Raw genomic sequence first — 64,193 nt, forward strand, 5'->3', positions numbered from 1 at the left:
GTGATTTTATGTCCGACGAATAATAATAATAAAAGCCCTAGTTTTGCATTTAAACAGCATTGATTTTTTTTATGAATTCTTTTTGATACAATGTATTAAATTATATGATGCATCTTGGTATATAAGAAGATAACCATCTACTCAACTATTCTGCATTTATAACAACACATTTTCATATGCAAATACTAGTAGATAGAGGTAAATTATAGGCATCAGGACTTCATAGGTTATGATGATATTGGTGAAGAAGTAGTTTCCTATAGAACAACAAAATCAAGAATTATCATACAAATATTGAGCGTTAAAATACCCACTACCTTGTACTGTGTGTTTCAAGTAACACGTACTCATTCTTTTCACTGCAGTATTTATAACAATTGTATGTCTTTATCAAAACACGTTTGGAATGTTATTACAACTCACTTATACAACATAGTTTTGGCATGATAAGTATCATCAATGGGAAACCCAAAGTTCTAACAATATGAAAAGAAGCATTATGCTGTACTTCACTTTCCGCTTTATAAATTTGGTGACTATATTGACTGCGTCTTTCTCATTGAAATTGGAGGTGCCACATGACAGATTAGTATGCCTCAAATATCAACTAACGTAAGGAAACTGACAATGGGAATCTGATGAGAAATTTTACAACAAAAGAGCTAATTTCAATTTCCAATCGAAAATAGTCCATTTCATTTTAACATCATGATGACCAAGACTATATGAAATGTGAACTATACATTTTGTTTTATCTTTTCGACTTTCTTTTCTACCCATGCAATTATGATTGTGATGGTAACTTCGAAATATTCTTTCCTTGTTTGTATTGTACTTGAATTTGGTTGCTTCCTTTCTAATTTTGTTTTGCATGATGTAATATCTAAAAGATGATACTATTTCAATTAATACCCATTAATAGTTTTTGTCACGCAATATGTTTTGTTCCACAATATATCATTACACATGAAGCATATGTCGCAGTGTAACTAAAATATATGTTTGTATCTTGTATACAGTAGATCTACTCTCATTGTTTACAATGTTGGTAAAGGTAGTCATGTGTTTTATGTTCGTCTTTGTGGATCAGTCATTAATGGTTGATGCTAAAGGATCCTGTCCAGATGGTAAGTGTTGGTTGAATTAAGGCGACAGTAGTTTACAAGTGTTTAATGTCGAAAATCGATAAGGGGAGAGACACATCAAAGTAACAAACAAAAATTGAAGAAACGCATAAATACCATAAGAGCAGAACTTGGTGCGTTTTAGAGTTAGTGTCTTATGATTTGAATGCATCGCCGCCATGCAAATTCATATTTAGTCAAATACCACAATCAACAATAGGACACGCTCCGTTAAATAACAGACACTAATGAGTCACTAGTGGTATGATGTCTTAAAATATCTTACACGACAGCAGAAACTGGTCATTAGTGAATTGAGACACAGGCACATCTCATCTGGTCAACCAACTTGTGATGATGTTCGTTAACATTATGTAGTGAGTCGTTCTTAGCCATAACTCTACTAGAGAAGTTTTGAAAAATATTAAACAAACAAAACCTGATACATTATGTAAGTATGATTTTTGTTGAAACCAGGTTTAATCCACCATTTTCTACATAAGAAAATGCTTGTTGCTAGTCAGGAATATGACAGTTGTTATTCATTCGTTTGATGTGTTTTAGCTTTTGATTTTGCCATTTGATTAGAGACTTTTCGTTTTAAATTTTAGTATTTTTGTGAATTAACTCTTCATATATTTTTTTTATTTATTTATTTCGTGTATGATATGATTTTACCATTTAACATGTAATACTATATGAAATGACTGAGCAGTAATTCTATAATAAAACAATCTCCATATTTCAGACAGCAAAATGGATAGTCTAATAAAAATGGTTAAAGAAATGCAACAACATTGTTCATGTACAGGTATTTATATCAAATGAGTTTTTATAAACAGTAAGAAAATATAAATAAAAAACTATATTATATCAAATCTGTCCATTAAACGCACTCTGGAATTATTTTTTGTTATCTTCTACATTTTCGCTAAAATATCAAGCAGAAGAATACGACTTGCCGCAATTTTCTCATCTCTTTCATCTCTCTCATCTTTAACATTATGAAGAATAATGCAAACTACCCGCAATTTGTATACTTGATTAACAACGGGGCATATGAAGCAAGTTTTACCAGTTAAAGGGGACGTCGATTTTGAACTTCTTCTGATTGTTTACATCTACGGATGAAAACGAGTCGGTAATGCTAATTCACCATACGGTTTTACAAGATATGAAATTAAAGGCAAAATAACATTTAGGGAACTGACTTGTTCAAATAATTGTGACATCAAGAAAGGTTATTTTGATACTTTGTTGCGACACCGTCTTACGATGAAGAAGGACCATGAGTGTGGTCCTTCATGTCTTTATCCCTCAATTTCTATCGGCATTTTCTCTATTTATTATTTTTTTCACCCATTATTTTCACTTTTTTTTATTTAGCATCGCAATAATCTCTATTATTTTCTTTTAAATGTTTATCTTCCTCTTTTCTGTAAACTCAACCCAGACCCTCGTGAATGTGCAAAAATAAATTGTATACCAATGTCTACAAAACAGCGAACTAGTCGGAAAGTTTATATGATAGAGATACTTAAATATAAAGATTGAATACACCTGTCTACTTTCTTCAATTTCAGGTAAAGATAACTATAATTTTATATTTAGATAATACCCGTTTTATTACTTTATCGTTGTTTTAACTCATAAAAAGGAGTATAAAACAGTAAAAACTGTAAAGTTTCAATAAAATACGCAGATACAACATCTGATTACGTTAAAAAGAGAAAGTTAGAATTATATTTGATTTTAAGGCCAACTTGTTCCAAAAAACGCACTGTCTCCTTTGATGTTCCGTCACTTAGTACATTGCAGGTAATTGCTGTGGATGCCATAAAAAAGAGCCAATTGCCTTCTATGCCGCATTGACAAAACACACTACGCTAACAGGGTCTCAGACGATTGTATACGACAAGATTTACACAAACCTGGGTCAGGCCTATGACTCTAGTAATGGGAAATTCTGTGCACCAGTCAACGGTCTTTACTACTTTGCATGTACTCAGATATCTTCTGCTGGCAATGTCCACTTCATACTAATGAAAAACAGCAGCAAACTTGGCCATGGTTACAGTGTTGTACGTCATGCAACAGGATCAGTGATTGGTACGGTACTACTAGAAAAAGGTGATGTTGTAACCGTACAGCATCATCCAGATGCTGTATCACAACAGTTGCATGGTGGTGATTATAGCACATTTACAGGTTATCTAATTACACCATTTTGAATTAATAAAGAGAGATTATAAAAATGTTTTCTACAAATTGCTGCTTGTTTTTCCTTACAATGTTTGAAACAAAGGTTTGTTTGGGCTATTTTTAGAACATACAAAATGTACATTAACGTAACACAGTCCAAAATGAATCTGAAATTTTGAAGAAAGATTGCCGCGAACTTAATAAATTTCCAGTCAGCAGCCGAGGCAAGTACCATGTCAACAACAGGTTCACACGATAACGGCCAAATCAAAAAGACGATGGCACCATAACAAAAAGTATGATGGCACAAGTACCATAAATGTGATGGTACCAAATCCCGAATAGGTTGGCACCCGACCCACACTCAATTACGAAGGTCAAAATGGACATACATTGTAAGAGTTCAACACGAAAAAGAACCTTCGAGAGGTCTTTATATAAAAGAGTATGGTACCGCTGACGAAGTTGCTGCTGATGCATGAGACACTGTTAATCTCAACAAGCAATCATACGATGGCTTATGATGCCATTACAAATAGACAGATGATTTTATTTTCAGAATTTGAGTATTTCCTTTTTCGTGGGTCTATTTGGTTTCTGTTCCGGGACAATTTGACGCAGACAGTAAAATGCATTGTTAATTTATTCTTTTACAAGTACTATCCGGTTTACGGTGGTCATTCAGATTATATATATAAACAAGAATGTGTCCAAAGTACACGGATGCCCCACTCGCACTATCCTTTACCATGTTTCATGGACCGTGAAATGGGGTAATAATCTTTTTTTTTTTGGCTTTAAAATTAAAAAGATCATATCATAAGCAACAAGTTTACTAAGTTTCAAGTTGATTGGACTTTAGCTTCATCTAGAAATTCAAGTCCTCTAGAAATTGACAATGAGGGTCGGTTGAAAACAAAACTTTACGACAAAAGAGATGATTTCAGCTTTCCAATTGTGAACTTTCCATTTCTAGATAGCAACATTCCAGCAGCACCTGCATACGGGGTATATATCCCAATTGATACGATATTCCCGTGCTTGCATTTCCTATCATGATTTTCTTGATAGAGGGTTGCTGCTCACAAGGAAGCTATTAAACCAAGAGTTCCAAATGGTGAAGTTGAAATCATCCCTTCGTAAATTTTACGGACGCCATCACGAGTTGGTTGACCGTTATGAAATAACCGTTTCACAAATGATATCGGATATGTTCCTTACGTCGTAACTACAATTCCCTTCCCTTTCATGAATGTGACCTACCGAATTAGACTATTTACCGGATTAAAATTTTGTAATCACATAAGCAACACGACGGGTGCCACATGTGGAGCAGGATCTGCTTACCCTTCCGGAGCACCTGAGATCACCCCTAGTTTTTGGTGGGGTTCGTGTTGTTTATTCTTTAGTTTTCTATGTTGTGTCATGTTAACTATTGTTTTTCTGTTTGTCTTTTTCATTTTTAGCCATGGCGTTGTCAGTTTGTTTTAGATTTATGAGTTTGACTGTCCCTTTGGTATCTTTCGTCCCTCTTTCATCAAAAACTACCTTGACTAAAAACTTTAACCTGAAACTCCCACTTTCATTTTCTATGTTCAGTGGACCGTGAAATTGGGGTCAAAAGTCTAATTTGGCTTTAAAATTAAAAAGATCAAATCATAAGCAACAAGTTTACTAAGTTTCAAGTTGATTGGACATCAGCTTCATCAAAAACTACCTTGACTGAAAACTTTAACCTGAAACTCCCACTTTTATTTTCTATGTTCAGTGGACGGTGAAATTGGGGTCAAAAGTCTAATTTGGCTTTAAAATTAGAAAGATCATATCATAAGCAACTAGTGTACTAAGTTTCAAGTTGATTGGACTTCAGCTTCATCAAAACCTACCTTGATCAAAAACTTTAACCTGAAACTCCCACTTTCATTTTCTATGTTCAGTGGACCGTAAAATTGGGGTCAAAAGTATAATTTGGCTTTAAAATTAAAAAGATCATATAATAAGCAACAAGTGTACTAAGTTTCAAGTTGATTGGACTTCAGCTTCATCGAAAATTACCTTGACCAAAAACTTTAACCTGAACGGACGCACAGACGGAAAAACGGAGCCACATACCAGAAAAAATAATGCCCCTCTACTATCGTAGGTGGGGCATAAAAAGAAATTAACCTGAATATCTAAAACAAAATGCATTTATAAAGATTCGGATTAACAGTGAAAACAAGGTTTGGGCAATCAGGAAATCGATAAATTGACCTGTGACATTAATTTGTTATGCGTATGTAACATTCTGATGCTCATAGAAATTGGTGATCATTGGGAAAGACGGAACAATATTATCACGAATTTCCATATACATGCTGAGGTATCATTTATCACCTTAGATGTTTTTGGCAAATCGTTAAGAATGTTTTGGTCCACAATGCTTTTCAACTTCGTACGTAACTTGGCCTTTTAAAACTTTTTTTGATTCGAGTCACTGATGGGTCTTTTGTAGACGAAACGCGAGTCTGGCGCAAATACAAAACTCAACCCTGGTATCTATGATGAAATTATTTATTTGAAACTTTGTATTGTTATTTGTGTTTTAAGTGACAAGTAAAAATACTTTCATTGCAGTATTTAAAACAATTGTTGTTTTGATGCAAACATGTTAGAAATGTGATTACCAGGCAGCATCGATATCAATGGGAAATCATGATTCGATATCTCAATTTTCAAGAATACAAAAAAGCCGAAACTGGAACTACCCTGCAACTTCACTTACGCTTAATATACGATATAATTCAAACGTTGGTGACTATGCATCTGTTCCATTGAAATAAAGGCTACCATAGTATAGTTAAGTATTCCTAAAATCATGACATATATCTAACCAGATGCTCCGCAGGGCGTAGCTTTATACGACCGCAGAGGTTGAACCCTGAACGGTTGGGGCAAGTATGGACACAACATTCAAGCTGGATTCAGCTCTAAATTTGGATTGTGATTAAATAGTTGACACAGCTTAGGTTTCTGACACAGAATGAATGTGTTCTAATGAACTTAAAATTTTTGTTTTCTCTTAGAGCAATTCACTATGCTGTTGAATATTAATCCTCTCAAAAAAATGTTTGAAGAAATTTTCTTTTTTATTTATGAAATTTCAAATGAGAAAAATTAAACCCAATTTTTTTAATCACATCCCCCTTTCCCTTATTCCAAAACTAATCTCAATTAAAATTTCTAATGGAGTTTGCAACAATAACTACTCATTTAAATACATCATAAAATATTAAGATGTAAAAAAACTGCTTGTTATCACTGAATGGTAAAGATTATTTTAATTTATCAGTTGGTAGTAAAAAGTGAATATACATTGTATATTGTATATAACAAAGATTTAAGTTGATTCTGGACAAAGAAAGATAACTCCAATTAAAAAAAATTCTTGCTATTGCACAATATTTTGCAATTAGATATTTCTTGCTTACTATTCTGGACAAAGAAAGATAGCTCTAATTAAAAAAAAATTTGCTATTTCACAATATTGTGCAATTACATATTTCTTGCCATTGCGCAATACTGTGCAATTGAAAAGACTTGCTATTGCACAATACTTAATATAATAATTTTAGATCCTGATTTGGACCAACTTGAAAACTGGGCCCATAATAAAAAATCTAAGTACATTTTTGGATTCAGCATATCAAAGAACCCCAAGATTTCAATTTTTGTTAAAATCAGACTAAGTTTAATTTTGGACCCTTTGGACTTTAGTGTAGACCAATTTGAAAACAGGACCAAAAATGAAGAATCTACATACACAGTTAGATTTGGTATATCAAAGAACCCCATTTATTCAATTTTTGATGAAATCAAACAAAGTTTAATTTTGGACCCCGATTTGGACCAACTTGAAAACTGGGCCAATAATCCAGAATCTAAGTACATTTTTAGATTCAGCATATCAAAGAACCTAACTGATTCATTTTTTGTCAAAATCAAACTAAGTTTAATTTTGGACCCTTTGGACCTTAATGTAGACCAATTTGAAAACGGGACCAAAAGTTAAGAATGTACATACACAGTCATGACAGTTAGATTCGGCATATCAAAGAACCCCAATTATTCAATTTTGATGAAATCAAACAAAGTTTAATTTTGGACCCTTTGGGCCCCTTATTCTGTTGGGACCAAAACTCCCAAAATCAATACCAACCTTCTTTTTATGGTCATAAACCTTGTGTTTAAATTTCATAGATTTCTATTTACTTAAACTAAAGTTATTGTGCGAAAACCAAGAATAATGCTTATTTGGGCCCTTTTTTGGCCCCTAATTCCTAAACTGTTGAAACCAAAACTCCCAAAATCAATCCCAACCGTTCTTTTGTGGTCATAAACCTTGTGTCAAAATTTCATAGATTTCTATTAACTTAAACTAAAGTTATAGTGCGAAAACCAAGAAAATGCTTATTTGGGCCCTTTTTGGCCCCTAATTCCTAAAATGTTGGGACCAAAACTCCCAAAATCAATACCAACCTTCCTTTTGTGGTCATAAACCTTGTGTTAAATTTTCATAGATTTCCATTCACTTTTACTAAAGTTAGAGTGCGAAAACTAAAAGTATTCGGACGACGACGACGACGACGACGACGCCAACGTGATAGCAATATACGTCGTATAAAAACTGACAGTTAAAGCTTTACTGAGAAAACACGATATAAAATTTGTATTTGGGGCACAATTGTAAGCGATGTGTGAACTGTTACAGTACATTGTGTTGTCTTATTTGCTTGTTTTTCCTGTTTGGAAAGAATGTGTGGTAATTATTATAATTGAATTGTATTGCTTCATACCATAAGCATATTTCTGCATGATGTGACTTTTAAGAAAAGATAATACTGTTTCATTGTACTTATTATATACCTCCTAATGTTTATAACATATATAATATGATCGTGCTCCAGTGGGGTTAGAAGTTTCAATTCAGCTTGTTTTGCTCAAAGTCATGACAGTAAGTAATTATAAAATAGAAAAGCGGGCAGCTGAAAAGACAACACATTCTTGGTTGTTTAAAATCTTTAATGAAACAAACTTAAAACAACAAACTCTTGCTTAGTAAAAAAATCTATATAAATCATATATGTTGGCATAATTATTATAAAGCATAACTGTTACATGAAAAAACAGCCGATCCTTGAAATTGCAAATAATTTGAATTTGTGTATCTAGTCAGTTAAAAACGTATTTGTAGCAGGCGAATAACTTACTTCGACAAAACCATGCATTAAATTACAATTACATGCATTTATCAAAGTAATGCATTATATCACAATTACTTTTGCAAAGTAGTGCATTGAATTACACATTCCATTTGTAAATGTAATTATAAACTGAAAAAATAAATCATTTTAAAAAACAACATGAAGTTGCAAAAGATTCTAGCATATGCAATAACTGGTTCGTATACATATTAAATCTAAGCATCAAGTAAACAGTCTATTCAATTCAACTTTAACACTTTGAACATCATAAGGATTTCAAGGTATACATCTCTGTGTTGTCTCTAAAAAGAAATCTCAGAAATGAAGTTTCATATTTATTTTAACTAAATAAATGTAACTGCACTTTTATAAATGTCATTTGTTTTATAAATTGCAATCAAAAAATATTTACAGTTAATTGCTTTCTTATAAAGTAATGAATAAAGAGCTAAATTTATGACCAAGTGTCCAAATGGTGATAAGAATGATAGTAAAAAAAACTAATTAGTGTTTTATGACAATGGTCAATTTTCTGTTCAATCAAGACAAGGTACACATTTATGTTTAGACAACAACAATTAAACACACTTATTGTAATGCTTTTCAAATTAAAAAAAAATCAATATCCAAATGATTATGTTTTTGATTATCAAGAAATCTTAAATTCTACTTAGTTAAATCTCCAACAATCAGTGAAAGATATATAGTATGTCAAAAAAGCAATGCCATGTAGTGCAATGTAATGCATGAAATTACACAACTTTTTTCTCAAGTAATGCATTAAATTAAAATTATATGTAATACAAAAATTGCTTCATTACACATTATATGCAATTACTTGGAAAATGTAATGAATTATCATGCATTACAATTACAAATGTACATAACCCCATGCCTGATTTGTAGTATTGATGTTATACTTAAAAACTGGTATCTATAACAAAAGTTTTACTTTTCAATTCTTTGAGTCTTTCTAATTTATAAAGTTCAAATTTCAGCACGATATGTATGTACAATTTGTCAGCTGTTGTAATTTTATATAAAAAAAAAACCACATTGTTAATTATGAATTATTTTAGATCCAGCTAGCATTTAAGGATTATGTTCCCTTGTGTTGATTCAATGCTAAACATATGGAAATTCTATAGAAAATCCAAAGCTTTTATCCTTGTACTCTCATATTTGGCAATTTTGCGACTGATAGATATAGGATTATTGCATGCAGTGCTAGCATTGATTACCGTAAAACAAGTTTGTAAATGTAGTTATTGGTTAAAACAGATACAAATATGGACCAAATCAAGTACACCTTTTAGGGTGCGCTCGACTTTAGTGACACAGCACGAGCTGTTTTGGAAATTACAGGTTGCTTAGAATTTTTTTAAAAATATTAACGCTAGCACATCATGGAAAAGCAAGTGAGTAATCTATGCTTCAAACTCTATAACAAAAATCTCTGTATTAAAAGCTGTGGATTTTCTATAAACTTCTTGATTTATTTGCAACGAAGTCCTCTTTTTCTTTTAAATGCAATGACACAGTAAATAATAATGCGTTGCATCAAGTTTCCTTTGGTATATGTACAAAATGGCATATCTCTATTATTCATTATATCTGTAGTTGATACTATTGAAGTTTGAAAAGTTCTTACAAAAATGGTTACAGAAGGGGTCATAAACCTTAATCAAATGAATATAAATTATGACATATTGCTTAATACACATGAATCGCTAGTTTTGTTTTACCTAATTATGCAAGTAACGAATCGCGAGTATGGTTGTATAAACAATACAATGTTTTATGATACATATACAGGATGTACTACAATCAATGTTCACCGGGTCAATGTCTTGTATATCTTACTTTGCGCAAATGACATCTTACGCCAAACTCTAAACGATATTCAATCATATGAAGGAATGCACGATTGGATAAAAATATCTGCGCCTTTAAAACAAAATCTACAAAATTAACGATAATTATCATGACTTTTTAATCGGTTAAACGGGATCAAAATTCTCAAAAGATATTTACTGTGGTGGTCCTGAGAACCACGATTAGACATCTGTTGATACTCTTGAAAATTTGTTCGTTCCGTTTTTGCATAATTTTTTATTTTTATTTTGTATATCAATTATTTACACTAGTATTAAATATAATAGGTCTATCTGGTTAATGATAATAATTGATTTTAGTGTCTGTCTGAGAGTTTGTTATCTAATAAGTGATATTTCACAACAGATTTAGTATTTACAAAAGTATTCTCTTATACTGAAGTAATTATTTTACCACACACACATGCATTGGCATTTCATGTTTTTCAAGGACTAAGTAATTGTTAAATCTTTGCGCAATAAATGTCCAATTAAGAATTGTACCAAGGTTTAATAAATATCCCAAATCACAAGATATATTGTTTCAAAAGGCATTTATACTATTTATCAAAAGGTACTAAATGTATTATGTAAAAAAGTGGGCACGTTTTGATTACAAAACGCATTTTAAAACAGCACATTGTTAAGTGATAGTTGCTCATTTATTTGTTTATTTAATCATTTAAATTTTGTGATGTTCAAAATAAAAACACATCAATACGATGGGCACAAAGGTAACAAATAGTTTTATGAATCTGGTGAGCTTAAAACCAGTCATGATTAGACTGCTCAAACGTGGGGAAATCGTTTTGAAATATTTAGATAACTTATTCAAAAGATTTACTTAGAAATTAGCTGTTCCCCTTACAATTGTCTAATAACTTAAAATACTAGTACGAGATATGTATTTAGGTAAAAAAGAGGATGGCACCAAATTGAGCATATACTAAGGAATTAAAACCCTTAGAAATGTATGCAGAAAAGACAATGTCTTGTCTCGAAACCGTACACTATATTACTTCAGTATATTAGTCCTAAGAATTATGAGGTCCACATTGATAATACAAGAGACATTGATGTGCATGTCGTTGACAATACCTTATTACCTTATTGTGTTAAATACTGGAGTCAAATCATTTCTGTCATTGGTTGAGTAAAGTCAACGTCAATGCCTATATTTAAATTGAATTTCTGCATTTTCCTTTTATCTCGTTTTCATACTTTTATACGATGCGGGAAAATGTCGATTCAAGAGCTAAAATTATAATGCCAGACTACAGGTGATTTAAAGTGTTCAATAAACTGTTTTAATACACAGACGGTATAGTTCAAAAAAGGTCCTTTCACATACAGCCTATATAAACAATAACTGTTTAACAATTTCAAAACATAACTTTCTTTTTTTTGCCTCAAGATTGTACATCCCATTTTTTAGTGTGTTGATTGAATAATTATAATTATGATAATTTCAAATGTCAAACCTTCTAGCAGCATGACGTATTGCCTAATATGCAAAATTTACTCAGAGTACAGACTAAACTGTGCACCTGAAAACAAAATGGGGACAGATGATGCCCCCGATAGCATATCATATAAAGTTATAAAGGGACATAACTGAAGAACGGTAAAAGTGATGCTACCCAATTGTGTATTTGATCTGAGTTTTGTGGTTATAATTTTCACAGTATTTGGTTGTGGCCAACTGAAGTTGGAGCAAATTCAGCAAGTTTTCATTTCTAAAGGACACAACTCTAGCACATTAAAAGTGACATTACCAAAATTCAAACTTGATCTGAATTTGGTGGTAATTAGTATTGTGTATAAGTTTTATAACATGCATAACTAAAGTTTGCACGAGTACAAAAACCAACTTCGGGACGGACGAACGTACGTAGACGGACAATGGTATAACCTAATTAAGGAAATAAGTGACCTATTTATAAAAAATTTCAAAAATTAAAATCAGGTTTGAATACGAAGGTTCGTTTAAATGCCTGCAGATGATGGTTAATTCCTGTCACCTATTGTGTATATATTAATTATCTTTTCAATTAAGCATGGCAATCCAGAATCTAGAGAACATCACAAGCTTTCCCTCAACTTAACTAATTTTGTTACCTTATGTTAAAATTAAGTAATGTTTTAAATTGTTTTAAAACACAAATGCATTTGAAAGCTTATATGTATATGTTTAAAACTTTTTCAGTTGCACTGTTTGTCAGTACTCTGGGTAATTCGTTTTATTTTAAGTGCCAATACGTTCATATGCGACATATTAATAATGTCTGTCCTCATCTGAATGCAAAATAATGTCGTGATCCTTAAATGTTTGTTGCGAATTTTCTACGAAATCCATGATAATACCAGGTGTCATTGTATCAAATCCAACCACATCAAGGTTGTGTACACTGTCCGGAGCAGCAACGGAGTATTTATCACTGGTCATAGCAACGACAACGAATCGGTAGTCAGGAATTGTCATGTACTGTGTGTACTGTTTTAACGCTTCTGCTGGATGGATAAACCCACAACTGGTAATCGAATCAGTGAACACCATAATAGCATCGAATTTCTTTTTTCTTGATGCTGCCCAAATAAATGGAACTGATAGGTCTTGCTTGATGTAATCAGATCCTGTTTCTCTTGGTATTTGAAATATTTTCTCTTTGATAGTTTGCAGATTATCTTCCCTGCTAATAGTGGCAGTAAAAGCGTCTTCAATTCTGTTTGTGAACAGGATCACTTCCACATCTTCTGTTTGAACGGTTGAATACACCATAGCTGATGCTGCTACCGCAGCTGTTATCGTAGACCCACAAATACTTTTCTGCATGTTCTCGCCGACAGATACAGCCATCAAATACTTTCTTCCCTCCGGTTGTATCAATCTTGTACTTCTGATAAACGCATTTTGCAATGCTGCGATGATTCTAGGATTAGGATGCCATTTTATTCTTTGATTTCTCTGCAATCCCAATTCGTAATGATTCAAAGCAATCAGAAGTGTCAAAGGATGGATACGAGCACGTGCTAACTGTATATCGTCATCAAGCCTGTCTACTACATGCTGCACCCAAAAGTCGGTCGCTGGTTCACCTGTGTGCATGCCGAAACTCGACATTTTCCCAAGATTTCGAATCATAGCCGTCATAGGCATGGTCCGAAAAAGAACATTCCAAACTTTTACGCTGTATTTGAGAAACTGGTTTGGAACATGCTCCCAACTTAGCTGATAACAAGCGATATATTCACACAACCTGCCTTCATCTTCCTTCATTTGCTTAACGCTGCAGCGTTTCGCTTCTTTCACAGCAGAGAGAAATTCAGTAACTTCCAAAGATTCTTTAGAATCAGCAACTTCCAACGGTTTACCTAGTGCATATTGCAAAGTAATCCGTACTGCTTTATTTTTCGATCGGACATGAGCTAACCGTATGACATCTTTGTGACTCCATTTATATCGTCGGCGGAACTTGGTAACAAGATATGCAAGCTTCAATGGGGTTTTATGTCCATTTGAACCTACTTCAACAAATTGTTTATACCATTTGCTAACTGCTTGACGTTGTGCTCTTCCCCAACCAGTTTCATGCCCGTTCATTTCTTCACAATATTTTATGAACTGAAACAAATGAGTAGGTATACGACACACATCGTTCAGTACTCTATAGGCGTTGTGTTTTGTGTTTTCATCATTCGATCTAGCACATACAGCTAATGCATACAATGCTGGATTCTGTTTACATGCTCTACCTTGGAGGCTTATCTTCCGAATGCACTCAACGACCTCGTGACCTTTGTTTTCCTGGATCAATCTGCAACAGAATAAAGTGTTGGTAAAATGGTTGACAATGCATTAAACAAATCTTGTGATGATAATTTATTTAGTTTAATTTAATATGGATATATAAAAAATACCCCATCCCTTCTACGAGAACAAAAAAAAACCAACACATAACTAGATGTGTCAAAGCAACACGAATGGCCCTGTCCCAAAAAGTTGAAAAATCTGCAATTTCAATAAAAACACATGTGGACACAAACATGATGGTAGTCCCGCATAGAAAAAATCAGCTCAAAATCTGGAGGGGAATAGAGAAAAAATCCGTATAACTGTGATTTTCAATAATTTATCAAAGTCCAAAGCCCATAATTTCAGCGAAAATAAGAGGAGCGGAACAAAACTTAAGCTTGACCTATAACTCATCATGGTTAACTCACATACCAAAAATCAGCCCAATATCTGAAGGCATTTGGAAAAAAGTCTGTATTACTGTGATTTTCAACAATTTCTCAAAGTCTAAAGCCCGTAATTTCGGCAAAAATTAGTGGAGCGAAACGAAAAACTTAAACTTGATCTGTAACTCATCATGGTTAACTCACATACCAAAAATCAGCCCAATATCTGAAGACGTTTAGAAAAAAACTCCGTATAATGGTTTGATGCGGAATGATGGAACGACGGAATTGCGGAAAGACGCAATTTCGGACAAGGGTAAACTATAATATACTATGCCATTGAACCATCGTGGTATTTAACACAATTTCAAGTGATTATGCTGTTATAGTGGGTCACCATATATTCAACTTTGGTGGCATTCCAGTTATTGAAATGTGTGTCAGATTAGAACAATGAACTAGACCTTAAGGAATGGATCTTATAATTTAATATGTAGCCATAGTATGGGATCCCTGCCCGGTAACACAAATAAACAAGATTGAAAAGATACACGTCAAGCGGCAAAATTTATCACCAGAGATTACAAGTCAAGAGAGGATGGATACGTCTCCAAAATGCTTGCCAAACTGGAACTACAACAAGATCTCAAGACAATGACGAACAAGGCGTTAAAGCCAAAGTTAGTATTTATGTAAAAAATAGTTAAGGGGCTGATTCACGCTATTGAACCAGACGAATTTCTCAAAAAAGCATGTCCGAAGTGAACCATAACTGCCCAGAAATTCAAAGAATACCACGCATCAATTATTGTGGAAAAGCAAGTGAGAATTATATATCTCTAACTGTGAAGTGTATTGATATTCCACCAAGTAAAACACCGTACAATATTCAAACTCATCCTTTGTAAAACAGTGATCGCGTGGAATCAGCTAGACTACACGGTTGTGCATGCACGCATGAAGCGTAGAGAGCTTCAAATCTGTTCTCACGCCCCGTCAATAAATCGGTGGCTCTCTCTCAAAGCGTTGTATTAAAGCCAGTATCAGTATCGACATTTTTCACATGTTATACAGATACAGACTCTGCTGCTGTAACTTTGTAAACAAAGATTGAGTCGGGGCCCAGTCTGCGACGTTAACCACTAGCCCGATGCCCCAGACTAGTAATTTTCTGCTCGGACTACTTTAGTAAATTTTAGTTATTGCTACCCCGACCGGATTAGTAAGAAATATAACGTTCTTTCTATTTTATTTGAAATTTGAACATATTTGAAGTTCAGATTGACAAGTAATGCAGAAAAGATCGCCAAATTAATGTGTACGAAGCCTAAACTATCGAGATCGATAATTATACATTTATCCTGAGAAAGTGAAACAGAAACGTAAATCATTCGCAATATTTCCGTTATTTCAATCTGTCTTACCTAACCAGTCATAGCCAGAAATTAGTAGTGGTTTTGCTAATTAATATTCATAATATGTAAATGAGAATTGTACCACGTGATAGTAGTTTGAACTAAACTGGCTTGATAGGCTTGATATCATTAAATCTTTAAAACACGGATATTATAAGTTGCCCGTCACAGAGTCCTTGTTTACAATCACTTTGATATTTCCGTAAAGTTGTCAGGCGGTCAAAATTAAAACAATGAACGCGAATTTAGTGAATTTTTCGTGCTTTTGTGAGTTTATTCTTCTTGAAATAGTGACATTTTAATTTTACGTGGGAACCTAGAGTTCAACGACTACATATACAAGGTTTGGACTTGCCTATTCTTTGGAAATTCAAGTTTCAAATTTCACCCCGGCAACCTGTTTTTGTAATGGCCTTGTAAGCCAATTTTCAACACGAAGTTTGCAAATTTGACGTTTCAGCCATTTTAGCCTGTATTTTACACTGCAATGTTAAAAGCCTCTCGCTTCGATTTTTAAAATAGCTCAGGAACCTGTATTTTTGCAACAGCAGTCATTATGTTTCGTTTAAATGGTGTATATTGTTGTGTATATTTATTTTCTGCCCCGGCAACCTGTCTATCACTTAAATTAAAATTAAAACAGACATTTTTTCAAAATTCCCTATCATTTTAATGTAATTTCCGTGACCCGTATCCGATTTCTTTAGTATAATATTCAAATAAGCAAAGTGGCGTTGATTTCTGGATATGTAGAAAGTGAACCAACACGGATACATTATATTTTCTTATAATGAAGGAAGTTGTTTGTAAAACGAAAAGACTATCAAGTTTTCCCCCGATTAATTATTTATCTATAATGTTCGAACAATGTTTTAGTTTTACTTCACATAATCCATAAAGTTATAAAAATAGATTGATGAGCATCTTTAACAATATCGTGTTGGTACACTTCGATCTTTTTGGTAATAAGAAGGACCGGAGACCATGTGTCATCAGACGATTCATACGCACCGCAAGGGTATAAACGTATTTCTAATTTCCGATTATTAAAAACTTTTTAAAATTGGTTAAAGACCAGTATCTTTCCAATGGATATCAAGATGATTCCGATTAATACTTTTTTAATGGTTGTTAAGTTGAAACTGTAAGAAAGGCTGACATTATTTGGGAAAACTATTTTGTCTAGCGATTACTGATCATTGGAGTGTAAAAAGTCCAATGCCACAACAAAACGGATCTATTTATACATACCGATTGTTTACGATTGTAAGACATGTGCATAAAAGTGAAAGCTCGAATAAATATGAAAAATATGACAAAGGGATAGCTCCAAATACTATTAATAATAATAAAAAAAAATATGGACAGGTCAAAATTTCTTTTTTTGTAAATAAACTAAAGTAGGTAAACTGGTTTCCGTCCGACTACAACATTTTGTTCGAGTGTAAACCAGATTCCGGTTAGTATGTATAATAGTAAACATGAAACCGAGTGCGGTACCGTAGGCGGAAACTTATCGACTTCCGTAAGCTCTGGTCAATGGTATCGGAAACATGCCGCTGAAATGAAAACGGTAGTATTACATTTTCCCAGCATTAGGTTGGCCTTTTGTGTACCCAAGGCAGGTGAAGGAAGTCAAATTAGGAGCGCTGTGATTGGATGTAAGGGTACAATATATTTTTTTAATTATCTATGAATAACTGCAGTGTGTAAATTTACAATATAAATTTTAAAACCTATTGAAATATTTTCTAGAGAATTATTCGAAAAGGCTTCCAAAATTTCAAAAATTTGGTGTAAAATGACGGTGGGCATGGATAACATAAACAAGCTCCGTTGGAAATTGGTCATGATACTATTTGGCTTTAATTTTTAAAATAGAATAATAGAGTACTAACACCACACATAACTGTTTTATCCAGGTTTTTATTATAAAAAGTGGTAAATTTAGGAATTGTTAGTATTGTCGCCTATGGCAGAATAAATAGTACCGTTTTCCCTATATAGGAAGTACACCACTAATTCATGGTCCCATTGCTTTCTATGTTAAATTCCTCCATTTCAAGCAGGCACACCTCTTTTGTTTTAAGTTCAAATAAATTGGCAATTATTACATTTCAAAGCAACACTTTATGGTGTCTTGTACTGGAAAAATCAACATACCTTTAATTGCATATAAGAAAGAACTGGTTCCCGGAAATAAGGATGTACCAAAACAGGTACATCAGATCTGACAAACAGACAAAATGTACCCTCTTTTTAAAATTTGGTGCAGTTTTTTTAATATTCAAAATTAAAAGTGCGAAAGTGTTCTACAATGCTCACCAGTCCTTAATCTTTCATTTGATACCAACAATACCTAAATATTCTACATATTTTGAAAGTTACACTCATGCGTAGGAACTATTTTGTGTTAAATATGTACTACTTTCTGGTATGTGCTTTCTGGCCGGGCCCGAATTAGTGGTGTTACACCTGAAAGCGTCATTTTTCAATAAAAATTGATTATTATCTTATGAAAACGATATTTGCAAATCTGGACCCCTAAACAGGATCAAGTAAAAATTAAACATTTACACATAGAACAAACGTAAAAGCCAGTATCTGCGCGTACCCGCATGTGGGTACGAATAGCAAAATTGCCGTATGTAGGCTACGAGTACCCACATCCGGTTTTATAATAAAATGCCATCGGATCGGGAATAAAACGTGAAATATATACAGAATTAAAACTACTCAGAAGTTTTATAAATATTTATATATCGGTTTGTGAAAAGTATTTATTTCAGTTAATAAATAATCTTAAAATGGAAAAGAAAGATTACATGTCATGCATGTGGGGAAGACATTTCATATGTAACATGAATTAGAACAGTCGATTAATTTTATACAATTAAAGTTTAACAGAATACAGTAATTTTTCATGTATTCATGAAGGCAAAAAATTCCAAACAAATTCGATAGGGAAAAGGCCTAATACAAGGTATAGTAGTATTAATTCGAATTTGCCGCATTTCCGTGATTCATTAGTCAAGTCTTAAGACTACTTGTCTCAGGTCAATTTTTTTTTTTATGTCGAATACTTCTAGTTTATTTAAAGCCGTTCTTAATATATGCCTTCTTTTAGTGCATTTTGTACATTTTAAATGGATTGTTCTTTCCACTCTTAACTTGGCGTGACTAAAGAATGAAAGAGGGGGACAGGACCTTTTCAGGACGTCGGGATCGGGTGTTTTTAAGCTTGGGATTTCGGGATTGATCCTTTCGGGATCCAGGAATTCTTTTTTCGAATTTCGGGATGTCGGGATTTAATTCAAGTTTTTAAATTGGGGACCTCGGGATTTCATGTTTTTAATCCCGGGATTTCGGGATCAGGACCGGCCTCCGATTCCCCTCACTAAAGATGGACAAAACCTGATTGCGAGGAAAGCAAAATGTTTATTTGATCATCTTCTGTTTTACATTTTACGAAAAGATTATTTTAAATCTGAAATAAGGTATTTTTCAAATTCAGTAAAATTTAATTCCTTAAATTCTCATTTACATTTTATAAAAGTTTTAATTTTTATAATGTTTTTTTTTTCTTTTTACTGCAGGGACTGTACAGTTTCAATTTCCATCAGTGTGCATTTAATTTGCAATGATTATTATGTATCATTATTAAATAAATACAATTTGAAAATTTAATTTTTCATACTCTTCACTCTTTCTACACGAAGCCCCTATATTATCGACAATTTCCATTTATATTTCACGTTTCATTCCCGATCCAATGGCATTTTTTATAAAACCAGATGTGGGTGCGCGTAGCCTACGAATGGCAATTTGACTATTCGTACCCGCATGCGGGTACGCGCATAAACTGGCCAGCCGTTCCATCTATAGCTTTGCACCAGTGTAGCGATCAGTGAACACAACAGGGGTCCAGTTTAGTACGCGCAGACACACACTGCCAAAGTATAAAATACCACATACAATGTAACAACTGTGACATCCTTCAAAACGCACATAAATACAACAAGAGGCTGTCACAACGACAGCAAACCGGATTTATTAACATTTATTTGTGTCCTGGCAATATCACAAGAACCATTACTGATGAATGGTGAAAGTGAAAATCGTCAATATCAAATTTGACCTCCATTTTGTCATCAGTATCAACATATTAAAATTTGAAAAGCTTAGATTGAATGGTTCATGAGTAAATGCAACAACCTGAATGGAAACGTCATTTTACGATCTTTCAAGAACCATAACTCCTGAACGGTAAAAGTCAAAATCGTCATTATTGAACTTGACCTCTATTTTGTCATCAGTAACAACATATTAAAATTTCAAAAGCTTTGGTTGAATGGTTCATGAGAAAATGCACGGACACGACGGGAAAAACCATTTTTCAATCTTTCAAGAACCATAACTCCTGAACGGTAAAAGTCAAAATCGTCATTATTGAACTTGACCTCCATTTTGTCATCAGTAACAGCATATTAAAATTTCGGAAGCTTTGGTAGAACAGTTAATGCATAAATGCACGGACACGACTGGAAACTCCATTTTTCAATCTTTCAAGAACCATAACTCCTGAACGGTAAAAGTCAAATTCATCATTAATGAACTTGACCTTCGTATAGTTGTCAGGAATAACATATTAAAATTTTAAAAGCTTTGGTTGAACGGTTCATGATTTAATGCACGGACAACATTTGATTGCCGCCCGCCCGCCCGCCCGCCCGCCATACATCCCCAAATCAATAACCGACATTTTTGTCACAAAAATCCGGTTAAAAATAGTTATAAAGAAATATATGACAACTCCTGACTAATCATTAAAACAGATATACAGAAACTTATTAATTTCTGTTCAAAGGAAAATAACTAAATTACATAATATTAGTATCACTTTCAGATACTTAAAGGTCTATAACTGAACAAAGAGAAAAGCTAGAGCTGTGAAAATTGTACTTGATCTTCATTTTGTCACAGGAAACAACATGTATAAATCTATTTAAGAATGGTATTTTACTAAGATCATTTTCATGTAAATGAATGGACACTGTGTGGCAGCCAGCAGCAGGCCAACTCACCTTATAACAATAACGGATTTTTCTTTCGAAAATCCGGTTAAAAACAAAACAAAATTAAACTGTAGTATCTAAGCCATTAAATTGTCTAAATGCCCTTTAACCATAAAACTCTTGTTATTCCCCTTTTTTGCACCTAATTAATAAATTGTTTGATGATAACACCCCAAAGTCAATCCTATTATAAACCATCCCGTTGTAGTATGGAAACTTGTGGTTTAGTTTCAGAGATTCATACACTTTAACACAAGTTATTGTCTGGAAACTACAAAAATGCTTATTTGGGTCCCTTTTTTGGCCCCTTATTCATAAACATTTATAGGCCAATACAGGGGCGTAGCTAGGTATTCAGTCAACTGTAGGCACCAATCGGCAGGGGGTCTGTGGTTGTATAAAATTCAAAACATCCATTTTTAGGGCAGCAACCCAACAATAGGTTGTCGGATTGTTAAAGTCGAGTTCATGAGTCCAAATACACCCCCCTCCCTTTTGGAAATTCCTGGCTACGGGCCTGGGTTATAGAAACATAAAACCAGTAAATTGAGTTTTGAATATGCATTAGATATATAAACAATCAATTAATACACAAAATGCTCCAGTTAGGGTTACGCATTCTATTAATTAATCAATATTATGATAAAATTATACTATTAATGGTAGAGAAATTCACAAATTTGTTACAACAAATTGATAATTTGTAAATTTCAAATTAATAATTTGTTATATCAAACAAGAGTGCACACGCTGAAATGTCTCGCCTTCTTTACTAATAATTGATATTATGTTGATAGACCTAAATATAAAGCTTTATTACATTGTCACATAAACTCTAACCAAGAAAAAGAAACATTGATCAATGAACCATGAAAATGGGGTCAGGTCAGATGAACCATGCCAGGCAGACATGTACAGCTAACAATTTTTCAATACAACAAATATAGTTGACTTATTGCTTATAAATTAAGAAAAACAGACCAAAACACAAACACTTAACACTTAGCAATGGACCGTGAAAATGAGGTCAAGGTCAAATAAAACATGCATAACAGCCATATAGATCATAAAATATTTCCATACACCAAATATAGTTGACCTAATGCATAAAATATTAGAAAAATAGACCAAAACTCAAAAACTGAACATTGACCACTGAACCATGAAAATGAGGACAAGGTCAGATCACACCTGCCAGTGGGCCATGTACACCTTACAGTCCTTCCATACACCAAATATACTAGACCTATTGCTTATAGTATCTGAGATATGGACTTGACCACTAGAACTTAACCTTGTTCAATGATCCATGAAATTAGGTTAATTTCAAGTATAACTGTCTGACGGGCATGAGGACCTTGCAAGGTACGCACATACCAAATATAGTTATCCAATTAAATATAATAAGAGAGAATTTAACATTACAAAAAATCTAAACTTTTTTTCAAGCAGTCACTGAACCATGAAAATGAGGTCAAGGACATTGGACATGTGATTGACGGAAATTTCGTAACATGAGGCATCTATATACAAAGTATGAAGCATCCAAGTCTTCTACCTTCTAAAATATAAAGCTTTTAAGAAGTTAGCTAATTAACGCTGCCGCCGCCTCCGCCAGATCACTATCCCTATGCCGAGCTTTCTGCAACAAAAGTTGCAGGCTTGACAATTAGTAATCAGTGAAATCAAATTAATAATTTGTTATATCAAATCGATAATCTGTAAATTTGTTTCGATAAATACTTTTGATTTGGAAATGTTTTATTAATAAATTGCTTTGCTGAGCACAGATGGATACGACTGCAAATATCCAACCGTGAAAAATTGGGGCCAAAATGGGCACAATATTCAAGGTTGATACAGGTCTGAATTTGGATTGTAATTAAAATTTTGACACATAATAGTTTTGGACACAGAACAGTAGTGTAGTCAAAGAGCTTCAAATTGGTTATATGATTTGAATTTATATTCAATGTTTTGCTATTTGTGCAATACACTATGCTGTTGCGAATTGACCCCCACCCCCCCGAAAAAAAAAGTTACCCCTGTTTTTTGGCTTTTGTGCAACACACCACATATATATGCTGTTGAATATTAACCCACAAAAAAAAATATTTGATAAAATTTTCTTTTAATTTCTGAAATCTGAATTGAAAAAAATTGTACCTCCCCTTTTCCCTTATTCCAAAAAAAAAAAATAGTCTTTCCTCAAGATATGGTCAGTTTCTCAATTCAAATTTCTAATGGAGTTTGTAACCAATAATTACCCATTGAAATGCATCGTAAAAGTTTTAAAGTATAAAATGACATAACATGGTCATGGCTTAGACAAGGCTAAAATTAATATTAATTAATAGTAACTGCTTAAAATAAATTGACAGCTAATCACCTCAGGACAATCATCATTTGTTAATATATAATTTACAAGCAGTGTAAGGGAGGTAATCAAACAGTCTTCTTTAAATTGATTTGGATTACCTCCCTTACACTGCTTTTAAATTGTCTCAATTGTCCTTTCACCAGACAAAACCCCCAAATGAAGCCCTTTAAATTCACATGGTCTGTGATTTACATGTAACAACAACCCTTAGTCTTAAACCAGTGATGAAAACATGTAATTAATGTTGACTTGTCATTCATGATTGATATATCCAAAAGCGGAAGATTTTATACTTCCGCGCGGGAGGGTACCATGCAGCCAGCAGGAAATTTACCGAATTTTGCGTTTTTAGTGGGAGTCTCCCACTCAAAACGGGAGGGTTGGCAGGTATGGGCAAGTATGGACACAACATTCCCACTTGATCATGTTGACAGCTCTGAATTTGGATTGTGATTAAATATTTGACACAGCATAGGTTTCTGACACAGAATGAATATGGTCATGATGGTCTAAGAACTTAAAATTTTAAATTGGACATTTACCTATTACGTATTATGATCCAATCTCCAAAATCTAAATACATGGTAAGATTAAAGGGAAAATTCGCGATTTTTTTCTTATGGTTTAAATATGTTCATAATGACATAATATATATATTCACAAAGTTTTATCGCTAAATGTGCAGTAATAAAGGAGAAATTCAATAATTAATGAAAAAATATTAACTACTTCCTGTAGGTCGTGACGTTTTCTCCTGGTTTTTGCATGACGGGATTTAAAATATAATCATTAAAAGTCTTGGTTTTTAATCATATTTTAACGTAATCGTAAGCGCGCCGATGACTTATGTTTTATCTAATAACCAGCCGATAATAAGAAGATAAAACGCACAGACGTGCAATTGTACACATTCATGAGATAAATTTTCTATGTTAAACGTATATATTCGAATTATTTTTTTTAGACAACACAAAAAGTTATAAAATTATGTATTAGATAAAATACAAAGGTAACAAAGAAACAGGCCGGTAACAACCGTTGCCGGATAGTTTTTCTGCACGAGTAGTCAGGTCAAGGTCCGAGGCGATAGCCGAGGACCTTGACCTGACTACAAGTGCAGACAAACTATTCGGCTGGTTGTTACCGGCCTGTTTCTTTTGTTACTTTTGTTTTTTATCTGACTTGTACGACGTTTCAAGAAAGTAATAATACATTTTGCAAGACTAAACATTTGAGAAATTTAGATAGCCATAAAGCAGTAAATGTAAGTTATAGTATAAACACCTTTTTTTTTCATTTCCCTTCAATCGAGATTTTTTTTCAAGAAAAAAAAAATCAGGAATCTAATAATTTGATAAAAAAAGAACCGTTTCAAGTAAACGATGAATGTTGTACATTAAAACTTTTTAAAATGCAACTTCGCAAAAAAGTAGTATATTAAAGAAATATTTTAGTGGTAAGTAGGATAACGTTTGATTTTTATGGATGAAACGGAAAGCGGGGAGGGGGAGGGGGCTAATTCATTTTAAAAATAACAGGCTGTGATTTTTTTTTTTGATGATAAATGCAGGATGTGCCATTCCATCCCCCCATCCCCCCGTAAAAAAAAATCGTAAAAATCGCGCGTTTGTTGCCAAATACATGAATTTAATATTCAGTGGTGGGGGTCCCAGGGTCGGAACACCCCTTTTTTGCATGATCAATGCATTTAAATGGGGACATAAAGTTGGCCCCCCTTCCCCCTATTTTGTCCTGGCCGATGATTTGGACCTGGATCCGCCACTGATATAAATTCGATAACAATATAAATGTATCAAAAGAATGAATTTCCTTCTTCATTAGTGAATGAAATGTTTATGAAAAAATGGATTTTGTCTTTGGATTTTATCTTGATATTATATTTAGGCATATACTTTAATTTTTTTTTTAATTCATGCTCGTCTCTAGATCTGCAAGTGTTGATCGGGAATAAGCACGTGTTACATTATGATCCAATCGCAGCTTAGCGCCCAAAATTGATGACTAAGTTGAATGATTTTCTTCTAGATTTGCTGCTTATTTGGACGTGTATTACATGAACACTTTTTTGTTTATAGGATCAATCGTGTTTTGGTGAGTTGATAGGGATTTTATCTTTTGAAAAGATTTGATTTTTATTTACTTATTTCCTGTCTTATTTTTATTGAAATATACACGTCAGTATCATAATTTCTTTACTTTCAGCATTGTCCAAAATACTATTCATATCCATATATTGAAGAAAACATTTATTGACCGAATATTTTGCTTCATAAAGGGGGCGGTATGTTCTATTTTGAGAATATTAACTATTTACTTTTCAACGCCATCCCCCAATTTTTTTTGTTTAAATTAGCACTACATGTATTTACGGTATTCGGAAAATTAGGAATCGTGCAAAACATTAATTTGTCATCTGCTTGACCATAATAATTTTTTTCTCATAAAATTTGGGATCAAAATATCTTTTTTAGGAGATAGCCATCCCCCACCCCCTTTTTGAAGTTAAATGTCTAATCCCTTAGTGTACTGATATGAATAGTATTTTACTGGAAATGTTTGAAAAAAGAAATTGATGCTAACGTAAATATTTTGTTCAATAAAAATACAGGAAACAAGTCGGTGAACCAAAAAGTTCAAATCTAATTGAAAGTTAAAGTGCCCATGAACTCACTGATCATGCACGAGTGATTCTATTCATAAAAAGTGTCCGTGTAACAACTAAAAAGAGTCCGTGTATCATCTAAAAAGAGTCCGTGTAACACCCGTTAATGTACTGTTTTTCTATAGCTCTGCGGGGGGCAAAGTCGTACAATTCTAATTAATGCATTTTCGGACTGATAAGGTGAACAAATTAAAGTACAATAATCTGTAAAGACAATATGTTGGTGTACTCTTATTGACCTTTTACTATCTCTGCTATGACTAGATTTATACGATGTGTGTATTCACGGTTCTGAGGCAATACTCGTAGATGGCTTGTTTAAAGGTAAATTGTTATTTGCACTTCGGTATTTAACCACGCCTCTAGGGCACACCTTGCCAGGTGTGACTGTCTATTCGGATCAGTGGATTATAAAACAAGCGAGCATTTAATACACACATTAAAAATACAGGTGACAAATAAAAATAGATCGCCGTGGAATTATTTAATTATATTTGGTGCTATTATTTATTTGAATTCAAATAAATTAATTTACTAAGAAATGAACAGTTTTCGGTTAAAGACGGGAAACTTAATTCATGTGTCAGAATAAAATGATATACACCTCTTGTCCTTGATTTAAGTCTGATAAAAAAGGGGAACTTAGAAATTAGAAATAGCTTTACCAAATCATTTTGATTGTCTTTATTAGGCAAAAAAAGGTACGAGAACACTTACATTTAGACTTTTGAAACCCATGTATTAATTAATATCTGAAACTATCTGAAGATAACTCTACCGAAGCGGAATATAATTGTACGAATAAAGAAAAAAAAATGTTTTTAAATCTTTGTACATTTATGATTAATTATTGTTATCTATTGTTCATTTAATTATACTTAATTAGTACCTTAAATATGTCTACCGCTCGGCATTAAATCTTGGTGTGGTAGGAAGGGATTATTACATATAGATTATATTATTTGGATGAGGATTTGAGCTAGCCTATAAAAACACATTAATTAGTTAACATACATTCGAGACCAAAGGATATTAACTTTGCTAATTCAATTAACTTTTACTCACATATATTTCTCTCATGATTTGTGCGTGCTTGTTTCTATAGGACAGTGTAATATTGTCCCAAAATTAATCATTAAATCGTAACTAAAAATGTCTTGTTCGGAGGTTGATAGTAAAAAAAAAAGAGGTTGATAGTACTAACAGTGGTTCCAGTCCGGTCAAGAGAAGCAGATTTTGACGAGTATGGTCAATTTGGGTACGCACTAGAGCCAGAGTATACCGAAGAAGAGCTCCATAAAATGGAAGCTGCAGGAAGTTCCCGAAATCAAGATATCCTTAGCAACCCTCGCCAGTTTAACACAGCCGGATTGGTGTTCGTGTACTAAATGCATAGTTATTGACGGAATGTCTTTGTTGCCCCGAATTTACTCTCTTTCATGGTAATTTTGAATTGGGTGAATGAATTTGTGACAATATCGATTTCAGAACAGTTTGTCTGAACCCGGTTGTTCTTGAAACAAGCTGTATAAGTTTTCCGAGGTACAAGCGCCATAGAGGGAGAGCTCCAGACGTACTAACTCACAGCCATGTTCACATTTAGTTGAATTATATATACAATATACTTTTAATTTTGTTCACTGTTGAAGGCCATACCGTGACTTATATAGCTGCTTAAGTCCACTTCATTTGGATAAGTGTCTCCCAAGTAAACAAACCACAACTTCTTATTTAATCAAATGACTTATCTTTTTGCGAAAGTTTGGTATGCAAAAGTGCAAAGTTATAAATGGGTGTCTTGCAATATCGAAGTGATAATCTATTTGTCAGATCTCTTATATCTTTTGACGAAATCAAACCATCATGGTATATTCTGCATTTGTATAGACCGAAGTGTACTAAATGATATTCATATTATACATGTTAAATGAATGAACAAATATTAAACCTATCTTTTTATTGTTTTCCGCCCATGTCTGCTCATCGCCAGAAATAAAGTTTGTCGCACGAAAAAATGGTATTAATTCCAGAGTCAAAATTTAAAGAACTTATTTTCCATGTTTTCTGGTATTGTACGAAAGAGAATTGACCTAACAAAAGAATTGCCATCTTAGGCTGTTAGTAACACATGTAGAGCAGTGGGTCGTTGTTAGACATATAAATCTTAGAAAGTGTATCATCTGTTAAATTTGCAGGTCACTGAAAGGGGAAGTCCCATACGGAAGTAGGTGTTGAGGATGATTTTTTTTATCCAGTGACACATATTACATGCGTATTCTTGAACGTTTGATACATCATTTACTCTCAAATTGCAAAAACGAAAACTTCCAATTGTATTTATAGTATTTGTATTTTTATCCATCTGATGAGTTAACTAAAGCCTTTTTCAACTGATTTGTATAGTTCGTTCTTCCTCTTCTTCTTCTTCTTTTGGTATACAATAGTCTATCGAATTCGTTGATTACATACTGTTGGCATACGTGGACTAGTCTATTTACAAAACTTTTACCCTAATTTACACAAAATGTATGTTTCTTTCTTATGTTCAATGTATACATGTATATAATTTAAATTGCGCTATAGTTCCGTAACTCTCTATCCAGGCGTATAAACGAATCGTCGGCAAATGCGTATCTTTTTAAAATCAATATTTCTGGTATGTTCCAATCTGTCCTTTACTATTGACAACGAGTTTATATTACATTTTCCTAAATTAACCCTTGGAAAAAATATGTAAATAGATTTTTATTTCTTCAAATCTTTTTTTTATGTATTATTTATATTTTTATAAATAATATTCTTTACACCAGAAATGTTATTTATAAACAAGCGTATGAGTTAAGTAATGACTAGTATATTATATCACTTTCGGACACGCAAGACAGAGATGTATATTATAAACCTGATAGTTCAAAATGGAAAGTTATAAGTTATAAGTTATCGGCCGTGTACACCGATCAATACCTACAGAAGTGAAACGATGCATGAACTTGCAAGCCCGACAGGAAATCGCTTGAATACCTGGACATGTCACCTCACACCCCTCACAATACCTTTGGGAGTAACACCTTAAGCCATGCTGGTGATCAGATGAGGGAAGATCCGAATTTATTTGAATAAAGTTTATTACTTTAAAGAATTATGAACGAATTACATTTCCGAAAATTTTTTCACGGAACACTTATTTATGATTTGAACTTTGACTTTTTAATTAATTCCAATATTAACAGTTTAAAAATAACAGACTATGGTTATTTAAAAAAAAAATAAGAACATTTTCCGTATCAAGTTAGTTAGTCAGATTAAACAACCGTACGATTGACAAGATATCGACACGCAATTACGACTACATCGGTTACTGTAGTTTTGGTCCTTTGTGGTTTATAGACATATCGTGATTTTTGATCGTAGAAGATGACAAAATGGCGGAACGCAGAGAATTGATACTCAAAATTTAAAATCGATGGTGATCTCTTATCTAGCGGAATAAAACTTTAATATCTATAAATTTGAGAATTTTTATACAGAATGGACATAATATCAATTTTTAATTTTTTTGCGAAGTTTCCCTTTTTAAGCATATCAAAGAACCCCAAAAAATCAATTTTTGTTGAAATCAAACAAAAAGTTTAACATTGGAGTGGACCCTTTTGACCTCAAATGTAAACATGGTAAACCTATTTGATGATGGGCCCAAAAATCAAAAAAACAAATACATTTTTAAATTCAGCATATCAACATGATCAAAGAACATGAAGAATCCCATACATTCAATTTTTGTTGAAAATAAACAAAGTTTAATTTTAGACCCTTATTTGGACCAACTTGAAAACTGGGTCCATTATCAAAAATTTAAATATATTTTAAGATTCAGCATATCAAACATGTCAAAGACTCGCAAGACTTATCCAATCTCCAAAATCTAAATACATGGTTATATTTTATTTATAAATATAGCATATCAAAGAACCCCAAAAATTCAATTTTTGTTGAAATCAAACAAAGTATAATTATGGACCCTTTGGACCTAAATGTAGACCAATTTGAAAACAGGACCAAAATACAAAAAACTTTATGGTTAGATTCAGCATATCAAAGAACCTCAATAATTCAAATTTTGATGAAATTAATCAAAAATTAATTTGGACCCTTCGGACCTCAATGTGGACCCATTTATAAACGGGGTCAAAAATCCAAAAACTTAATACACTGTTAAATTCAGCATATTAAAGAATCCTTATAATTCAAGAATAAACCCCCATTGAAATTGGTCAAGAAATAAGCAATATATAGAAAAAAGTATTGTTTTTGGCCCATAATTCCTAAATCATTTGTAAATAATAGTGAGAGCTATGACCCCCACAATCTATCCCAACCTTCCTTTTTTGATATGGAACCTTATGGTACAATTTCAGAAAGATCCATACATTTACACACAAGTTATTGTCTGGAAACTAGAAAAATGCTTATTTTGGCCCCTAACTCCTGAACAGTTGGAACCATAACCCCCAAAATCAATTCCAACCTTCTTTTAGTGGTTATAAACCTTGTATTAAAAAAAATATAGATTTTTATTTACTTTTAAACTAAAGATGGCCCCTATTTTTGAAATTTTTACTCTTTGAGTATGTTTGTTTTGTTCATGCATCGTTGACAATGTAATGGAATTTGATGCGACTGTCATACAAGTGAGAGGTTTAGCTAGCTATAAAACCAGATTCAATCCACCATTTTCTACAATAAAAAATGCCTGTACCAAGTCAGGAATATGACAGTTGTTATCCATTCGTTTGATGTGTTTGGACTTTTGATTTTGCCTTTTGATTTTGGATTTTCCTTTTTGAATTTTCCTCGGAGTTCAGTATTTTTGTGTTTTTACTTTTTTCTAAAAGACTTCCTAAGTATACATTTATTTACTGTTGCTGAGGGAGATATGAAAATTTGTTCATCAAAGAAGATTTATATTTCATGAGGGCTGCACGTAATGTCATACTGTGAGGTCTGGATCTACCATTGTCTACAGAGGGGAATATGATGTTCAGAGGGGAATATGATTCTCAGAGGTGAATATGAAGTTTTGTTCGAGTCGTCACGTGTGGTAGTTTCAACCAATTAAATATTAAGTATTATATATAGAGAGGGGTGTTCACTTTCGCCATAACTTTCCATGTTTTCTGCCATTTATGTTCAGGACTTTATGTTTTTGAAGTATACTGATATTTCTACATGAAGATAACATTGAAATAAAAATATTCTTAGCTTGAAAATGTGTTTCTTTAAAAAAAAATCATCTGAAAAGTTATTAAAGGCTATTTGAAATTTCGTGATATTCGCCGTTGTTACAAATCTATTTAAAACGAAACCAGATGCTCTGCAGGGCGCAGAGGTTGAACCCTGAACAGTTGGGGCAAGTATGGACACAACATTCAAGCTGGATTCAGCTCTAAATTTGGATTGTGATTAAATAGTTGAAACAGCATAGGTTTCTGACACAGAATGAATGTCTAATGAACTTAAAATATTTTTTTTGCCTTTGAGCAATTCACTATGCTGTTGAATATTAATCCTCTCAAAAAAATGTCCGAAGAAAATTTCTTTTTATTTATGAAATCTGAAATGAGAAAAATTTAACCCCCCCCCCACATTTTTTTTCACATCCCCCTTTCCCTTTTTCCAAAACTTTGCAACAATAACTACTCATTTAAATACATCATAAAATATTAAAATGTAAAATAAAGTGCTTGTTATCACTGAATGGTAAAGATTGTTTTAATTTATCAGTTGGTAGTAAAAGTGAATATATATATATATATACATTGTATATTGTATAAATCAATGATTTAAGTTGATTCAACTACTATTCTGGACAAAGAAAGATAACTCCAATTGAAAATTTCTTTCTATTGCACAATATTGTGCAATTAGATATTTCTTGCTATTGCGCAATACTGTGCAATTGAAAATGTCTTGCTATTGCACAATACTTAATATAATTTTGGATCCTGATTTGAACCAACTTGAAAACTGGGCCAATAATCAAAAATCTAAGAACATGTTTAGATTCAGCATATCAAAAAAGCCCAAGAATTCAATTTTTGTTAAAATCAAACTTAGTTTAATTTTGGACCCTTTGAACTTTAATGTAGACCAATTTGAAAACAGGACCAAAAATTAAGAATCTACATACACAGTTAGATTTGGCACATCAAAGAACCCGAATTATTCAATTTTTGATGAATGAAACAAAATCTAATTTTGGACCCCGATTTGGACCAACTTGAAAACTGGGCCAATAATCAAAAATCTAAGTACATTTTTAGATTCAGCTTATCAAAGAACCCCAAGGATTCAATTTTTGTTAAAATCAAACTAAGTTTAATTTTGCACCCTTTGGACCTAAAATGTAAATTAACCAATTTGAAAACGGGACCAAAAATTAAGAATCTACATACACAGTTAGATTCGGCATATCAAAGAACCCCAATTATTCAATTTTTGATGAAATCAAACAAATTTTGGACCAACTTATTCCTAAACTGTTGGGACCAAAACTCCCAAAATCAAACACAACCTTCCTTTTATGGTCATAAACCTTGTGTTTAAATTTCATAGATTTCTATTTACTTACAAATGTATACTAAAGTTATTGTGCGAAAACCAAGAATAATGCTTATTTGGGCCCTTTTTGGCCCCTTAGATTCCTAAACTGTTGGAACCAAAACTCCCAAAATCAACCCCAACCTTCCTTTTGTGGTCATAAACCTTGTGTCAAAATTTCATAGATTTCTATTCACTTAAACTTAAACGTTATAGTGCGAAAACCAAGAAAATGCTTATTTGGGCTCTTTTTGGCCCCTAATTCCTAAAATGTTGGGACCAAAACTCCCAAAATCAATCCCAACCTTCCTTTTGTGGTCATAAACCTTGTGTTAAAATTTCATAGATTTCTATTCACTTTTACTAAAGTTAGAGTGCGAAAACTAAAAGTATTCGGACGCCGACGACGACGCCAACGTGATACCAATATACAACCAAAAAATTTTCAATTTTTGCGGTCGTATAAAAACTGCAACTTTAACAATATTTATCAAATTAATTTCTTTATAGATAATAGATGAATAGCAAACATTTCTCATTTTCTAGGGTGTAATTAAAGAACTAAAATTTAGGGCAATCAGTCAAAGAATTTAATTACTAAGAAATAGTTCTTTGAACTTCATTTTTTCATTCAGGAAATTGACTGAAAATCTTTTGTTTGTTTTTCGGTCCTTTACAGTAAGTGCCGAAATTTTGTCTAAGTTTAAAAAATAATCATATTTTTTAAAATGATATATAATAACTTACCAGTATATTTCTACCATCCTTTAAAGTTTTTACACCTCAAAATCACAAAACAGCGAAATTGTGTACCTGGCTAATATGAGCGCCCCACTATGTATATATACATGTATATATACTATAATTTATTTCAGGAAATCATTTTTTAGACATGTTAGACATCAGGTCCCATGTACAAAAATAGAGAATCTAGTCCCAAAAACAGCATCAAATCATGAAATGAAGAAAAATGGGAAGGTATGTTATAGAAACATTACACCTGTTATATCATGGTTATAATAGTTTTGAATAGGCATTATACATCAGATTAACAATCAATCTATATCTATATTTATATTATTTACAAGTCTAAATAGAAACTATGATTGCGTTGGATAAAAACCTCAATTTTTATACATGTGCATGTAAAACATTATATGTACAGTCAGGGATATAACTCTATAGGGTTATTACAGGAAAATAATATTCATTTGTTATTGTGGACTAAAAAATCAAAGAACAGTGATAACATATGTATGTTACATGTTTCAAAGGGACAATATACATTATTAGTTTAGTTAAAAAGTATAAAAGTTCTATTGATATTACTTTTTTCTATATTTGTACAAAACTATTTAAAGAAATAACAGTTCATAGTTTGCCAATTTTGCATAGTACACCTACATGTTATTACAGAAAAAATGTGCCTGTAATAACTAAAGGGTGTTATCACAGCTTCTGTATATCACTTCAAAGCATTTGCTCAGACATATATCATGCTTAATTACAATGTAGTTTAATTTATTGTAAGAAATAATGACCAGAGCATGTAATGAGGTTCTGCGCAAGTTTCTCAGTAATTCCCGAGTGTCTTATATAATAAGTTACATTCTTTTAATAACTGAGCCTTGTTATCACAGCTAACTTTATCCCTTAATAGCCTCAAAAATGTATTAATTTAATTAAAAAATTAGTAGCATTTAGTTAAAGTCTCAAGAGCTCCCTAGAGCCCACTTTAAATGAAATAATTTTACAAATAACAAGCATATGTTATCACAGATTTAGAAAATTTAAGGAATAAAGAGTAGACAACTCATGAAAGTATCTGTAATAACACATGCAAGTTATTTTCTGGAATAACCCTATAGAGTTATATCTCTGACTGATGTAGAACTCTAAAGTGCGATGGTCATGCTAAAGTGTGATGGTCTACGCCAAAGTATGATGGTGTCTCACGCTAAAGTGCGATGGTATTTTGTTTGCTAATGCACGGTGGTATATGATGCTAAAATGCAATTGACCAATAGTATAGGTTTCAGGATTAAAATTTCAAAGTACATGGATTTTGAAAAATATTCTTTTTGCAAAAGCTATAAGCTAGTATATATAAAAGAACAGCCACGTACTAATGCCTAAAAAATATTTTAGGTGTCACAAATAACTGTACCGTATGTCCTGTTAAATGTTGTTTTTTTCACAATTTGGTCGTATTAAATATTTGGATAATTGGTTTAGCTTGCCGAACACACAGTCATGACAGTCTATCACTAATGTAACACCCCCCCCCCCCCTTTACAGTCGTCACTGTAAGTTACAAATAACTTATTTCACAGATGTTAATTTTCAATAAAATCGACATTACTTCATGTACTTTAATGGGACCCTTAGGTAGTCTGCAATGTAAACAATATTTAAATGTATCTGTTAGTTTCCAATAGAAGCAGGAAACAGGATAACTATGCGTATACTATTTTGTATCTATATATATAGAAATTTGGTCAACTGCAAGACACAAGCCCTTCTTCCAGCACCCGAAAATGAAAACTTTCATTTCAGTCAACAAAGCCCGGTTAGGTCATGGACATTCCGGTTTAAAAGTCGTTAATCAAATATATTCAAGTAATCTTTCTTCCGGCATTTACATTATTTTTTGGTTTGTATAAACTCTTGTTAACGTCATTATCTAACTACAATTTTACGTCTATACTTTCGCGGACCATCAGACTTTAGAGTATGTAGACATTATACTTTAGCGTAGACCATCGCACTTTAGCATGACCATCGTACTTTAGCGTCCCCATCGAACTTTAGAGGGGGTCTCATTGGGGGGTACCAATCCCGGATCCCCCTTACTAGGGGGATAGGAGGGGTCTTGATCCCGAAACGTGTCACGCTTACAAAATATCAGCAATCCCACGTCACGCTTAGACCCCAATGAGACCCACTTTAGAGTCCTACATAACTGCAACAGTTATGAAAAGGGAGTTAATCTATTTACCTGATTAAAATAACTTATAAATAAAAACAAAAGTCGAATAAATTAAAACCGATCAGATTGTAATTTCAACCAGGAACATATATGTTAGATATACTGTTCCCACTTTCAACACTTCACTATGCTACAGATATTTTTTGTAATGAGTTTACCTGTCTATTGCTTGGACTTCAGACCTGGAAAATTTTCTGTGTTGTGAATTCGCTTTGTAATACGCCAATTCAGTCCCAAGACACAGAAATCTTTTGAGCTTTTCAATATCTGAAACTTCAAAAACTGACTGAGAAAACGTGTCATCTTGTGGATGCATATAGGGGTCCACATCCATATCTCCACCTCTATATATATCCAAATATTAGCTTCCTCGTGAGACTGTCAATGGTCAATTACGACAACCCTTGTAAACCTGTGAAAACGAAAGTAAAATGTTAACTTCTATAGATATTTGGACCGATAAAATTTGCATACCGTGGCTTTTGAAGAAAAAAGATACACGATATAGATATATGTATATAAATTTGATTGTTTTTTTCTTAACTCTAAACTACACTATTTACGAAAGTATGGAAGTGGGAATGAGACAACTCGGCCCAAAGACAACTCGGACTAAATCTTTATTCTCCCAAACGGATGTTCCATACTATGTATAGTCAATTTTGTATTATAAACAATTCCACAATATCTATTTCTGTTGGAACAGTATTCTAATATATATATATTGTATGGATTAACTCTGAAATAAAGTATATGTCTTCCTCACAGTAAATATGTGCGTCTGCATGGGTGTTACAGAAAAGAAAAGTTCTATGGATGGACCGTCCTGACAAATGCGTCCCAATATAATAGACAACTTTCGAGTTCGATGCATTTCCGTCAAAAACTCTGGTTTTAGTGAACGTCATTTGTGCGTTTAGGGGCGTCGTCACTTCCATTCCAATGTTGAGCGAGTGGTTGGAAAACTATAATTCTATATTGTACGAATTATACGACAAATTGAATTCTCAAAATTGACGATCAGCATTGATGTCATTAGGGAATTGTCATTAAGTACCTACAGAACAATTTAACCATTATTTCTAGTTTATCCTGCAGGCCCAAGACCACAATTAATGACCCCGCTTTTCGTTGTCCACGAATATAGTTCCTTTTAATTAGAGTGTATTTTTCTTTAAATTTTTTTCTTTCCCTTCCTCACTCATTTCTTCAATTTTTTTTGGTGGAAATGAAAGAAGAGAGGTGAAATAAATTTTTGGATGTTGTATTTTAACTTATTTTGATTTGGAATGAGTGATTAGGCCAAGTGCAAAAAGGTAATATTTACAGTTTTCGGAACATCTCTTGACTTGTCAATAGGGGTATGGATGTGTATTGGCTAAATTTGTAAAAGTGATTGCTACAATCTTTCTGAATTTTGGATATATATTTGGATTAGGACTATACATTACACACACAAAAAATTGGACAAAAGTGCATGGTGCAATTTTTTTAATGATGCAAAAGGTTATAAAGAACTGATAGAGGAATTAATTGTGGTCTGTGGCCTAAGAGGTGCATTTCAGCAAATTTTGAATTTTTACTTTGGCATCTTCTCTGAATGATTTATTGGTATTAATTTGTCAAACTACATGAGAAGAAATGATTTTCACTTTCATTTGATAAAATTTTTTTGAAAAAGTCACTTTTCAGGTTAAATGCCCAAAATGTAGCTTTTTCACTTTTTTCAATATTTTTTCAAAAACAGCATGCTTAATTTGTCTCTGACAGGTTTTTTCTGATATCTATTTGTGTTTGTGGTATTTATTTCACTTGTTTAACTTATTTGTGAACTCTGAACACAAAAAAAAGTAGATAAAAACATAAAAAGAGTGCAAAATGGGCTGTTTTAATAGTCTAAGTCTAACGGTCAGTATATGCAGCAGGTGAAATGTGAAGTTCTATGCACTTAAAAGTTGTATTCCTAAACAGATTGCACTGAATCTATATAACAAACACTTATTACTGGTTGCTTAACCATTTCTGTTTCACAGATTACCTTTACTTTCTTCTTTTGGATAGCTAGTGGTTAAAATATTGGCCTTTTGAGGCTGAAATTTCATTCAGGTTTTAAACAGTAAAGTTAATAAACTTTGCATCAGACCATACTGTCTACATATATAGTTGAAAGTGACAGTCTTGTTACATCCAGGCTCCATGTTTTATCATATATAAGCACAGATTTAAGCAAAAAGAAGCATATCTCCATCTCCCATATCATTTATATGCTTTTTAATATGCAAATGTGGGGAACGGCCTAAATTGACAACCTGTTTTTTTAAGCATGACAATGCTAAAGACCATTTTATCCTTATGTGTTATGCTATTTGAAACTTATATTTCCATTAAAAGTACATTTATAACATGTTAAAGTTTTTTTGATACCTTAAAAATTTCAGAAAATTGTGGTAAGTGAAAAATATTACATTTTATATAAGGCCTCACTTTATTTGAAAACCTCTATTTTTTGGCACAGGCTCATATAAAATTAACTTCTGGCCATTTTTCATAAGTCTGATACATGAAGTATGCTTTCTGTTGCTTTAAATAGATGTTAACTTATACATAAAGACATTAAAAAGTGTTAGTTTTGGTATCTTTTGGTTTTTAGAAGCTCAAATTTGATAGTTGAAATTGTTCTAATTCAACGCCACAATTCAGCACCCAAAGTTCAGATATAAAAAATGCCACATTTTTTTTATTTGGTATCATATGGCTTTGAAACTTTGTAAACTGCTTTATAATATACTAAGCTTGAATCATGCCAAGTTTTATTAGAATTGGTCAAGTTTTAGGCCCCTAATAGGCCCAAGACCACAATTAATGACCCCGCTTTTCGTTGTCCACGAATATAGTTCCTTTTAATTAGAGTGTATTTTTCTTTAAATTTTTTTCTTTCCCTTCCTCACTCATTTCTTCAATTTTTTTTGGTGGAAATGAAAGAAGAGAGGTGAAATAAATTTTTGGATGTTGTATTTTAACTTATTTTGATTTGGAATGAGTGATTAGGCCAAGTGCAAAAAGGTAATATTTACAGTTTTCGGAACATCTCTTGACTTGTCAATAGGGGTATGGATGTGTATTGGCTAAATTTGTAAAAGTGATTGCTACAATCTTTCTGAATTTTGGATATATATTTGGATTAGGACTATACATTACACACACAAAAAATTGGACAAAAGTGCATGGTGCAATTTTTTTAATGATGCAAAAGGTTATAAAGAACTGATAGAGGAATTAATTGTGGTCTGTGGCCTGCACAATGACGATCACCAAGACGCTTGATGAACGTAAATAGTGCAGGGATACAGGCGACCCCCTCTATCTGGTAAATGACGTCATAAAGGCGCGTATAATTGACGAGTTTTTTTCCGGTGACGGATGAACTCGAAAGTGGTCTATTCATTTCCACCAATCTCGTATAAAACGATCAGACAATACAGCTCACTTCAATTATTACCTGTGGGGAAGTTCTCAAACCTGTTTCCCAACTTAGTTTATTTTGGCACCTTCTGGAGGAATGAAAAAAAGTGCACGGCAAAATCCTGGTAAGTTTTTATTTTTCTAAAACATAAAACATACTTAAAATTCATTTATCTAGGGCATGCTATGCCTTAAATTGATTTACAGATGCGCAGGTTTGTCTGTACTCAGAGTAACTTTTGAGGTGAAAATACGGCCATTTTATCCATAGGGTCCACATGAACCATAACTTGAGTGAATGCAGAGAGACTGTCGGAAGCTGGAGGGAGAGTACTCGGTGGAATTATTTCAAAAATTCATAATCTTAAGAATTTTGGAATAAAGACATTAGAAAAGCTGTTTACATCATGTGTCGTACCGATTTTAGACTATAACTCATCTGTCTGGGGTTTTCAGTAAAGACTCTGAATTTGTTAACTTGGTACAAATCAAAGCCATTCGTTAATTATATTACTTAGGTGTTCATAAATTCTCCCCGAAAGTTGCTACAAATGGTGATGTTGGATGGCTGCCATGTAAAGAAAGACACTGGTACAATATAATTAGACTATGGACAATGGAACAAGCTTATTCGAATGGACGATTCACGCTTATGTAAACAGGTTTTCAACTGGGACCTTGAACGGTTTTGAACAATTGGTCATCAGATATGAAACTTATTTTGTCACACATTGACTTGGAAAATTATTTCCACCAAAAACAAACTTGTGATATTTCTCTTGTAAAAGACAGACTTTTCATGTTGTGTTCGACTGAATGGGAAAACTCTTTTACAAACTTTCCGAAATTGCGGACATATAAAACATTCAAATCAGAATATAAATGTGAAACATATGTTGGACTGAACCTCACGCGTTCTGAACGTTCTATACTGGCACAATTTCATGAGATGCGGCATACTTCCTGGGCGGTTCGTCGGAGAAGCAGAAGCTGACCTCATTTGCATGACTCACGTGATGTTGAAAATGAACGCCACATCCTGATGGACTGTCTTTTACCGAGATCTAAGAAATCAACTTATATTGGATATAGAACACTCTTTTGAAGACATTTCTAAAGATGAACAATTTAAACTGCTTATCTGCAAATATCCTAGAAAAACTGCTAAATTTTATAACAATGCATTTAATAAAAGAAAAAAACTTTTTGTATAGGAACAATCAAACATGAATTCTAAATTTGTCCGCTGTTAAATGATTATTATTTTTTTTAATGTATAAATGTTTAAAGTGACTTATAGGTCCAAAGGGCCGGGTGTTGATACATGTAATTACAACTGCTTATTGAAATATTATATATTGTCATAAAACACATGTCACTATAATAAACAATTTGGTATTGGTATTGGTATATATATATATGTAAGAGGGTCAAACGGTCATTGTCGGCTACAACATCGTAAAATTGGTTGATGTTTTGACGTTCTTCGTCAAAATATCCTTATAGTGATTCGTCAGAAGTCTCAAATAATTGTATATATGTCTCTGGTTAAATTTATGAAAAAAATAACGTGATTCTTCAAAATCACTAGAGCATTTATCATTCACGATGACACGAGGTCCCACAATAGAGTGCACATATACATTAAATAAAAACTTGATAAAAATCATGTCAAGCTTCATGATCCTAGCTAAAAGCTGTAATTATAAGTATTGAATGCTTCTTTTTGTAACTTCATAGGGTTGTAAAAGAGTTGACCGTGCGCACATTTTTAGAATGAAGCGCGGAAGCGCTTCATATACAAAATGTATGTATACTTCGGTCAACGCTTTTACAACCCAAGGAAGTTACAAAAAGAAGCATTCAATTCTTAAGTCAAACAGCAACATTTCCAACATGAAGAATTAATACCTGTTGAAAATATTTAAATATGCAGAAATAACTTATTTTGTGTGAACCACATTTTTTATATTAAATCTGACACATAACGCAACTGTTCCTTCAGGGAACATATATCCTATTTTAACGAACAGACTTGGCAATCATACCACATCGGCTTCTTTTTAATATTTACATATATAGTATACGATAGACTAACCTATCGTGGTAACTATATTTTTTCAGTTTTCTGTATATAAAGGAATCGATTCGGCTACTTTTCCTTCGATAATAAGTATGACAGTCTTCAAATCTAACCAATTTGAAGTACTGTTCACAAAAAATTTAAACAAAATAATAATTTTGCATTTGATGTATAAAAAATAAACATAAGAATGAGTAGTAAGACTAGTTGAATAACCAACCTGCTATTCTTTTAGTTTGTCGAAATACTGGTCTCTAACTGTGATTATAAGTTGTACTAGGAGTAGATTGATTTCGCATGTTTCAATTATGACCATCATCTCTGTTTAATATATAATCGATGATCGAAGTTCGAATTTGACAACTGTCATAAACTAAACACCTGTATGAGAAGGAAAAAAAAAACCGCATAAGCATATTCACTGTGTCTAAACCACACCGGCAAAATTTGCTCGGACTCGATGGTATCTAACATCCGGCACAATGACGGAACACCAATAGACAAAAGAAAGGTAGGTTTCTCCTTATTTTTTTATTTTTTTTTATGATATCGAAGAATATATATACATATACAACTATTTTCTATTGTGAGATGCAATATTTTCTACAACAGTTCTATATTAATGGAGAAATAAGTCAAAATGCATGTCAAAATGACGAATTGAGTGAACCTTGCCTCGAAATTGTTTAATTTCTCGTTAAATTGTTCACATTGTACGGAAAGAAAGGTACGGGAAGATAGATATTGACACGGAGATTGCAAATTTAGTTATTATGAGCATCTCCATAATTGTATCTCTGTGTATGGAACGAAAGAAATGGGTCATGTCAAAATGGAACTGGCCGGTTTCGTCAATGTATACAACCCGGTTTCGTCATAGATTGCAAAATGCATAACCCGGTTTGGTCAAATAAAAAAAAAATCATAATCGCATTACATTATAAAAGAGGGACGAAAGATACCAAAGGGACAGTCAAACTCATAAATCTAAAACAAACTGACAACGCCATGGCTAAAAATAAAAAAGACAAGCAGAAAAACAATAGTACACACGACACAACATAGAAAATAAAGAATAAACAACACGAACCCCACCAAAAACTAGGGGTGATCTCAGGTGCTCCGGATTAATTGATTATTTAACTTCAGCGTTCAAAAGGAGTTTTGTGGGTCGTTGGAAAACAAGTTCGTTCACCGGACAACGGCTTATTATTTATATGAGTCTCAGATTCAAATAAATAATAAGCAAACACTTGAATTCCTACTCTTATAGGACACAAATATTTTAATTTACTTTGCATTCCAAAATTTTTTAACAGCATATTGAGATTAAAGCTCTCTAAATATGCGTTTTCTATATGAGTTCAGTGGCGGATCCAGAACTTTTCCTAAGGGGGGCCCGCTGACTGACCTAAGACGGGGCCCGCTCCAGTCATGCTTCAATGATTCCATATATAATCAACCAAATTCTTCCCACGAAAGGGGGGCCCGGGCCACCAGGGCCCCCCTGGATCCGCATATGGAGTTATGGGAAAATGTGTTGAACATGTTTAAACTTGAAATTAAAGTTTACGGTCTTAAAAATCGAAACACACAATTGATATGTGATTTTCTCGCACAAAAGCATGGACACCTTTATAAGTAATCTAATCATTCTATGTATGTAATCTTTTCTACAATCGTTAAGGGATAATTTTAACTATGATACAAGTTTTGGCACACATCGCGCATTTACTATACATGCTCTGTCATCGGACGAGTTAAGGTTTTTTCATCATTTTTTATTATTTGTACTTTTGTTGTACTGTTTGTATCAGCGACAACACTTTGACTCAGTCCATTCCCGAATCACACGCTTGTAATTCCATGGTTGTCTTTGGTTGCTTTATACCATATGCGTTTTGAACATAAAATAGGCAGGTAGTTTTCTTGTTTGAATTGTTTTACATTTATAATTTAGGGCCCTGTTATAGCTTGCTTTCATGTAGTTTGTGTGTTTTTCTCATTGTTTAAGGCATACGCTGACCTAAACTTGATTAATTCAGCATAATTTTTGTGTCTAAAAGAAAGTTGTCTCATTGTCAATGTTTATGGGATAAGTGGTTACCGTCACTTCTTCTTAATAAGACCTAGATATAAATGACGGTCATGTTTTGCAAACCAACTTTTATTCACATTGAAAATACAAAACTGTCAGACATTGTTTTCGAAAGTTATCTTGAAGTTTCAATTGAATTTGAACTGTAAAAATAATGTGTTAAACATGCCTATGAAAATAAATGTGCCTACCAGAAACGGGGAGAAAGTTACAAATCTCACTGCTATGTTATGGATGCTTAAGTGTGAAAACTCGCTTTAGTGCGCAAGTAACACAGTATATATAGTACCAGAAAATCTTGCAGGACTGCATGCATGATTAATTTGTGCAGAACAGTATAGACTATAGTCGGTTTGGGACTGTTCGTCAATGATTGAATGCATAAATGTATTAGTAATTGATAGTAAATATTGTAAACTAAGTGTATATAATATAGTATAGTAAATTAAAATTATGGCACAATCAAAACACATCCTTTTATTTTTCATCTTTACATTCTACTATTATAAACAAAGAAAATTGATAATGTTACAAAATAATTAGATACTAGTGATTGCTATTCAGTATTTATATTCCATTTAAAATTAGTTTGAAGTTAAGTGAAATAAGGCCGGGATACGCCTTTCATATTATCATAATTAACTAAATGTATGTCCAAAAGTGCCCGTTTAAAATAGATTTTAACACGCCAAGTTTACTTTACAATAAATATATATTTAAATTCTCGAAAGACAATGTTCAGATCCGTGCCAAAGTTTCTTTTCATAAATTGTTTGTTAAAAAAAACCAAAAAAAAAACCGGGTGATATACATAGACGAAACCGGGTGATTGTGTAGTAACAACATTGACGAAACCGGTTTATTTTAATTTGACATGACCCTTTTCTTTCGTTCCATACACAGAAATACAATTATTGAGATGCTCATAATAACTAAATTTGCAATCTCCGTGTCAATATCTATCTTCCCGTACCTTTCTTTCCGTACAATGTGAACAATTTAACGAGAAATTAAACAAATTCGAGGCGAGGTTCACTCAATTCGTCATTTTGACATGCATTTTGACTTATTTCTCCGTTAATATAGAACGGTTGTTGAAAATATTGCATCTCACAATAGAAAATAGTTGTATATGTATATATATTCTTCGATATCATAAAAAAAATAAAAAAATAAGGAGAAACCTACCTTTCTTTTGTCTATTGGTGTTCCGTCATTGTGCCGGATGTTAGATACCATCGAGTCCGAGCAAATTTTGCCGGTGTGGTTTAGACACAGTGATATTATTAAACTGTACCCTTCCATAGTAAATTTGACTTGTCGAACATATTACTACTACAATATTTAAAACGAAAGCAACCCATATAATTTATGAAAACGCGAAGCATTTTATTTCTTATGTTCTCTTTTAGGAGGAGTTTGCATTGTAGGGTTTTCTAGACTAGTTGTTTATTCGGATTTCTTTTATATACCAATTGTTCAGTCTTTAATCAACTCATGGTTTTCCATTTTAATCTTATAATCTTCCCCTTTTCATTTTTTCTGTGTTTTATTTATAAACACCAGCTGCTAACTCCAAGGGTCTGATGACTTTAAATACTTTCGACATTCTAGCAAATACTGTCCATAGTAAATGAGTGTTACTATGAAACTCCCGACGAAACAGGTTATGAACGATTTCTGTTATATGCTTCTTGGTCACCGAATGTATTCAAATAGAAGTAAACTTTGATAAATCATTTTTTACTCTGCTTTCCAAATTAAGGACATTTACATCAACAGTTATAAATAATAATTAAGAAACAACAGGACCTCCACTAAAAACCGGGAGTGAAATCAGGGGCTCTGGAAGGGTAAGTATTTCCTGCACCGTATACGGTACCCGTCGTGTTATTTCTTTGTTCAGTTCGGTAATGATGGATTATGGAAGGTTGTTATGACTGAGGAAGAATATCAGATATGATTTCTGACACACTTTTGTCATAATGGCCAATCAGCTCATGATGGCGACCGTAAAATTTCTTGAGTGATGACCTTAATTTGATTGATTCATAGCCCTGTCTTGGCAACTTTTGAGAAAGCAGTATTCCTCGTTCAACAAAATCAATGTACTTTGAGCTAGCTCTAGAGTAACGTATCAATTGAGACACATATACTCCATATGCTGCTGCCGCTGGGATGTTGCTACACAGAAATGGAAAGTTGACTATAGGAAAGTTAAAATCGTGGCATTTGTCATAAATTTTGGTATTCAACCTACCATCAGTAGTCATTTCGAGAAAATGAAGCAGATTTTTCTATGTCGGTAAAGTGTTTTAAGTTTTCATATTTCGGTCTATTGACTACAGTGTCATTTGCGCACCTGCCCTTGGTGACTCCTGCATATGAACAATATATACATATGCATCAGCCACGAGAAAGGAGTTAACTCAAAAGCTTTTTTTATAATGGAATTTATATTTCATGTTATTTGCCAATTGTATTTCTATTCTTTATTTTCTTGTGTATTCAATGTCTATTGCAATTGTGGGATACAAAATCAATGTACTGATTATGCCTATAACGGGTCCTCTTTTGGAAATTAAATTTATCTTATCTTATTTATCTTATCTTATAGTAATATACTTGCCATGGATATCTTGTTTAATAACTTTCGTGTACAGATACTGCATACTCAGTTTGTAAGTATTTTAGTTATCTGAAAATATAAGAGACAAAAAAATGCATTGTTTACACACTGAGTTGAACACCAAGTGAGTAGAACTTCAAATCAATTTGAAGATTTAAGTTTTAAATGTCTTCACAACCAGTTTACATGTGTTCATTCTTTCCATACTGACTGATAACTTACATATTTATGATAAGTTATATTTTAAGCCGAAACGCAATCTGAATTGATTCAAAAGTAAACCGGTACACAAGTGGTTTGACTTCTTTTAACGTCTTTTTAATAAAGTTAAATTGGTCGGATTGCCAAACTACCCACTGGCAGGTATATCGTTCTTTGCACAAGTACCTAGTAATATATAATGCTATGCACAAGTACCTAGTAATATATAATGCTATGCACAAGTACCTAGTAATATATAATGCTATGCACAAGTACCTAGTAATATATAATGCTATGCACAAGTACCTAGTAATATATAATGCTATGCACAAGTACCTATGTACAATGTATATCGCACAACCATTAGATGCTTTGCACAAGTACCTAGGTGTATCGCATCACCGCTCTAGATGCTTTGCACATGTCAAGTAGAACCTATATATATCTCACAACCATCTAGATGCTTTGCGAAAGTACCAATGATGGTTCAATTAAGTTTATATTCGTTAAAATATCTAGATTGTTGAACAGTCTTTTAATCTTTTGTATGTATAGTATTCTGTCGGTATTTTAACAAATGGATATTTGCTTTGCTTCCTCCATTAAGTAGCACATTTCGCGGGACTTTTGAGAGGGAATAATTTACATAAACTGTGCTCTTGCAGTGTTTTCCTTTCCACGACTTACAAATATTTTTAGACTGACTGTTAAGAGCTAATATCATCCAGTAGATCATTTCATGAAACAACACCTTCTACTTTCAATTCTATTTTTAAAATGTTTCAATATCACGTGTTAATTGTTAATTTGAATTTATAAATTTGAGAAAAAGATAATTATAATTGAATATTCTGTAAAAGTTCCTACATTTTGATATATGATTCTTGTAAAGTTAAACGTTGTATATTATTAACTGGAGTAAACTGTTTGTTTTCTCCTGACAAGTGACGCTTCCCAGCTGCAGTATGCAATAATTGTTTGGAAGGTAACTGTAATGTTTATTGGTTGTTAAGGTAACAAACAAGAAGAATCTTGCTTCATTTATGCTTATTTCATGTAGAAGGAAGCGTTGTGTAGATTTAGACGTTTGGCGGGAGAGTCAATGGTTGGGTCCATTTGTATGGGGGTGTTTGAGAGGTACTCTTGTGTTCGGTATCGGGAACATTTAGAGAACACCCCTATTCATTAAATAGTGAATTCGCCCTAGAGTATATAAGTGGGTGAGAAATATAATTCGGGTTCTGTCGATATTCTTACAGAAGAAGACTGGCTTACTATAGTGAGTACGCTACATAGCTGTAAGTTTGACAAGAGGACAACTTGTACTGGGTACAAGTTGGTCTAACATTGGAAGTTGGTAGAGCAGACTGTTTCACTCGGAGGACAGACTGCAATAGTCCACATTAGTTGTAAGTGACAGACTGTCCCACTCGGAGGACAAGATGTTCTAGCCCACACTGTCTGGTAGTGACAGACTGTCCTACTAGGAGGACAAGTTGTACCAGTCCGTACTGTCTGGTAGTAACATACTGTACTCGCCCGCACTGTCGTATAGGACAGATTGTTCTATTAGGAGGACAGGCTGTGTTATAATTATATTTGTGTATATATAATTGATTTTATTGTTCATTGTTACTTTGTATCGGCAAGGAGCTACTGTATATATTTTGGTTCATTGTGAATAATATAGATAGTTATAGTTTTTGGTATTGACGTATTGTTTGTAGACAACTTGGATCCAAGTATTTACTGGAACGTTCGTTTAAGATATAAACGCCTGGTTACACGTTACATATTTGGTGGCTAGCGGTTGGGATTCAAGTTGTCTATCAAATACTATTTGATTGATTGATCGTCATTTAATTTATTGTCAGTTAACATCAATGTTTACTTTAATAAAAGATTAAAGTGAACCAACCGTGAGGCATAGTTGTAAGTCACGGCTGTGTTGTAACACGAGTGTATTATTTAATAAAAAATGTTTCATTTTGATTACACTGTACTGTAATAAATATGGCAAATATTGACGATCAAATTGCTGAAATAAGTAGACAAGTACAGTCTCGTAGCGAGAGCACAATACAACATGGACAAGGTTTTATATCTTCTACACCTAGAGGTCAGGGTGTACGTCAAAAAGTTGTTGAAAACAAAGAAGATGATTTAGGCGTAGTGACGACAGGTCCGTCTCTATCAACACCTGTAGGATTATCCGTGGTACACTACCTTTGCTAGATAGGGATATCATAACAAATCCTCAGGTAAATAATAGAAAATCCATAGGGCAAGATAAAATTCAAAATTTTAGTCCTAAACAGGAATCAACAAAAAATCAAAAGCACTGCTCATACTATAAGCTCTAGATCAAATGAAGTTAAAATCAAACCTTCAAAATATGATGGCCTTACTCCTTGGATTGATTATTTATCACACTTTGAGATGTGCACCCTTGTTAATAGGTGGTCTGAACATCAAAAAGGTTTGTACTTGGCCGTGTCACTGATTGGACAGGCCCAAGCAGTCCTTGGTGATTTACCAAAGGAAAAGAGACAAATATTTTCAGACCTAGTATTTGCACTGGAGGAACGCTTTGCTCCATTCAGTCAAACGGAACTTTATCGCGTTCAATTCAAAGAACGACGCCAGAAAGCAAGTGAAACTATACCAGAGTTAGGTCAGTCAGTTAGACGACTGACCCATTAGAATTAAGAGACAAGCTTGCCAAGGAACAATTTTTGGACGCATTAGTAGACTCTGAAATGAGACTTAGAATTAAACAGTCTCGTCCTAAAGGTCTCAATGATACTATACGGTTGGTAGTTGAGCTCGAAGCCTACAACAAAGCTGAGAGTAGAACAATGAAAAGCATGGGTCACTTACGACAGACTACGAGTGACGAACGGACAGAAACGTCTAATAGTCCGGATACTGTTGTATCAATGGAGAATATGGCGACATGGATGCAGACAATGGAGAATAATTTACAATCTTTAACGAAAGACATGATGACGCTTAAGGATTTAAATTCTCAAAAGAAATTCCAACCACGTGGGGAGACCTATAATACTCAAAGCAACAGAAAAGGGGCTGGTCCTTGTTTTAGTTGTGGTGAAATAGGACAATTTGCAAGAAATTGTCCCAATAGTATTAAGAAACAAAATGCTCGGGAAGGATATACGAAAGGACCTGATACGGACGGATCGGTCAGGACACTTAAGTCTTGAGAAAAGGCGGCAAATAAAGAAAAAGGCGCTGTCATTTCAGCATCAGAGGATGCAGGAATGTATGTCGAGTTACTTATTCATGATATACTAGTCAAGTTTGTAGTGGATACTGGGGCCACATTAACTTTAGTTCCTACAAAAGTGTACGATGTTATTCCTGACTTGTTTAGGCCACATCTGAGTGCTACTAAGTCACAAATTAAGTCCGCATGTGGAAACTATTTGAACCTTAAAGGTAAAGGCAGTTTTAAACTAGATTTTGGTACAAAAAGGTTTACCTCAGAGGCCGTAGTAACTGAGCTACAAGTAGATGGCATTCTGGGTTTGGACTTCATGAAGAAAAACAAGTGTCTGGTTGATGTGTCTGAAAACATAGTTCACATCGATAACCTTAGTGTTCCCTTAATTTTTCAAGGTACATTAGGATGTTTCAGGGTGGTTTCTACAGAATCTGTAACAATACCAGCTCGATCAGAGATAGTAGTTTCTGGGAAAGTTTGTTTGACAGAAGGTCAGACATTGCCAACAAATGATGTTTTAGTAGAAGCTAGTGAAAATAAAGGGAAATATTACATTTTGACGGCACGTTCCTTAGTCAAATCAAATGACAGTATACCAGTCAGACTCATGAACGTAGAAAACGAGGCTAAGACTATATTTCCGGGCACAACTATTGCACAGATGTGTGAAATCAGTCACGTAGCAAAATCTTTGCCCTCTCAGAATGATGGACAAATAAAAAGGGGTTGAGTTCAGATTTGCATGATCTTCTGAACAGAACATCTGACAAATTATCAAGGTCAGAAAAACAGAAGGTCAAAAGTTTAGTGCAAGAATATGAAAGTCTGTTTGCTGAAACAGATTCAGACCTAGGTAAAACTAGTTTAGTTAAACATGAAATAGAAACTGGTAATGCTAGGCCTTTCAAAGAACCTCCTCGCCGCACATTTATCAAAAGTTGTTAATGACAATATAGATAAAATGTTAAAAAATAAGGTTATTGAGCCTTCACACAGCCAATGGGCTGCAGGTATAGTTTTGGTTAAGAAAAAAGGATGACACGTACCGTTTTTGTGTGGATTACAGGAAACTGATTAGTGTGACTATCAATAAAGACGCATATCCACTGCCTAGAATAGATGAATCACTTGACCATCTTGCAGATAACAGCTGGTTTAGTACTCTTGACTGTTGTTCTGGATATTGGCAAGTTGAACTGGCTGAGAAAGATAAACATAAGACGGCATTTGCGACTAGAAAAGGGTTGTTTCAGTTCAAGGTAATGCCGTTTGGATTGTGCTGTGCTGCACAAACGTTTGAGCGTTTAATGGAAACTGTTCTGGCAGGGCTCCAATGGGAGGTATGTCTAGTATATCTAGATGATATTTTTGTTTTTGGCAAGACATTAGACGATATGTTGGTTAATTAAAGGACAGTTTTTGACAGATTAAAATCAGCAGGCTTAAAGCTAAAGGCTAAAAAGTGTAACTTGTGTGTTACCATGGTTCGTTATTTAGGGCATATAATTTCAGAAGAGGGGATAGCCACTGATCCTGAGAAAATAAAAGTTGTACAAAATTGGCCTGTCCCAACAAACCCTACTGAAGTTCGTTCATTTTTAGGTCTGTGCAGCTATTATAGAAAGTTCATCAAAAACTTTGCCTCAATTGCTAAATGTCTGCATGTTTTGACTGAAAAAAGGCAAAAGGTTTGAATGGATATCTGATTGTCAGCATGCATTTGATCTACTTAAAATAAAGTTGACAAACGCCCCAATATTAACACATCCTGATTTTAATAAAGAGTTCATCTTAGATACAGATGCTAGTTATGTAGCACTAGGGGGTGTCTTATCACAACGCCATGAAGATGGTAAGGAAAAGGTTATAGCATATGCCAGTCGCTCAATGTCTAAATCCGAGCGTAGATATTGCGTGACTCGCAAAGAGTTGCTAGCTGTGATATACTTTGTGAAGTATTTTAAACCATATTTATATATATGAGAGAAAAAATACGATCAGAACGGATCATAGCTCACTTCGGTGGTTGTTGAATTTAAAAAATCCAGAAGGCCAAGTAGCTAGATGGATTGAGACATTGAGTGCTTATAATATGCACATTCAACACCGACCAGGTACCCAACACAGGAATGCTGACGCACTGAGTCGTATTCCCTGTAAACAATGTGGGTATACGTTAGACTGGCAGTCAAAAACCAGCAGTGATTGTCACAAGACTGAAGAAAGTCAGGTTAAAATAGTAACTAGTCAGATGCCTGACCATGATACAGATTGGACGTTGACAGATAAACAATCAAACGACCCAGACCTTAAGTTAGTTAAGCAGTGGCTGACAGATGGTCAAAGGCCACAATACAATGAGGTTTCTGGTAAAGGTTTCTTTATAAGGTCATTATGGAGTCAGTTTTTAATAGTTTAGAACTTCAAGATGATTTGGTATTCAGACATTTTTATGACAATGAACGGAAAGTTGTGAAATTGCAAGCTGTAATTCCACTGTCTGAACGAAAACAAGTTTTACACTTCTGTCATGATGCAAAGTATGCAGGTCACTTATGTGTGCGTAAGACTTTAGAGAAAATACGTCAGTCTTATTATTGGCCAGGTTTGCAAGCTGACGTTAGAGCATATGCAATCTAATTAAAAACCGATCTCTCATCGCTCCTGTTTCTGATATGTCGCGTGGGAGATCTAACGAAACCGGCTTTGAGGTCACATGTGAGTGAACTAAAAGTCATGAATTTATAAAGATATGCAAATGAGTTGACGACCTATTAATAACCCAATCAAAAAAGTTTATGAATTATTTTGACTGACGATTTCGTCGTAAATAAAATGAGTTACATCCCTTTGCCTTACGTTAAACTTCCAAGATCGTGGAAGACTCAATTTCATTGGTCGAAAAAGACACACCTACGAGGTCACTCACATGTGACCTCAAAGCGGGTTTTGTTAGATCTCCCACGCGACATATCAGAAACAGGAGCGATGAGAGATCGGTTTTTAATTAGATTGGAGCATATGTCGCTGGTTGCGATGAGGAAAACCCCAACGAAAAAGAAACGTGCTCCAATGGCCATAGTAGAGACAAGTAGTCCTATGGAAAGTTTAGCTACTGATATTCTTGGGGAACTTCCGGAAACCGAAAATGGCAATCGGTATATCTTAGTTGTTTCGGACTACTATACTAAATGGACCGAATCATTCCCTATGCCCAATATGGAAGCAAGTACTGTTGTCAAAATTATTGTAGAGGAGGTAATAGCTCGATTCGGTGTCCCGTCCTGGATTCACTCTGACCAGGGACGACAATATGAAAGTAGGTTGTTTCAAGAGGTCTGTAAAGTACTTGATATCAAGAAAACCAGGACTACACCATATCAACCTCAATCGGATGGTATGGTAGAAAGATTCAACAAGACATTAGCGACATTAGTACAACCCAGTTAGATATCTTGTATGAAATGCCGCCATCTATTAAAGGTATACCACAACATAAATGGGCTTGGGAACTAAAAGAAAGGTTAGAGGATGCACATTCTTTTGTTAGGTAAAGAATGCCAGGAGAAATGAGGAGACAAAAGAGGTATCATGATCTCAAATTATCATATGAAAGTTTTAGATCTGGAGATCAAGTATATGTCTACTTCCCTGTAAGGAAAACGGGAAAATGTCCAAAACTGACTGGTTTTTGGAGAGGGCCTTTCACAATTTTAGAGAAAAGTGGTGACCTTACCTATAAGGTTGACTGTGGTATCCGAGGGACCCACAGATCATTCATGTGGATAGGATAAAACTCAAGCACAAGCAAGTGTTGAGAGGGGAAATGTCTGAAGACATTGATAATCCCAAAGTAACAGAACCACGTGAAGCTGATATATTTGATGATGTCATAGATCAGGATGACAGAATAGGTATAGAAGAAGAAAGTGGCCGCCGTGAAAGGAAAAGACCAGTCTGGATGGCTGATTATATACTTGATTAAGTTTTAGTTTATTGTTGTATATAGATTTAATGTTTGTTGTTTTATATTTGCAGAATCAAGATGGCAAAAACAAAAATTACTATTAGAAAAAAAAGAACAGTGGAAATGTGGATTTTGTCCAACGTCATTTGAATGCAAAGAAGAAAGGGATAAACATCTGACTTCCTGTGCAAATGAAAGATTGTTTTGTACTGAAAGTAGCTGTTTTTATCATACAGACAAGTCGAAGAACTTGCTAAGACACATGAAATCCAAACATCAGAAAGACGATGATAGTGAGAGTGATAAAGAAGAAAGTACTAGCAAGAGTAAAGAACTGCTCAGTGATTCATCAGAGTCCGAGTCAGAGGTTGATTGGAAAAGTCCAGATCCAGGAGACAAACTTGGACAAGACAGTGATGAAAATGAATGCAGTGAACAAGAAGAAAAGAAGGATACAGGGTTAAAAGAGCCTGGAAATAAGAAAGATGACAACATGATGCCAAGTAAACTCGTTGAACGTACTGTTGTTTGAAACAACGAATTAGGACGGATGATAAGACAAAAGACTACGCCCCGACTTCCAGGGGTGAGAAATACTTTTACAGAAAGGTTGGGACCAGAGATTATTGCAGTTGGCAGTAAGAATACTGACACAAAAGGATCACCAGTTGACAGCCTAGAAAAACAAACTGACAAAGGGGGAAGTAAAGTTAATGATAAGGAAAGTATTGTCCTCTGTGCAACATGTAAGAAAAGGAAAGCTAGTTTAGTTTCGTGTGGTGTTCAAACAGACTCGATGTTGTATACCAAAACTGTAACAACTGAAACAACTTATCGGGATGGTCCAAAGAAGATCCGTATAGTGGAAGTTAAAGAAGCCTACTAAAACTTTTCAGACATTTAATGGACATCCATTTCAAACCAAAGATATTCAATGGTTAAATAAAGTATTATTTATTGTATTTTAGTCTTATTTAATCATGCGGGACGCATGTAGATTGAGGCGTGGGTTATGTAATGTTTATTGGTTGTTAAGGTAACAAACAATTAGAAGAATCTTGTTTCATATATGCTTATTTCATGTAGAAGGAAGCGTTGTGTAGATTTAGACGTTTGGCGGGAGAGTCAATGGTTGGGTCTATCTATCATTATGTTCCCTGTGTGAATAAACAAACATTGCAATCGCTTTATAGGTGAATTTATTGTATCAAACAATACCAAATAATAGCTTAAGGACTAAACAAAAAGTTACATTCTGTTAATAAAACCATAATTATAGACATTTTTAAAACGTTCATAACAATATTTCAAAACTGTGCTTCCGTCGTTATCATGGTTATGAACAAAAATATGTTCCCAAAATTCAAATGAAAGTCGCAAATTGCTAGCAATTTCAACAACTCATCTATTAAAGACAACATAAGATTTCTTGAAAATACAACTAATTTATCATTTATTGCTGAAAATCATATAAAACTAATCAAATAATAATCGTTCATAACAACAGACACAAAAAAGTGTGTCTTCAAATTATTAACAATGCTGATATCGAAAATTTAATCTTCATGCCAAAAGTTATAAATGTGTGACGTGATAAAATAAAATCAGACATCAAATGTTTTCGAATTTGTTTAAAAGAAGCACCAATAATCCATTTTATTTATTAAAAAACAGATTTATAACATTTGTTCATAACACCAATACTGTAAGCTAGTGTTAGAGTTATGAACGGCATAATTCACTCTTTAAATACTATCTAAAGTTTATTATACGCCCTAGGCCTAGATTTACAATTTTGACATTAAAATATTAAGTAGACTTAAAAAGAATGTTGTGTTTTCGATTTCAATGTTGAACAAGTTTCATTGCAAGTTTAAATTTTAATATATATGTCTTGTTCAAAACTATGGAAACCATGACCCTTTCCGCCAAGTCGGTATAAAAAACTGAATTTTTGCAAACTGCAAAGACTATAACACTGATTATTACATTACTTTTATTTAATAGTTACTATACTTTGATAAAAAGTTCATTTGACACTGATACTGTTCACGAAAATCTTGAAAATTCATTAAAACTAGCTACTCTTTCTTTTCTGGCGTTCATAAATTACGCATTCTATGGACGGACACCAACGTTGTGTAGATAGTCACATCTCTGTGTGTAGTCACATCAATATGATAACTATGATAATGTCATAACCTTGTGTGTACTGGAATGTTCCATTCCATATTTTGGTGGAGCACATTGTATTGCTAACAACGGATTTATTACGTATTTTTACGTTCATAACAACTGGACACCTCGAAAACCTGATTGACAATTTGGTCAATGATAATTGTTCTTTTAAGACTACGTGCATAAATTCAACTTCTTAGTCGATGATATTCGATTAACAATGATTTTGTTAGTTGTATCTCTAATAAGAATGTAAACATTAAGATAACTTTGACATTTTCTTCCAACGTTTTATTGGACACCGCTGTTATGAACATGATTAGTTTTTTTGACGATATAATCTGACTTAAAAGTAACCAAATGATAGAATATGACTGTAGTACAAGAAATGGCCATTCATGTGTCAGTTTTGTTCATTTTCATAAAGCGCTGTTCATTATTCAGAAACATATTTAATACAGAGCCTCCTAAAAATCTAAGATGGTGGAATGTAACATTTCCGGTTCGAAATTTAGCCATTTTTTTGGAAAAAATGTTCAAATAAAAAAACATAGAAGAATTATTTCTCCCATCTCTGGTATTATCAGATTCCTTGGTTTCTAATCTTTATTGCCATATACAGTTATCCAGGTAATAACATATGAAACAAATAGAAATTGACAGATTTTTAGTCACATGTAGTGATGTACCAATGATCAGATTCGTGCACATCTTGATATTTAGGAATTAGGATGTGGAATGGTGGTAGCTAACCACGGATCCAAGAAAAGACACGTATAGGTCATTTATAAGTGAGAACAACATTTTATCAAACCACATTTATATCTTCAATATAAAAAAGGAGATGTTATATGATTGTAAAAGTTCAAAAAATAAATGGATTTAAGCAATTATATATAGTCGGCTATAAAAGGTCCCGACCTAAAAAAAAAAAATAAGAATCAATACATTTCGAAAACTGACGGTCTAATTCATAATAAAACAATACGAAAAACATATGTGACAGACATGAAGCAACGACAACCAATGAACTACGGGCTCTTGATTTGGAACAGGTACATGTACATAAAGAATTTCGCGGGGTTAAAAATGTCTGTGTGCGCTCATTTCTCCTCACATTTAAAACTATCACAACACAAGGCCAAAAAATCAGTTTAATGATCTGAGCATCATTTAATAATATCATTGACGATATCAGACCAGGTGCGGATCCAGCCTTTCTGAAAAAGGGGGATACAATCCAAGGAACACACTTAAACGTCCCCAAAATAAAACAAAATCGATAAACAAAGTGGGGTTTCAACCGCCAAAACTCCCTCTCCCCGCATATCGGATCCGCTAATGCAGACTGCATCTATAAAATAAGAGCTTTAAACATCAGTTAAACTTTTGAGTAAGTAATTTAGGTTTTAAAGAAAAGATAACAATACCAAATACATTGTAACTAACTGTTAATAAATCGGAACAGAAAAAGGAAAGAAAAATCATGCCAGGTATATGTTGCATTGGACTGCAGTAGTTTTAATATATATTTATATGACAGAAGTATCATGGAAAACATAAACTGATCATGAATGTGGCAGAAGAGATAGTAGTAAGCATTATCTACTTGAGAGTTATACTTAGTACTAGACCAGTAGAAACTCTTACAGCAAAATGCAATTAGTGTGTATAGGTAAAGGTAATACCTTTGACTAGCTGGACCGTGAATTCATCATAAGTAAAGTAGATCACCCTCATTTCGGAGTAATCTAGGTGGCCAAACGATGAATAGAAAAGCTCCAAGGAAGCAGGAAGGGTCGGAGTGATTGTACAGTAAACTTGCAAGCGATTGTACAGTCAATAAAAATATCAAGACATGGAGAAAATGAATATATTTGGATTTCTACTGGACCAATGGGTTTGAAACTTTCAGACAGGTAAGACTATATATCAGAAAAGGTACATGTGAAAATTCTATTAGCAACTATTGATTTTTCGAACTGTATTTGACATTTTTGATCGCTGTTGTGTGACAATTTTGATCGTTTTACACGGAGCTCCACCATTCTAAGGAAAACGTTTGGATGCATATAACTTTCTTATTATTTTATTGGTTTATATTTACATACAGAATGTTTTAGCTACCAAAACTTGAAGCAGAAACGTTATATAGTAACATAAGAGTTCATCAAAGTTTTCATCAAGCAACTTGTTAATATTTTTCGAATGTCGGAGCATGACAGTCTCCCGAATGACCAAATTATTAGAAAACCGTACATTTCCGTTCCCACAATGTGAATACATGCTTATATATATATATATATATATATATATATATATATATATATATATATATATATATATATATATATATACTTATAAATATAATTATTTTCTGTGACTGTATCTTACATTCATTTGTAGGATCCTTTACTATAGATAATTTAGCTGATCTGTAACAATAACATCTTCATGCCTTATATATCATGTACTGCAGTACGCCGCTAGATTAAAACTGACGTGGAAAGGTAACACACGGCCAGCGAAAGCTCTTTTTTTGAGAGCCCAGGTGGTCGTGTGGTCTAGCGGGACGGCTGCAGTGCAGGCGATTTGGTGTCACGATATCACAGTAACATGGGTTCGAATCCCGGCGAGGGATGAACCAAAAATTTGCGAAAGCAAATTTACAGATCTAACATTGTTGGGTTGATGTTTAGACGAGTTGTATATACATTATGTACACAGCCATGTATCACCATCATTGATGGCGATCCGATGGATACATTTGTTGTAGAGTTGTCACTGACTCAGACGTACTTATAAATATAATTATTTTCTGTGACTGTATATTTCATTAATTTGTAGGATCCTTTACTATAGATAATTTAGCTGATCTGTAACAATAACATCTTCATGCCTTATATATCATGTACTGTAGTACGCCGCTAGATTAAAACTGACGTGGAAAGGTAACACACGGCCAGCGAAAGCTCTTTTTTTGAGAGCCCAGGTGGTCGTGTGGGCTAGCGGTACGGCTGCAGTGCAGGCGATTTGGTGTCACGATATCACAGTAGCATGGGTTCGAATCCCGGCGAGGGATGAACCAAAAATTTGCGAAAGCAAATTTACAGATCTAACATTGTTGGGTTGATGTTTAGACGAGTTGTATATAAATTATGTACACAGCCATGTATCACCATCATTGATGGCGATACGATGGATACATCTGTTGTAGAGTTGTCACTGACTAAGACGTACTTAAATATATATAATTATATTAGTAATTCGTATATTTTAACAAATTTGATTCGTTTAGGGATAGTCACATGTTAAACTATATTTTCGAAGGTAGAGAGAAAACGGCGGATAGCAAAACGCATATTGACTTGCAAAAAGCATATTGCACGGTTATTTTTAGAATATTTAAAAACCAATATACTTTGTGACGTCATGTAATGAATTCAGGATATTGTTTAACGTTTTGAAACACATGCTATCTGTGATCGATTATTTGACAAAAAAAATCTTCAAATACATAATTAAATATGTCCAAAAAAAAAGTAAATGAAATAGTTGTTATTGTCAAGGAGACAATGTAATATCTATACAATTCCAACAAACCTAAATGACGATTTTGATACAAATATGGTCAGAAATTAATAATATAACAAATATAGCCTTTGTATGAGGTCAATACAGGATATATATATCGACCCAAAGAAGTATATCGACCTCGGACTTCGTCCTCAGTCAATATACTTCTTTCAGGTCAATATATCCTTTTATCATATACTTAGTACAAAATACAGCAATTTTGTATATCTAATAAAGGGTATTTTTTCCAGTCTGTATCACATACCCTGTATCGCATGGCTAAACCCGTATCGCATATCCCGTATCGCATGGCAAAACCCGCGCATACCTGGCGTGACGTCATAGTGTGAATGACGTCAACTTTTGACCTATGACGTCCAGTTGCTGTATTTCCTGGCATGAAAGGGAAAAAAATAGTTCAAACTAACAAAAATTTTAAAATAAAATCGATATTTAAAAAAAATTAGTAACCAGTAACTTTACGAGCGATTTTAATCTATATAAAAGACACAATAAAACGGAAATATCTGAAGTTCTATTGTTTATTTGGTCTTATTTTTTGTGAAGTCTGTTTGCATTACCTAATGGGTAAAACACAAATGGAAATTTTTACGATTTTAATTTGATTAGAATAGATAGCAAACTTTTCAATAAATATTTTTCTTGGTGTTCACCTCGTCAGAAGTTAAAATGAACCAGATCATGAATAATATCATCGCCAAATAAACTAGAAAACTTTAAACATTTCTACATCTTACAATATTTATTTTTTAGACATTATTTTTTGTTGAAATAATAGAACAGTATCGTTTGTGGGTGCATTTTAATACATTGTCTTAAAGGAGGGTGGTAAAGGGGGGTACTGAACACGGAAACACGTGAAATAAAAATCACAAAAACGTAGCACGAAAAATAAAAATCGAGAAAAACGAAGCACGATAAATGAGATCGTAAATATTAAGGAAACAAGTACCAGAAGTTATATCCACTCGTTCTTGTAGGCAGCCATTAGTAATGAACATGAAGACCTTGCGGTCACCTTTTAGCGTCCGCTACTTGCATCTTACTTGATAAAAAATTGAATTCATAGGCTAGCAATTTGATGGACTTCCGATTAATACCATACATATTGCAAAAGCAAAAGTAGAATGGTAACAATATATACATCAATTTCTATAAGTTTACACAAGTTTCAGAAGGTATTATAACACACTGACTTTTTAATCAAATTCGGGACCTGCACGAGAAATTAAGAGCACTGACACGAAACACGGAAAATAAATAAGGGGAAACACGAAGCATGCAAATCGAGCCAAACACGAGAAAACGAGAAATAAAACGTTTAAACACGAAAATACGTGAAATAAAAAGGCCGAAAACGTTGCACGAAAATAACCCTTTACCACCCTCTTAAAGGGATTATTCGCGATTTTTCACTTTTCATCTTATTATGTTCATAATGCCATAAAAAACATATTCAGCAAGTTTTATTTTGATATGAAATCTAATAAAGAAGAAAATTGGGAATTATTAATTTTATTTTTTGAAACTTCCTGACTTATGTGACGTAGTTTAAGTCTTTGATGCATGCCGGGAGTGAAAATATCTCATTTAAGTCTTGTTCGTTAACCATCTAATAACGCGATTTAAAGCGCATCGACGACTTTTGGTGTAGCTATTAACCAACGAAAAATAAGTGATAGCCATGCAACTTTTAAATAAGATCGTGTGGATTTTTTAAAACGAATTTTAATAATAAAAGTAAATCATACAATAGAACATTTTTATGATTTTTTTTTTCTAAAAATACTTTAAACAAACATATGAAACTGACATGAACGATAGTGTATTAAAAATACATGTTTGTATTCTGACCTTTTTGCTTCATTCCAGCAATCATCTTCACTTGCTTGTACGGTGGAAACAATAAAATGTGTATTGTTTTGTGACACCTACAGAATGTGGAATGCGTAGTTTAACTCAAGGTAATTAAAAGATTGGCATTATGTAATTCTAATCTTTTGATCCTCATTCAGTGAAATCTAGGCGTCATGGTTCACTGGCATTTCAGGTGTGAAGAACATTTCGTATCATTGTAAACGGGAGTCAGACAAAGTTTCAGACACATGAATGTAAAAAAAAAAAAATTAAAATTAATTAACGGGAATAATAAGATCGCACAATAACTGGATAGCTGTTGTATATTTTTATATTTTACATAAGATCACTTTTAATGAATTATGACTTTTGAATACTTTAGTAACGATGAAATACTGAATTATTTTAATTGACGTATTTATAAATAAAAATAGCCTTCTAAACACGAGTTTATGAACTAAAAATTGTACTATTTCAAATTAGGATCCCGGGCAGCCTTAAATATTTCAAACAGATCATTAACAATTGCAATTATATATTTTAGTCAATCCAAAGTGATCTTTAATTACCTATTTAGGAATTAATGTGCTCATCAAAATATTTTAAATCTCACAACACATGAATACTTCAGATATTTGAAAAAAGATGTTTTAAAAAATTGACAGGAAATTAAAGGATCTAATTGGAAAGGAATCAACAAATTAAGAACAGATATGCTTTTCAAGTGTGAAAAACATCAACAAAATTTATACATAATCGGGAATGTCCTTCTTAAAATACTCTTCGTCTCACACCGTAACTATATATAATACTTTAGCTATTTGACCAATAACGATGTATACAAAAAAAAATGAACGAATTAAATGTCATCTTTCCCTATTTTTTAATGTAATTAGAAGTCTGTTTCAACTGGCAAGAATACCAGTAAAGCGGACAAGCAGTTTATTCTGCAAATTGCTGTCATTGAATATCAAGAGAGAAAATAAATCCCGAAATTGATTTGAAACTTTGATACTCTATAGTTTTCCTGGAAAATATTCACATCCCTCGGTATTAGTGTACTTCCAGTTGCGTATATTACATGCATGTCGGAACAATTATGATGATGGCGAATTTCTTCCTTTTTCGAGAACAATCTAATTGATATATAAATGTCCATAACTTCGATGAGCCAAATAAAGTTATATATCGACCAGTATTTAAATCTCTTCTTTTTCTTCTTTTGGTATACAATAGTCTATCGACATTTGATGATTACATACTGTTGACATACGTGAACTTGTCATTTTACAAAACTTTTACCCCAATTTACGCAAAATGTATTTTTCTTTCTTATGTTCTATGTATACATGTATATATTTTAATTTGCGCTATAGTTCCGTAACTTATAATCCAGGCGTATATACGAATGGTCGACAAGTGCGTACATTTTTTTAAATCAATATTTCTGGCCTTCACCATTGACAACGAGTATATATTACATTTTACCAAATTTACACTTGGAAAAAATACGTATATAGATTTTTATTTCATCAAATCTGTTTTTTTTTTTTTTTTGGTATTATTTATATTTTATAAATAAATTTCTTTTCACCAGAAATGTTATTCATAAAAAAGCGTATGAGTTTAGTAATATCACTTTCGGACACGCAAGATAGAGATGTATATTATACACCTAATAGTTCAAAGTGGAAAGTTATAAGTTATCGGCCGTGTACACTTATCAATACACTAAGAAGTGAAACGATGCATGAATTTGCAAACTCGACAGGAAATCGCTTGAATACCTGGACGTGTCACCTCACACCCCCTCCAATAGCTTTGGGAGTAATACCTTTAGCCATGCGGGTGATCAGTGGAGCGAAGATCCTAATTTATTTGAATAAAGTTTATTACATAAAAGAATTACGAACTAATTAGATTTCCGAGAACAATTCAAGTTTCACGGAAGACTTATTTATGATTTGAAATTTTGACTTTTTCACTAATTCCTATATTATCAGTCTAAAAATAACAGATCCTGGTTATTTAAAAAAAAAAAGAATAAAATTTTCCGTATCAAGTTAGTTAACTAGTCGGATAAAACAACCGTACGATTGACGAGATATCGACACGCAATTACGACTACATCGGGTTACTGTAGTTTTGGTCCTTAGACATATCTTGTCTGCAAATCGGAGAAGGTGACAAAATGGCCGACCGCAGAGAATTGATACTCTAAATTTAAAATCGATGGTGATCTCTTATCTAGCAGAATAAAACTTTAATATCTATGAATTTGAGCATTTTTATACAGAATAAACATAATATCATTTTTTGATTTTTTTGCGAAGTTTCCCTTTAAACGTATATTGAGAATAAAATTAGGTTACAGGGGATATTACGATGTGGATATTAAGCAAATAAGGAAGTCTATAAAAAAAAAGGTCAGCTGGGAAAATAGAGCACAATCATAATGTTCTTTTCTTGCTTATAATTTCGGACGATTTAAAAAAAATTGATATCCCATGAATGTGATTCTATTAAAATATATGATAAACAGAATAATATATGGCGAAATCCGTATCACATGCCGTATCACCCTCGACCAATATCATCCCTTGGGCCTAAAGGCCCTCGGGCTGATATTGATATCTCGGGATGATACGGCATATGATACGGCTTTTGCCATGTATTATTCTCTATGTATCGACCTCATACAAAGGCTATATTTGTATAATATATATATATAAAAGAAAAGGTTAAGTAAAGTCCGTATGCTGGTAACATATAAGAAAATTATTAAAAGATAATAACGGTTTCAATGCATCACTTTTTTACTAGTACTTTCACTGCTTCCGCAGATCTTCAGGTAATGTGACTTGTATATAAATAAAACAATTGATTGACGTTAACAATAGTATGACGTTAACAAATACAAGGGAGACTACTAATTAAGAAATAATTCATGGAAGCCATAGATTTGTTGGAAATTTACACATGGCCTTGGCCGTGATATTCGAATTTTATCCTGAGCGTTAGCGAGGGATAAAATTAACGAATATCACGGCCCAGGCCATGTGTAAATTTCCAACAAATCTATGGCTTTCATGAATTATTTCGATTCTAATAGGACA

General features: G+C 33.3%; 2 protein-coding genes across 2 annotated transcripts; one reads left to right on the forward strand and one right to left on the reverse strand.

Annotated features, from left to right (window-relative positions):
• Positions 1–1,007: 1,007 nt before the first annotated feature.
• Positions 1,008–3,355, forward strand: LOC143084175 (complement C1q-like protein 4). The gene is made up of 3 exons (XM_076260584.1): positions 1,008–1,127; positions 1,873–1,935; positions 2,943–3,355. Exons 1-3 carry the CDS (start codon positions 1,043–1,045, stop codon positions 3,353–3,355), a joined length of 561 nt encoding a protein of 186 aa, XP_076116699.1. The 5' UTR covers positions 1,008–1,042.
• Positions 3,356–8,366: 5,011 nt separating this feature from the next.
• On the reverse strand, positions 8,367–41,682 carry LOC143082728 (RNA-binding protein RO60-like). The gene is made up of 3 exons (XM_076258558.1): positions 41,527–41,682; positions 35,920–36,173; positions 8,367–14,258 (listed from the first exon to the last, which is right to left on the reverse strand). The coding sequence occupies exons 2-3, from the start codon at positions 36,093–36,095 to the stop codon at positions 12,719–12,721; spliced, it is 1,716 nt and encodes a 571-aa protein (XP_076114673.1). The 5' UTR covers positions 36,096–36,173; positions 41,527–41,682; the 3' UTR covers positions 8,367–12,718.
• Between the last annotated feature and the right edge of the window lie 22,511 nt (positions 41,683–64,193).

Source organism: Mytilus galloprovincialis, chromosome 7 (assembly GCF_965363235.1).
Source record: "Mytilus galloprovincialis chromosome 7, xbMytGall1.hap1.1, whole genome shotgun sequence".
Classification (NCBI taxonomy): Eukaryota; Metazoa; Mollusca; class Bivalvia; order Mytilida; family Mytilidae; genus Mytilus; species Mytilus galloprovincialis.

Bases quoted from the DNA above. Each gene is read 5' to 3' on its own strand.
- LOC143082728 (XM_076258558.1), bottom strand. From the start codon at position 36,095: ATGGATGTGGACCCCTATATGCATCCACAAGATGACACGTTTTCTCAG. The intron at 14,259-35,919 runs GTAAACTCATTA...ATTCTGTTGCAG, and splicing joins GAAGTCCAAGCAATAGACAG to ATTGATCCAGGAAAACAAAG.
- LOC143084175 (XM_076260584.1), top strand. From the start codon at position 1,043: ATGTTGGTAAAGGTAGTCATGTGTTTTATGTTCGTCTTTGTGGATCAG. The intron at 1,128-1,872 runs GTAAGTGTTGGT...TCCATATTTCAG, and splicing joins TAAAGGATCCTGTCCAGATG to ACAGCAAAATGGATAGTCTA. The intron at 1,936-2,942 runs GTATTTATATCA...AGTACATTGCAG, and splicing joins ACAACATTGTTCATGTACAG to GTAATTGCTGTGGATGCCAT.